This window comes from Canis lupus, chromosome 16, assembly GCF_011100685.1.
Source record: "Canis lupus familiaris isolate Mischka breed German Shepherd chromosome 16, alternate assembly UU_Cfam_GSD_1.0, whole genome shotgun sequence".
In the NCBI taxonomy this organism is placed as follows: domain Eukaryota; kingdom Metazoa; phylum Chordata; class Mammalia; order Carnivora; family Canidae; genus Canis; species Canis lupus.
The window spans coordinates 37,789,646-37,858,817 of record NC_049237.1 but is presented as its reverse complement, the minus strand read 5'-3'; the positions used below and the strand labels follow the sequence as shown (position 1 = coordinate 37,858,817).

At 36.2% G+C, this 69,172-nt stretch overlaps 1 protein-coding gene across 3 annotated transcripts; it reads right to left on the bottom strand.

Annotated features, from left to right (window-relative positions):
• Positions 1 to 10,132: 10,132 nt before the first annotated feature.
• On the bottom strand, positions 10,133 to 43,114 carry C16H8orf48 (chromosome 16 C8orf48 homolog). 3 transcript variants are annotated; one of them, XR_005371572.1, is made up of 3 exons: positions 42,126 to 43,114; positions 15,485 to 15,687; positions 10,133 to 10,278 (listed from the first exon to the last, which is right to left on the bottom strand). XR_005371572.1 is itself a non-coding variant. In XM_038560231.1 (2 exons), exons 1-2 carry the CDS (start codon positions 42,890 to 42,892, stop codon positions 22,049 to 22,051), a joined length of 771 nt encoding a protein of 256 aa, XP_038416159.1. In that variant the 5' UTR covers positions 42,893 to 43,113; the 3' UTR covers positions 21,854 to 22,048. The 3 variants fall into 3 exon arrangements, 2 of the variants coding, with proteins under 2 accessions (XP_038416159.1, XP_038416158.1); XM_038560231.1 differs by lacking the exons at positions 10,133 to 10,278; positions 15,485 to 15,687 and adding an exon at positions 21,854 to 22,052 and having other exon boundaries at positions 42,126 to 43,113; XM_038560230.1 differs by lacking the exons at positions 10,133 to 10,278; positions 15,485 to 15,687 and adding an exon at positions 30,089 to 30,116 and having other exon boundaries at positions 42,126 to 43,113.
• Between the last annotated feature and the right edge of the window lie 26,058 nt (positions 43,115 to 69,172).

Below are 69,172 nucleotides of genomic sequence, written 5' to 3'. Positions count from 1 at the left end.
TGAGCTCTTTGATCTTTTTAAATGTGTTTTTAAAGTCATCCTGTCAAATGCCAATCAAACCCCTATCAAGATTTCTATTAGAATCACATTACCGTGTGGCACCTGGGTGGCTCAGTCGATTAAGCCTTTGGCTCAGGTCATGGTCTCAGGGTCCTGGGATAGAGCTTGCTTCTCCCTCTCCCTCTGCGTGCCTCTCCCCCTGCTTGTGCTCTCTCTTTCTCTGTCGAATAAATGAATTAAAATTAAAAAAAAAAAAAAAAAAGAATTGCATTACCTTTACAGAGAGAATTGGTAAAGAATTAACATTGTTATGAACTTGGTTGTTTTTCACCATGAACATAGAATATCTCCATTAATTTTGAATTCTTTATATATGTTTATTTTCTTCCATAAATTTTAGTAAAATATTATACTCTTGTCCAGGTTGTTTCTCTGATCGTATGACTGATTTTTCTCTAGGTACTTTATTTTTTTGTTGCTATTATGAATCATATATTGTGAAGTTTATGTTTTCAATTTTTTTCCTTGAATGTAGTAGATTGTTTTTGTAGATTGAATATCTAGCAAATTTAATACATACATAAATATATATCACTAATTTATATTTCATTTTAAGAATTCTAATATTATCTCTGCATTCTCTTTTTCTTTTCCTTTGAAAAAAATCTTCCATATTTGACTACTTTTTGAGTCTCTTTAAAGAGCCAACTTTGGCTTTGTTAATCCTCTGTTGTAAATTCTATTTCATTAATCTCACACTCATTTGTTATTATTATCTTTTTTTCTACCACTTCAGGTCTATTTTGTTTCTTCTATAATTTCTTGACTTGGATTTTTATATCACCAATTTTTAGATAACCTTCATTTCTAATATTTGCATTCATGGAAATATATTTTTCTACATTTACTACATTTAATATGTGTTAAAAACAAAATTCAGCTGAGTAAATTTGAAGATCTAATTCACCTTATTAGTGACTTATGTATTTGGAAGCATACCATCTGGCAAGTAGAGGGGACCTCTGAGAAGTTGTAAAAAATAGAAATTTTGGTTAGGAAGGAGGATGGGCAAGGGGTTATCAGTAAATGGAAAGGAAAGGATTATTTTAGGCAAGGTTACTTTCCATTATTAATGGGAGTGGTATGGGGGCTTTTATGCAGAGTGCCCCATCTTCCTTTGGGGATGTAGAGGGTCCAAGTAAAAGATTACCTCATTGGTACTTACCAGACAAATCCAGAATCATTGGCTTAAAATTCCACTCTAGGAGAGGTTAAAACTACAATTAAGCCTTGATTTGCTGTCCTGGGGGCAAGGGACTCAACCTTTGGGACTGTGGTTTTCTTTTTAACATAATGCAATAATTTACTATTATTTAATCAGAAGCATATTATGTAAATAGGCGTATTTACATAATGATATTTTGTTTGTGAATAGCTTAAGAGAATATGCTTTTCTTTTTTTCCAGTTATGTCTGTTTCATAAGCTTGTTAATTGTGCTGTTCTAATTTTCCTTATGCATTTTTAACTGCAGTGTCTATCATTATTGAGAGGTGGATGTTACTTAGCTAAAGAAGAATTTTCCAATATTTTCTTACAGTTCTAACAATTCTGCCTATAAATATTGTGATTGATAACTACAATCTAGATTGTAGTTATTATATTTCTTAGTGAGGTTGAACTTTTTATGATTATGTAATAACCCTTTTAATTAATTAATTAATTAATTAATATTTATTCATGAGAGAGGCAGAGCCATAGGCAGAGGGAGAAGCAGGCTCCTTGTGGAGGGGCAGATGCAGGACTTGATCTCAGAACCCTGGGATCACGACCTGAGCCAAAGGCATATGCTTAACCACTGACACACCCAGGTGCCCCATAATATCCCTTTTAATACCCATTTTACTTTTTTGTCCTAAAGTCTATTTCCTTACACAAATCAGTCAGTCCAGTTTTCCTTTGTTAGTATTCACCTGACTTATCATTGTGCCCTTACTATCAACCTTTCTCATCCTTTAGTTTTACCTGGATATTATGTATTCAATCTAACAATCTCTCTCATAACTGACAGGTGTAGTCCATTCATATTTACAGAGATTATTGATATTTTTGGATTTATTTCTACTGTCATTACATCTAGCTTAGTTTTTTCACTATTGTCTTTTATATTTCCTAATACATATTTTGTTAATTTTTTTAGTGTTATTTTCTTTATTCTTTATTTTGGTCTCTTGGCCCACTGATTCTTTAGCCTTAGAAGCTTCACCTACTTCATCTGTGGCTTGTATGGATTTATCTTACTTTTTAAAAAAATACATGTAATGTGAACTCAGCTATGCACTTGACTTTTTAAATTTTTATTTTATAAACAATATTTGGGGGTTTTTTTGTTTTGTTTTGTTTTGTTTTGTTTTGTTTTTGTTTTGTTTTTTACTGTTTTGTTTGTTTGTTTTTTCATTGGGAGGGCTTTTCCTCCATACCAATCCATTCTGTTAGAAGAAAATCTTCACCTTGTATTCCATTTCCTGTTAATGTCTCCTTCAAACTGACCAGTTAAATAATGAGGAGGATAACTTCCACAACCAGATAATGGGAATTTTCAATGATTATTAAAGACCGAAGGGGGAGAGTAAACTTTTCCTGTCTTCTGACCATCTATACTGATAGCAGTAATCAAAGCTTATATGGCAAAGTAGCTCTCTAAAACATTTTGCTCAACTCCTGTCAAAAATGTTGGTCACAATACCCTCTAATAGACCCTGCTTCTCCAAAAGAAATGAAAATATGTCCTAGGGGTGTCTGGGTGGCTCAATTGATTAAACATCTAAATCTTAGGCGTCTGGGTGTCTTGGACGATTAAGCATCTGCTCAGCTCATGATTTCAGAGTCCTGGGATCAAGCCCTGCATGAGGCGCTCTGTTCAGTGGGGAACCTGTTTCTCCCTCTCTGCTAGCTTTCTCTCACTCTTTCAAATCAATCAATCAATCAATCAATCAATCAATCTTTAAAAAGATCCAACTCTTGATCTCAGCTCCGGTTGAGATGAAGGTTGTGAGTTCAAGTCTTGCATTGGGCCCATGCTGGGTGTGAAGCCTACTTAGAAATTAATTAATTAATTAATTAATTAATTAATTAATAGCTTAGATGACTTATAAAAATTGCTCATCTCTCAATTATGTTAAGTTGAAAAAAAGAGAATTATTTTATGTACTTTTTCTGAAAAATCATTTTTAGAAACTGTTCTTGGATTCTAGGGCATAGAGAAATGATATTTTCTCCACTTTGCAGCCACCTACCATATGTCAGCATCCCTACTGTCTTTCCAACAGTTTGAAATCTATGCTTGGAGGGCTGATGGTGGTGGCAGAGACAGCTGACTGCCAAAGTTTCATGTTCCCTCGCATAGTATAGAATAAGCTCTTGGAAGTGGCTGAGCAATGGGGAGCTATATTCTCTCAAGTTCTCTCTCCTTTGTAGGTAGGTCAGAGAATTGAATCTGTTTCTTGTCAATAGAATATGAGTGAAAGTGATAGATATCCATTTCTAGGCTGAGGTAGTTAGGTATCAAATGTGGGAGATTCTGCACTCTTTCTGCCTTCTAGAATGTTGATGGTGCCAGGGTTATCTTGAAATTATAAAATGATAAGATCACAGGAGGGAACTCTGAATCATTGCTTGGAGGAGAGCCATCTAACTCACCCTTGACTGTGATAGATACAAGAAACAAACATTTTTTATATTAATCCACTGAGATTTGAGAGATGTTTATGATAGCAGTTGCCTAATCTAGCTTGTACCGTGACATTTTTTTTTTTTTCAGCAGGAACCTAATACCGTAAGCCTCCAAAATTAATTACCATTGCTAGATGTTTTTGGGTAAATATCCCCACACAGTAGGTGCAATAGTAGAATGTGTTCTTAGTGAAATATTTAATATTTTTTAGCTTTCGGAGTTGTTTTTTTATGAGATCCCTTCAAGTGTAATACACACACACACCCATATGTTTGGAGCTGTGTTTGGAGTTAGAAGTATTTTTTAGTGTATTTGGATATCGAAGAAAGTAAATTTGTTATTTGCATTAAATTTAAATTTGCTCTGAGTTAATAATAGAGTAAATTAAATTATTGTTCAACGTGGTGGTAAGTAGAGCCAATTTCATTATTTTAAGTGGTACTTAAAATGCTTCTAAGTCTTTAATCATTTATTATCTGAGACAGCAGATAAAAATATGCTAGTTTTTCTTTTTTTCCTGTCAATGCTTAGAAAAGTAAGGGACAACTGTGTGTAAGAAATTAGCTTTAAAATAGTCTAATAACTGTAATTTTACTTTTTAACAGTTGGATAAAAATTAACTTCACATTTAAATAAATGCATGAAAATTTTCTGAGTTATGTAATAATATTCTAATTATTTTATAGTTAGAATTTTATGTGACTAAGAAAACTATTTAAAAAATGATTTAGTCTATTAAGCTGCTGGTGCAAACCTCCCTCTGGGCTCACTCGATATTCTAAAAAGGAATGTGTGAAGATTTTTCCAGCCCTATGCTAGGTGAGGGTGTAACTTATACCACATACTACTCAAAATAAAACTGTTTACCTCTCTACCAAGGTCATGTTTAGAAACTATATTTTCCTATCAGATTTGAGGCCTATTTTACAATATCAGGATATAATATCCATAGTGCTTACTTCCATTGTTTATTGTAAGTGGAGCCACAAGGATGGATCATATGGCTGTTGCTTAGAAATCCTGCTTTTGTTTTATTTTTTTAAAGATGTATTCATTTATTTTAGAGTAAGAGAACAAGAGAGAGCACAAGTGAGAAGGGCAGAGGGAAAGAGAGAGAATCCCCAAGCAGGCCCCACTCTAAGCCTGAGACCCACACAGGGCTCAATTTCACCAACCTGGAATCACCACCTAAGCTGAAACCAAAAGTCAGTCACTTAACTGCACCACCCAGGCACCCCACAAGCCTACTTTTAATAGCAAGCAAGTATAGAATTCACTTACCGTATTAATACACCAGATCCTTAATACACAGGATGCTAAACCCCTATAAGTGATGATTTGTCTGCCTTAATGAGAGTATTATAATGGAAAGCTAGGCATTTTACAGATGGAACATGTACACCCTTAGAAACATATAAGATCATAAGGTTTTGTTATGATGAAATGAGTATATTAGAGCATAAATTAAGGAGTTACTGTCATTTATTAGGCAGCTTGATATGTCAGGAGTTGTGATATATGATTTTTAAGCATAATCTCATTTGGTGTTCACAGAACCCTGCAAGTTGAATTCCTATTTTATGTACACAAATGGAGTTTCTAAAAGGATAAACAAATTTCCAAAGGTAACAAGGTTAGTTAACAGCAGAATTAAAATTTGAACATTGATATCAAAGCTGTTGCATTTTCCACAAAAGCACACTGCATGCTTTTCCAAGTATTCAATACATTCCTATTATGAACTGCATATTTTATATTTTATTTGCAGAGTTTAAGTATTTTTTGTACTGGTGTACTGATCCTATCCCAAATTGATGGAAAAGGGAAATACTATAATCATTACTGTTGTTCCAGAAGCTGTTAACTATAGTGTTCTGGGGGATTATATATTAAACTATTACAAGACAAAATTATAAATCTGCCTTCCCAGTAGAAAGAATCCTAAGCAGGGAGTCCCATCTGATGTGACACCTCTGACATCGGCCATTGCCAACCAGTATCAATCCTCTTCTCTTTCTCTGCTCACAATTCCACTGGTGGAGATTCCTTAATTTTAGAGATCAAAGTGGTCACTACTTGAGCCCCTAGGGATGAATCATTAGTACTGTAAGCCAATTCTAGTAACTTCTTTCTTTTTGAGAAGTGGTTGGACTCAGTCAAGTCTTCCAGAAGGGCTTCGCTTTCCTAAAGTCCATGTGATTTCTTCAGATGCTGAGATCTTGGGGTGGGTATGAGAATGGACAGCATCTAAGGATGGCCTCACGGAAGGTGGAAAGAACAGCTTCAGGCAGATTGATAAAACTGTGTAATCTTTCTCTGCTCCAGTGTTCAGATAAGTAGTCAAAACTGACAATACTAATTATTTTAAATTCACAGATACCCTACACACACACAGCTGTTCAGAAGATAAAATTAGAAAATAATCCACTTGCATATTTAGACATCAAAATACACATTTTATAGGCCTAATTTTCATTGTTATTTTAATATTTCAAACAAAAAAATCAGCGAAATAAAGTGAGATTTTTCCTGGACCCACATTAAAATATGAGGACCAAAAGCAACATTTTCAATTCATTCTTCTGCCTTGGGGCTTTCTCAGTATGTCTCTCTAGGACCTCAATAAATAAAATGTATGCTGTTCTCATATATAACAGCTCCTTTCTGCCAGCTGAAATTCAACACAGTGCAAAAGTCACTTGTCCCCTTCCCCCTCTACCCACCCTGGTCCCCTCTCTCTACCCAGTGAAGCCAGACTAGCATTAGAAATGAAGAGGGTAACTGGATAATAAGGAACAAAGTAGAGAGGAGATTTCTAAGACAGTGGGTTTAGAAATTGGGCTAAAGGAACTCTTTACCATACTTTTAACATCCAGATAACTCTTTAAATCCAATTTTAAATAATATCATTAATCCTGTGGCTTAGTCCAGAAGGGGCACAAAAGATCCCTAAGATAATAGGCTTTATTCTAGCCTTTAGACACAAAGGGCTTCTACCAAACCCAACACCATGTGGAAAGCATTCTGATATTCTTTTTTCATAAAGAGAAACTAAAGACACAATCACATACTTATAATCCTCAAAGCACTTTAAAGTAAAGGTACTGTGAAATATAAATTGTCATTTTTAATTTCTCAGTATTCAGAGAAAATGGCTTGATTTCAGACCTCCAAAAAAATAAAGTTCACTTGCCAAATATAAAATGAGCCTTCCCCCAGGTAGAGAAATGAGTGCAGTTTTTTTCTGGGACACAGTCTCAATTATGCAGTACGTGGTCTTTTCTATCATACTGCAGACTACATCTGAAGTTAGAATGACAGCTGCTAACCATGCAAAAAAGATTTTCCATTTTCAAGGAGAAGGCATATTTTATGAATTTAATTTTCTCTAACAGAAAACATAATCCACCTACAAAATGGAGTATGATGATTAAATTAACATCTAACTATACCTTGGCCACTAATGGATACAATGTTCCTTAACCAGTGTCAAATTCAGAAAATGCTCCTGCCAGATTAAACCTCTCTAAAGGAGAATAAGAAAATATATGTATCTAATTCATTTATATCAGGAGAAATGACCTGGGGCAGTAATGTTATTTTCTATTAAGGTAATCTGGAAAGTGGATGGGAACCAGTTGGACAGTAATTTAATAGAAGCACAACACAGAACTCAGAAATGAACAAATTTATTCCTTTACTGAAGAATAGTTAAATGGTACCTTAAGCTTGCATTTGATCTGAAAAAATTATTTTCAAAGCCTGGAACATAGTAATTTTATGAACACTATTTCAAAGGTTACTGAGAAAGTATTCCAAAACAAATATAAAGGACATAGTTCCTCTTTAGCGATGATAAAAGTCATTAGGTAAAAAAAGAGTCATTAGAAAGCCATCACTTAAACTTATATATTTACAGTTAAAAAAAATTTTAAGTAAGTTTAAGAGACTTTTACTAGGAATCAAATATCTGTGTGGTCGGGAGAGGAACACATTTGATCTGAGCTACTCAAGAGCTCTGAATGCCCTCATGCAGCTCAGCACCTACACTGTGACTCTGTCTCTGTAATCCATGAAATCAGAGTAAGCAAACTCCAGGACCCTGCTCCAAGGATTGTGGCCAACATTCATTCCAATTAGTTATTGCCTCAAACCTGCTGCTAAATATTCTGAATATATCTCCTTTATCTAAATATATGATTAGTAGATGATAGATAGATGATAGATAGGTAGATAGATGATAGATAGATAGATAGATAGATAGATAGATAGATAGATAGATGATAGATAGATAGACAGATGATATAGAGAGATAGAGATATAGAGACATAGAGACATAGACACATGGACAAATATGCTAAAATCCTTGTTGTGATACAAAGCAAAAATATTTGGAAACAGTTTGTTTTAAAAACAACCAGGATTCTGGTATTGTTTACTCTCTGGTTGGCTTACCAAATTTATAGCTACTTCCATATACTAACATGTATGTATATAAATATCTATATATAAACATTTGGGCCATTCTGCAACTATCCCAATCCTAAGCTTTCTACATCCCTGACTTCTAACACAATAGCTTTCATATCACCTCCTATATCTTGATATATGACCTATCAGAACTTTTAAAACTTTTACAAATTGATAGAGGTCTTTTACAAATTGGGAGGTACGTGTGGGTGGCATCACTTTCCTCACATTGTCTGGAAATAACCATTAGAATTAACTGAAGGTGGAATGAGAAAGTGAAGTCTCACTTTAAACAGAGACATTTTTATTTGCGTGCTTTTCACAAAAATGACACCTCATATTTTAGATTTAGCTTTTAATAGAAATGTAGAGATTTTCCTGAAATGAATACAGAGATAATTTGATTGTGAGACAGATATAAATTGAGACCTGTAGTAAATTAGTGCTTCAGAAAAAACTTTGCATTAAAAAAATTAAATAAAAAAGGCCTGTTAAGAGCTTCTCAGAATCTCCTGAGAGACTGTTTGTAGAAAGAAACCAATACTTATGCAGGGAATATTTTCTTATAATAAAGGCAATTAAGCCAACTGAATAGGAGATCAAGAAAAAAGTATCCATAAGTTCAGTGCAGTCCTGCCTGGTAACAGAAGATGAATGAATGGTGAATGTTATGAGTTCTTCAGGTTCTAAGATTTTAGGATATGTTTGATGGTTGGTTTACAAGCCACACAAACCATTACAGTAAACCCCCACCCCCTTATCCACAGGGCATACATTCCAAGACTCCCAGTGGATGCTTGAAAGTACAGATACTACTGAACCGTATATATACTGTGTTTTTTCCTATACATACATACCTATGATCAAGTTTTTTTTTTTAATTTTTATTTATTTATGATAGTCCCACACAGAGAGAGAGAGAGGCAGAGACACAGGCAGAGGGAGAAGCAGGCTCCATGCACCAGGAGCCCGACGTGGGATTCGATCCCGGGTCTCCAGGATCCCTATGATCAAGTTTTAATGTATGAATAGACACAGCAGGAGATTAGCAACAATAACTAGTAATGAAATAGAACAATTATAACAGCATACTATTATAAAAGTTATATGAATGTGATCTGTCTTTCCAAATACCCTATTGTACTGTACTCACTCACCTCCTGATAAGTGAAATGATAAAATGCCTACATGATGAGATGAAGTGAGGTGAACGAATAAGCCCTGGGATGTAGTGTTAGGCTACTACTGACCTTCGACAATTCAGCAGAAGGAGGATCATCTGCTTCTGGACTGAGGTTGACTGTGGGTAATAAAAACCTCAGAAACCAGAAAGTGAAACCATGGATAAGGAGGCACTACAGGCATACCTTGTCTTATCATGCTTTGCTTCATTACACTTACAGATCATTGTTTAAGGTTTGTTGCAACCCTTTGTGGAGCAAGACTATTGACACCATTTTCCCATCAGGATTTGCTTAACTTTGTGTCTCTGTGTCATACTTCAGTAATTCTCACAATGTTGCAATTTTGTCATTATTATATTTGTTATGTGATCTGTGGTCAGTGATTACAACTCGCTGAAAGCTGAGATGATGGTGAGCAGTTTTTAGCAATATAGTATTTTTAAATTAAGATATGTACTTTTTTTAAGCGTAACACTATGGCACAGCTAATGGACTAACATGTAATGTAAATATAATTTTTATGTGCACTGGGGAATCAAAAAATCATGTTATTATGATATTGATTTTATTGCAGTGGTCTGGAATCAAATCCTCAATATCTCTGAGATATACCTGTACTGTAGATTGATATTTTGTTTATTCTATCAGATTTTATTGATTAGAACACTGTATGAAATGGAGAAGGAAGTAAAGCTTAAACATACATTCACTTAAGAAATATTTTTTCCAAGGTCCCTGGAGGGCACAGTCATTTAAATGGCAGACAGTCAGTTTTGACTCAGGTCCTGATCACGAGATTGTGAGATGGAGCCCCATGATAGGCTGTGTGCTCAGTGTGGGGTCTCCTTGAGATTCTCTGTTCCTCTTCCTCTGCTTACTCTCTCTCTCTCTCTCTGAAATAAATCAATACATCTTTATTTTTTTAAAAAAGGAAATACTTTTTCAATGCCGACTCATTGCAAAGCCCTGTTTAGGATATTAAGATACATCAGCAAATAAAACAAAATCCTCTTTCTCATGGAGTTTATATTCTATTGGATGAGATAACTAGTAAACAAACACATAAATAAATGCTATCAAGAATAAATAAAGCAAAGTAAGAAGGGTATGATGAAAGGTGTATTTGCAATTTCCATGGGTGGTCAAAGAAGATCCCACAGTATAGCTGACTTTTGTTTGTTTGTTTGTTTGTTTGTTTTTTAATAATAAATTTATTTTTTATTGGTGTTCAATTTGCCAACATACAGAATAACACCCAGTGCTCATCCCATCAAGTGCCCCCCTAGTGCTCATCACCCATTCACCCCCACCCCCTGCCCTCCTCCCCTTCCACCACCCCTAGTTCGTTTCCCAGAGTTAGGAGTCTTCATGTTCTGTCTCCCTTTCTGATATTTCCTACCCATTGCTTCTCCCTTCCCTTCTATTCCCTTTCACTATTATTTATATTCCCCAAATGAATGAGACCAGATAATGTTTGTCCTTCTCCGATTGACTCATTTCACTGAGCATAATACCCTCCAGTTCCACCCACGTTGAAGCAAATGGTGTATTTGTCATTTCTAATGGCTGAGTAATATTCCATTGTATCCATAGACCACATCTTCTTTATCCATTCATCTTTCGATGGACACCGAGGCTCCTTCCACAGTTTGGCTATTGTGGACATTGCTGCTATAAATGAAACGCCGGGACACCTGCACCCCGATGTTTATATAGCTGACTTTTGAACTGAGAACTGAATGCAAAAAAATCCATGTGGGGGAGGGTTACTCCAGGACAGTAGTCAGGTCAAGTTCCTGAGGCAGGTGTGCAATTGACACCTTCCAGGAATGACCGGAAGGCCAATGTACCCACAGAGTGCCAGGAGCAAGTAGGGAAGTGGAAGAGAAGAAAAAAGAGTTAAGTGAGGTAGAGAACTGGGCTGAGAGACCAGGCTGCTCTAAGCCATCTACGAGATTTGTACTTTATTTTAAATGAGGTTAGAAGGTATTAGAGAGATTTTAAGATCACTTATTAGAGTAGGATGCCATTTGGAGGGTCAGGAGATGAATATGATCTGACTCCTCTTTTAAAGGATTGGCCAGTCTGCTCTATGGAGCATAGACTGCAGGTCAGCAGTGTAGAAAAAGGGAAGCCAGTTAGGAAAGTTAGCCAATGGTCAGCTGTGCTAGGCAGTCCTGGTCCAAGTGTTGAGAAGTTGGATTAAAGCTATATGCTTAAAAGAAATTGACAGAACTAGGTGAAGAATGTGTGTCAAAACAAGTTAGAACTACAAAACTGGAAAATGCAACTCCCGGATAAATCAAACAAAACTATCTGATTTGTAATATAGACGTAAGATGTATAAATTTATATACACTTTTGTTGAAAATATTATGCATCAATAACCATAGTATAAAGAAATGTCTCACAGGTGACACTGTCCTGAGTTGAATAAGGTAGTTCCAAAAATAGTGAGCTACTCCCATAATTAAAAGTTTCAAGGCGGAGACCATGTGCATCCCTCCACAGTGGTGTTCTAGAGGGCTCCGGTATCATCACATGAGAGATTATATTTCTTGGATTTAAGCCTTTTTTATGATTTTCATTCTACCGGGGGGGGGGGGGGATTAGGAGAAATGAACATACAATGGAAAAACTTCAAAGAAATGAAAGATAAGTTTTATTTTCCTGTAATCTTTCTTTCAAAATATCCTTAATACCATAAGCTTCAGTGAAATATATGTTGGTTCCTTCACTGATGCATGAATACACCCACAGCAGATTGTACATACAAAACCTCCGTCAACAAATAGAGAATGGTTTCATTGTCTGCAATAGCATTCCCTGATTGGAAGCAGTCCCTTGGGTATTCATTACTGAAGATAAATCCCACCCCCTTGAAACTGCGGCTGCCCTTAGCCCTTGAAACTGCGGCCACCACTCATGATTATCAGACAAGACATAGCTGGTGAATCCATTTGTTCTATTCAGCTTTAGACCAACACAGGTGATTAACCAGGTAAAACTCTTATTCTTCTTCTTGTATTCAATATCATATATAGCAATATATCTATATGCTAATGCTATTATGGGAGAGGTTTGCATATTAACACATTTCTGAAAATGTAGTCCTGATACTTTACTCATAAAGGAAAGTTCTCTAATGGGAGAAAAATGCCTATACTTAAGTATACATTTTTTTAAAAAATTGAAATGCATAGGGTCACTCTCTTCTATTATTTGAAGTTGCATTCATCTAAAAATGTAATGCTTTCTTGTGGAAGTATAAATTTTGAACAATAATTGATAGTTGCAATGCTCTGATGTAACTATCTGAAAATATGATTTTTGCTACATAGTTCAAAGTGAAATATTTTTTCAGTTTAACGCAGACGATGTGGGATTTGCATTTTCATTTTTGTTTCCATCTCATCATTTTATTGAATAATTTCAGTACACAATATCATAAAGTTAGCATTGCATTTTGAAGTAATCTTTATGAATGCTTATAGTCATTTCAATTAGAAAAATTAATTTTATAGTGTTCTTTTTATCAGAACTTTTTCATAGAATTTGATCAAAAGCTATTAAATAAATCATGTATGTCTCCTGACAATTAACTAATGTGCCAAATAGATCCAAGCATTCCCAGAGAAATATGTTAGCAAGGCTATATTTTCTAAAGGCATAGCTTTTTCAAAATGCAGAGCTGCTTGATCAACAATGTTATAAATGAAATGATTGGTTGCCTTGAGGTTGAGAGCTAATTGAATGAACAGAGTGTTTCTCCTTACAGCAACCTATAACACTAATGGATAAGCTAATTCTTTCTTCCCTAAAGTAATTGCACAGTCATCCTTAATTTAAAATCACTTGCATTTACTCAGTTGTTTTCAAACAGGGCAAAGGTCCTGAACAGTTGTACTGGAGAGATTTAAATTGTCAATATGACGTAGAGTGTAGGACCTTTCAGTGTAAGTAATTAAAATTTACTGTGCATCTTTTTTTTAATGTTATGTTGAATACACTATCTACTATGATTAGCAAGAAAGCTAATATTTCTACAAATTGACCTTATAAAACCCTAATTATGATCTTATTAGTTCTCTGGTTGATTCAATTGCTTTTCTGTTTCCGCATCATGTAGGAAATTCTGAATAAAATATTGAAGAAAAATTTCAGAGATTCTTATCAGTCAAACTCTGCCTAGATTAGTGAATTGTATTTATTATTTTTAAAAATATTGCTAAGATTCCTAAACCAGTGAATGATGTTAGAAACATTATATAGATATGTGTGACAGTAAAAGTCAGTACCTTAATGTCTACATGAGAAAACCAAGCCCATATTTCCATTACTGTCTTCATGCACAAGAGTAAATGATTACAAGCTAAGTATTACTCCATGTTTTTAGTATTTCATATTATAGACAGTGTACAGAGCAAGATTATTTTTTGAATTTTATTAAACATAACTTCATTTTTCAAACCATTTATTAATGTTCTTAAATTTAGCTATCTTAAAATTTAGCATGTTTGCTTTATTTTATTTTAATAGCTATGCTATCTAAAGTATTGCCACCCAAAACTCCTAAGAAATCTTAATTTCTAGAGTCTTAAAATAAGTTGAAAATAAGTTTTCAACATACCTAGCAAAAAGGCCTATGCCTTAAAATCCAATTATATTATTATGTATGGTGACAGATGGTAACTACACTTAGCATGGTGAGTGTAACAATGTATACAGAATTGTCAAATCACTATGTTGTAACACCTGAAACTAAAATAATATTTTATGTCATCTATACTTCAATTAAAAAATTCAATTATATTATCAGTACAAGTAGAAATGGCTTGATGACAGAAAATTAATTTGCTGCAGATGCTTTTATCTAAACAGATTTTTAAAATACAGGAGAATACAAAGGCCTTACGTTGAAACCTTCACAGAATTGGAAAGTATAAAAAGCCAAAATTCTTAGAAATAGTAGGAATTTGAGATAAAAGTGGTTTTATTTTTGTTTCTTTGTTCAGTAGCCTGGAAAAGGCTTGATTTTGCCACAACTTAAAAAAAAAAAATCTATGAAGAATTTTGAGCAGACACAAAAACAGGCAGAGTAGCATAATGAACTTCTAGGTAGCCTGGACTAAGTGTTAGTAATTAACATATAGGTGCATCCTTGCCTCATACATCACCCTTCAATCCGTCCTAGTTCCTCTGTTATTTTGAAGTAAATTCTAGGCATCATATAATTTCATCTGTAGGTATTTCAGCATGCATTGCTAACAAACATTTTTCTTTAAAATGCAATTGACCCTTGAAGAAAATGGGTTTGAACTACATGGGTCCACTTATATGTGGATTTTTAAAAATAAAAACAGTACAGTAATGTATTTTCCTTATGATTTTCTTTTTTTAAAAAGATTTTATTTATTTATTCATGAGAGACACAGAGAGAGAGGCAGAGACACAGGCAGAGGGAGAAGCAGGCTTCATGCAGGGAGCCAGACGTGAGACTCGATCCCAGGGTCTCCAGGATCAGGCCCTGGGCTGGAGGGGATGCTAAATCATTGAGCCACCGGGCTGCTCAGATTATGATTTTCTTAACATTTTCTCTTCTTTACCTTACATATAGGAATACATTATATAATACATATTATGAAATATATGTTAAGCTACTGTTTATGTTATTGTTAAGGTTTCTGATCAATAGTCAGCTATTAGTTTTGAGGGAATCAAAAGTTATATTTAGATTGATTTTCAACCATGGGACAGGTTGGCATCCCTAAATCCCAAGTTGTTCAAGGATCAACTATACTACAACAGCATGATCACATTTTTAAAAAAATAAGCATCCTTAGTTATCACTACGTATATATTAAATGTATAACTATCCTGTAGCCTCCTAAATGTCATTTTTCAAACATTTGTTTAAATCAGGATCTAAATAAAGCTCACACATGGCAATTCAGTTGATTCTTTTTTAATCTATAAATTTTCCTATCTCTTTTTTCCCCTTGCACTTTGTTGAAATATCTCTAGATTTTTGTCTTGTAGAATATCTATCTGGACTTTCTAACTATCGTATTGTGGCATGACTTTAGCATGTTGCTTTACCTTCCACGTTGTATGCTGTCATTTGCGTCTAGAGAATCGCTCAGATTCAGTTTCCATTTTTGGCCAGGAACTTCAGGGTTAGCTTTGTGTTCCTCCATCAGGAGACACTGAGCGTGTGGTTGTTTTCCTTTTGGTGATACCAGCAGGCATGAGTGTTCGATGTTGTATATTTCGTTTTGAAATGTAAAAGCATACAGTGAATTCTGAAAAATGAAAATTGAAGATATTTAATGAAAAACAACCCAAAATGAAGTATGAATATCACTTCTGGGTTACTTGGCTGGCAAAATCTGGTGGTTTTGCCCAGAACTGCAGTTTCTAGAGCTTGAAATTCGTATACAGTAAAAATTAAATGTTTCATATTTCTTAGAAATTGCACACTCAATTCCTTCCTTCTATTCCCTTTTCTCTGTTTTGTTTGTTTGTTTGTTTGTTTCTTTGTCCTACTACTCCAGCTCTTCAGGGGACACTCAAACAAGTTACTTAAGTTGTCATTTCATGCATGATCTTTATTGTTGCCATCTCATATACTGATAATTCTAACAATTACTTCCCTATAAATATTAACTTGGTTATATAATAGTTATGTTTCTAGGAATCAAAAAGAGGGCATGTAGCCTGAAAAGTAATATTTGCTCTACTTTTACTGACCTAAGAAATATGACTCACATGTTAAAATGACAACTTTTAAAAAAATTTTTTGACAACTCTTAAAAAAAGATTTATTTATTTATTAGAGAGAGAGTCAGGAGTGGGAGGAGGGGCAGAGGGAGAGAGAGAGGAAAGCAGACTCCCCACTGAGTTGGGATCCCCATGAGCATGGGACTCCATTTTAGGACCCTGAGGTCATGACCTGAGCTGAAACCAAGAGTCAGATGCTCAACTGGCTGAGCCACCCAGGTGCTCCAAAGCACCAGCTGTTTTTTTTTTTTTTTTTTTTTAAGTTATATTTATGGGATCAAATGGCAGAATAATTTTTGATAATTTTCTCAGATAGGAACTTATGCATTAAAGTATAAGAAAGCATCTGCTTATTGGAAAATGGGAATCAGAGCTCAAGAGCTAGTCAGAAACCTGATTCCTGGAAATAAAACATGGGAAGCCAGTCCTAGAGCAAAGCTAACTTATTGGTGGAAGGCTAGGCATTATATTAGCACTGCTTGAAGCTGTCCCCGAGAATAACATTAAATGGGGCACAAGGGCATCTTTCACGTGGGATTTATATGAGTTTATCTTAAGAGATTAGATGATAGGGCATCTGGGTTGCTCAGTAGGTTAAGTGTGCCTTCAGCTCAGGTCATGATTCTGGAGTCCTGGGAGTCTGGGATCAAGCCCCTCATTGGGCTCCCTGCTCAGCAGAGAGTCTGCTTCTCCCCTGCCCCTCACCCTGCTCATGTTCTGTCTCTCTAATAAATAAATAATCTTAAAAAAGAGAGAGATAGATGAGATGAAAGTGGAGTTCCATTTTTAAAAGTGTGTAAGACCCCAAATAAATAAATATGTATTTATCAGGAAGTACTGAACAAGCAAAAAATGAAATACAAGTTAAATCAGAAAAAATATCCATGATGGTTTTACAAAATGGATTTTACATATAGAAAGAATATATTCCATTTAGAGTAGTTAAATGAGTTTACACTGCAAATAGGCAAATGCATACAAATAATGGCCCTGATCAGTTGATGCTTATAAATGTCTATATGTATATAATATGAAAATAAAATAAGGAAAAAAAAAACTTCATTTTGGGTGCTGTTTATGCCAATTCCATTATTTTATGCAAAAAAAAATGTATTTACTTTGAATGAAAAAGAATTCTTCAACTACCTAAGATTTTGAAAGGCAGAAAAATAAAAGGAAATCTTTATTGGGAATAAAGATAATCATACTTTACATATGATTATATAGTTTTATATTGTCACTTTTCCTTTGTTTTAACTCTATCTGTACTTTCTGATTTGAGTCGAGATGATTTGCTTGAGAGTTGCCTAGTAATTGACAAAATATGCAAAATTTCTTAATGTTGAGTAATTTTTACACTTCCTTGGATATCCCATTATAGCTAATTTTCTAAGATTTAGATAATGTGAGTGACTGTAGAGGTATACCTCATTTTATTGTGCTTCACTTCATTGTGCTTTGCAGGGAACACATTTTTTTGCAAATTGAATGTTTATGGCAACCCTGTGTTAGGCAAGTCTATCGTGCCATTTTTCTAACAGCATTCACTCACCTTGTGTCCATCATATTTTGGTAATTCTGCAATATATCAAACTTTTTAATTATTATTTTATTTACTATGGTGATCTATGATTAGTAGATAAGACTATTGTAATTGTTTGGGGTACTATGAAAGGAAGAGTCTCACATCTCTCACTTTAAATCCAAAGCTAGAAATGATTAAGCTTAGTTTCGAAGACTTGTCAAAAGCTGAGATAGGCTGAAAGCTAAGCCCCTTGTGCCAAACAGTTAACCAAGCTGTGAATGCAAAGGAAAAACTCTTGAAGGAAATTAAAACTGTCATTCCAGTCAACACAGGAATGATAAGAAAGTGAAAATGCCTTCATGCTGATAGGAAAAAAGTTTGAGTAGTCTGGATAGAAGATCAAACTAACCATGTTTCCTTAAGTCAAAGCCTAATCCAGAGCAAGGCCATAATTCTCTTCAATTCTATGAGGGCTGAGAGAGATGAGGAAGCTGTAGAAGGAAGTTTAAAGCTAGCTGGGGTTGATTCATGATGTTTAAGAACAGAAGACATCTCCATAACATAAAAATGCAGGGCGAAGCAGCAAATGCTGTTGTAGAAGCTGTAGCAAGTTATTCAGAAGACATAGCTCAGATAAATTGTGACGGTGACTACACTAAACAGATTTTTAGTGTAGACAAAAGAGCTGTATTTTGGAAGATGATGCCACCTAGGACTTTCATAGCTAGAGAGGAGAAGTCAGTGCCTGGCTTCAAAGATTTAAAGTGCGGGCTGACTCTCTTGTTAGGGGCTAATGCAGCTAGGTGACTTTAAGTTGAAGCCAGTGCTCATTTACTATTCTGAATATTTTAGAGCCCTTAAGAATTTTGCTAAATCTACTCTGCCTGTGCTCTGGAAAAACAATGCCTGGAGGATAGCACGTCTGCTTATGGCATGGTTTATGGGATATTTTAAGCCCACTGTTGAGATCTATAGATCAGAAAAGATTACTTTCAAGATACCCACTGCTTATTGACAATGTATGTGGTCATCCAAGAACTCTGATAGAGATGTATAATGAGATTAATGGTGTCTTCATGCCTGTGAACATAAAATATATTCTGCAGCCCATGAATCAATGAGGAATTTTGACTTTCAAGGCTTATTATTTAATATAAGACCACTGCCATAAAGAGTGATTCCTCTGATGGATTTAAGCAAAGTAAATAAAAAAATCTGGAAAGGACTCACCATTTGTGATGCCATTAAGGGTATTCATGACTCAAAGGAAGAGGTCAAAATATTAACATGTACAGGAGTTTGGATGAAGTTGATTCCAACCCTCATGGATGACTTTGAGGAGTTCAAGACTTCAGTGGAGGAAGTTAACTGCAGATGTGTTGGAAATAATAAGGGAATGAGGATTAGAAGTGGAGTCTAAATATGGGACTGAGAATTGCTGCAAGCTCATGATCAAACTTGAGTAGATGAGGGTTGCTTCCTTCCTTCCTTCCGTTTTTATTTTTCTTTCCTTTTTAAGTAGGCTCCATGCCCAGTGCAGAGCCCAACATGGGGCTTAAATTCATGACCCTGAGATCAAGACCTGAGCTCAAGAGTCAGATGCTTAATTGACTGAGCTACTCAGATGCCCCAAAAGTGTTTTTTTGGTTTTTGTTTTTCTTTCTTTCTTTCTTTCTTTCTTTCTTTCTTTCTTTCTTTCTTTCTTTCTTTCTTTCTTTCTTTCTCTCTTTCTTTTGATGGAATCTACTCCTAGAGAAGAGGCTGTGGAGATTATTGAAATGACAACAAAAAATTGAGAATATTCCATAAACTAGGCTGATAAAGCAGAGGCAGGGTTTGAGAAAATTGACTCCAATTTTGAAAGAAGCTCTACTATGGGTAATATCTATTAAACAGCAATCTATTTTGCAGAGAAATAGTTTGGGAAAGGAAGAGTCAATCAATGAGCGAACATCATTGTTGTCTTATTTTAAGAAATTACTGCAACCACCACCCCAATCTTCAGCAACCACCACCCTGATCAGTCAGCAGCCATTAGCATCAAGGTCAGGTCCTTCACCAAAAAAAAAGATGATGACTTATTGAAACTTACATGATGGGTAGGATTTTTTTAGCAATAAAGTACTATTAATTAAAATATGTACATTTTTAGCTATAATGTAGAGCATATTTAATATACTACAGTATAGTGCAAACATAACTTTTATATGCATTAAGAACCAAAAAATTCATTTGACTCGCCTTATGGCAATATTTGCTTTATTGCTCTGGTCTGGTACTGAACCTGTAATATCTCTGAGGTATGCTGATATACTTCTTTAGTGGAAATGTTGAGCCTCACTGAGACATTTTAATTACTTTAGGTTTTAATTTCCCACAAGAATTCCCTAATTTATTTCCTCTTACTTAAGTTTTCAATCAGTGAATCCTATCCAATCTATGCCTTAAGAGAGTTTGTAAATTAATTGAAAGGTTATCAGAGGAACAGACATGTCTCCTCATAGTACACTTACTTAAATATAAGTCCATAAAGAAATAATTGAGAATTACATGATTTGGAGCCCCTTGCAGCCTGAGTTTTTGGCACAACTCCTAAAAGAAGAGAAGCATTTTTTTTTTTATTGCCTTCTAATGACAAGGCTTAAGGGTTCTTGAGATATGGCCATCTGGATGAGTGCCTCCAACTAATAAAACTGGGTAGTGCCTCCAATTCAGGCTAGGCTCATTTGCGAATGGTGCACATGATAAGGACGCTAAACCTGATCAGATGTCCAATAGGTCCGTAACTTACAAAAGCTGATATGTACATAGTAAGTTTGAGCTTTGTTTTGCTTTCTCAACTGTATTTTAGTTATTATTTAAGGACATTATAACACTTTTTCTTTCTTCAGAATTGTACTAGCTATTCAAGGACCTTTACATTTCCCAGTTGAGAATCAGGTTGTCGAGGTCTATCAAACAAAGAGATTTTTTTTTTATTGGGACTAAACGTAAGTATAAATTGGCTAGAATTGACATTGCAATATTAAGTCTTCCAATCTATATACTTAGTACATGAATCCATTTACTTAGATCTTTGTTAATGTCTCTCAATAATGTTTTATAATTTTCAGGGTAAATTATTTCTGCAAATTCTGTAGTTTATTACTAGATATTTATGTCCTTGGTTTATCCTTAGTTCTTACCTTCTTCATCAGAATTTGGCAATAAATTTATAAAAGAAGATGTTCTCCATCTTTTTGTCATCTAGAATAATTTGACTAATAGAACAATGTTAGTAAAAAACCACCTGAGCCCAGCTTGTATTTAGTGATAAGCAATTAACAAAATTTTCCTCATCAATCTGGATTTGTTTTATTGTATCCAACTCACTTTTAGTAGATTATTATTTTTCTAGGACATTATTCTTTTTATATGAATGTATAAAATTATTTATAAGAGATTGGCATAATGATTTTTACAATTCTTTAATTTCTCCTGCTCTGGTGAATGTATCTGCTTTATTACTTCTAATGTCATATTTTTCTTTTCTTTCTTTTTGTTTTGCTCACACATGACAGGTGAATTTTTATTATTGGTATTTTTTATATAAACAGATCTTTTCAGTCCATATGCTTGTTTTCTAATACACAATTTTTAAAAAGTATCATCTGTGTTAATTTAGTTTGCCTACTTATTTTAGCCTCATTTCTTGTACTTAAGTTAAATGTTTAGTTTAACTTATTTTCAATTATATCTTAGTTACAGAAAGTTATAATTTTCTTAGAGTGTAACTAAACATGAATTATTTTTTACATTTATATTCTATACAGAATTTTATATTTTCTTATCCAGAATAATTAAAATGCTAGTTTTGCAACCATTCCCAATGGCAAAAAAAGTTTATTTCTCAAAATTCCAGCTTATTCATGGTGTGAGGCAAAGTTGATATAAACATATATATATGCAAAGAAGTTGACTTGGGGTTGATAGGTCATTTGTAAGATCACTGCCTAAACTGATTTATTGCATACTGGTTATTAAAGCAGAGTAACAAAAATAATAATGCAATGATAATAAAGTTTACTTTGAGTCATTTGAAGAAAAATACAAATGTGTATTTTGTTTGCAAATGTAAATTTATTAATATCAGCATATGAATTGAAGAATAATAACTCACTTTATGTTTTATTTAGCCATGAAACTCTTTCTTCACAGAAAATAGGTATTGAATATATAATAATAAAAATAAACAAAGCAGAACTACTGTTGAGTGGGCTCATCAGAGGTGGGGAGGGATGGGTTTGTCCAGATCTCCCCTCTGCCTACCCAGGAGAAGGCAGCTCTTGACAGGTTTCTTAGCAGCATGCAGAAAACACTCATCTATTTGAAAAATGATATGAGGGGAAAAACAGTAAAATTTTAGTTGGATTTCATTTTCTTTGTTATACTTCTCTGGAGTATCATACTTATTCTCATTTGACATTGTAATAATTCTAATTCTACATAAAAATCTGAACTAACACTCCAAAAACTCGAGAAAGTAACCTTCTCTATAAAATAAGAAAGTGGAAGCCTAGTAAGAGATTTGTTTAGACAGAGGCCAGACCATTGCTGATGGCAGAGTAAAATTAGTAGTCAGACTCTTGATAGTTCTTTACTTTTTCTATATAAACATCTCTAACTCCTGATAATTTATTTAAGTCTGCATTCCATGCAAAGTTAGCTAAATTTAGTTGCCTTGTGGCTTTCTTATTCCATATATGATGTAATTTCAAATCTTGCATATAACAATTCAAATTAAAATAGATCAGAATGTGTCTATAAGTGTTTTCTCAGTCCTTCTATATAGTTATGAAGTGTATTTTGAGTAGAGACTTCTAAGAGAGCAAGATGTTGATTTTGAATAAAAATGTATCCCTTAAATATATATACTTCATGTATCATGATATCATTTCTTCTAGCCTCATCAATGTCTCTCATGTTTGTACATACTACAATTCCATTCAAGCTTTTATCTCTCACACATGTATATGCACATACAATGATCTTTATCCTATTGTAGATATGTAAAATAAGATTTACTCGCTAAAATGAGTAAAATATTTCAATTTATCAATATACTGAAAAGAATAGCCCCCCAAAATAGGATGATGTTTCAGGAAAATTGTTTTAGCTTTACCATGGTATTAAAACTCGTGCAAGTGGCCACAATTAGCAGTCTTAACAAACATTGCATGATTAATTCTCGTAAGTAATGGGAGAAGCAAAGCAGATGGCCCCATCATTTTTTATGTCATTCCTCTAGTTTAAAAATTGTCCAAAGTCAGCTATAATAAAAAGCCAAGATATAAGCTGGAAGTGCATCCATCATTCCTCTGATTTTTCTTTACAAATTAAGTGTGGATAATTTGTTTCATAGTGTTCAAAAATAATATCAATAAATTTGGTAAGAACTTTGGATCCAATAAAGCAACTATAACAGTATTAAATTTTTGGCTAACAGAAGTCCAAGGGAGCATATAATATGGAAAATCTAAATTTTCCTGGTCCTTGCTGGACTTTTTATGAAAAACAAGATGGCACCATTCTTCTAATCTTTTCTTCAAACAACTGAACATTGAAAAAAAGAAGAGAGTGTATTTACATCTGAATTTAGAGTTCAGAGTTCTAGAAGCATGCTTTGGCTCTCTTCTCAATAAGGAACAAAGTTTGTGCTGAAGCAGCCACCCAATCACTGACTATAAAATGTGATACTATTGAAATTAATTTATTTACTATTTTAACTTCCCCCCACAGTCTTTACCATTTGAATCTCAAAAGAACTTATGCAAAGTGGACCATTTACTATAGGTATATTTAAAAATATGTATTTATATATTTTAATATTTATTCATTTATTTGAGAGGAGAGAGAGCTAGAGACCATGTGCAAAGAAGGAGGAGGGGCTGAGGGAGAGAGAGAATCTCAAATAGACTCCAGGCTGAGCACAGAACCCAACTTAGGGCTCAATCTCTCGACCGTTAGGTGATGACCTGAGCTGAAATCAAGAGTCAGACACTTAAACAACTGAGCCACCCAGGCACCCCTAAGTATATTAAGAATATTTAACTCAGGAGGGACTCCTAGGTGGCTCAGTGGTTGAGCTACTGCCTTTGGCTCACGGCACAATCCCAGAGTCCCAGGATCAAGTCCCATTTCAGGCTCGCTGCAGGGAGCCAGCCTCTCCTTCTGCCTATATCTCTGCCTCTATTTCTGTGTGTCTCTCATGAATAAATAAACAAAATCTTTTAAAAAAAGAATATTTAATTCAGGAAATTATTAAACTTATCAGATATATGTCTAGAAGATGTACGTGTACATACATGTAAGAGTAGCATATATAAAAAGAAGAGATTTCCTAAAGTTGTATTTTTCTGGATAATTTTTGAGTGACATATTTTGAAATAAAAAGTCCAGTGCCATAATATGCCATGATCCTGGGTTTCTCACAATATTAAGTGAAACCATTTTATTTAGGTTGATTTAACATTTGTGAATCTACAGAGAAAAAAGTACAGTTCTATTTAAAGATCTTTAAGATACAGAAATACAACAAACCTCAGGCAATGTTTGGCACTGTGTTAATGACACATATTTTCACAATTGGTAATCTTTCTCTACTTGAGAGGATGTTTATGTTTAATATGTATCTCTAATAGTTACCAGCATTATCTTTCACCAAGATTTCTTCAACTCAACAAGAGTCAAAACTGTTAAACAAAGTCAATGTGTTTCTTACTTTTTTCCTTAATCACTTCTTTGATGATTGTAAAGTATCTTTGAAGACTTCAAGATTAAAGATAAATTTTGATATTTATTTAATATTCATGTCATTCATGCCAGGCTATTCAAAATGCCAAAGGTGGGACATTTTGATGCATTTCTCTTTATCAAATTCCAAACACAAAAATGACTTTTGAAATACTGAAGTATATGGTATTTCTGTTTACCTAACTGTTATATCTATTATTCCAAGTATTCACTGATGTTGGTTTCATAGTTAATATACTTTCATGAAACTGAAAACATTTATGATAAAACAGTCAGGAGGATTGCCACCTGACATCTAGAACACTACTCTCTTTCAAAAAGAACATGCTTGTGATTTTTACTAGCAAAAAAAAATGTAAGTTACTAAATGTGTCTTTGATTGGGGAAGAGGGGCTAGAAGCATCTCTATCATTTCTTTCTTAGTGATCTTAATGCCTATGACTGCAAAAGAAAAATGACGATTTCACCAATGACCTTTAGTCATTCCACTCAGATTCTCTATGTGTCTGAAGAGATAGTCTGTGATTCAGACTATCCCATTTTTGCACAAGAAAGATAAAAAGACACAATAAAATAGGAATCAAAAATTGAGAGTCAATCAAATGTTAAATTTGAAAGGAGTTTTCACAGTGCACAAGACCGAATGTGATGGTGACATGAATTGTTGACTTATACATCCTGTGTATGAAATTTTAAAAAATAATAAAATAAGAGAAACCTGAAATCAATCATTGCTCCTAACTTGTTTGAAAACCTGAAACAATCTCTAGATTGCAAGTATATGTTTTAAAGGTGGTCAGAATATTGTTTTGAAAAGCCAATGATAGGGAACGCCTAGGTGGCTCAGTGGTTGAGTGTCTGCCTTTGGCCCAGGGCATGATCCTGGGATCAGGGATCAAGTCCCGCATCGGGCTCCTTGCAGGGAGCCTGCTTCTCCCTCAGCCTATGTCTCTACCTCTCTCTGTGTGTCTCTCATGAATAAATAAATAAAATCTTAAAAAAAAAAAGAAAAGTTGATGATAGGAGAGGTAAAGACCCTGGGTTTAGAAAAAGGGAAATGTATCATGTGCAATGAAAATGAGGATTATAGACACTTAAGAAGTATTGAGTAAAAAATTGAAGAGCTCTGTGAAACACAGACTTGTGAAATTCTCTCAGAATGCAGGCAAGAAGGTGGAAGTGACTTGAGAGAGAATTTGATACAATGATAGAACAGACAGTAGTGACAGAAGCAATGTTCCTTCAAAATAAATTGAAACATTGGCTATAGAATAAACAATTACAGAAAACTCTTCTAAACTGAATACAGGCCTAAGTAAAGCCAAATCACTCTCAGCAAAATCAGTAAAACAGGCCTATACCTCAGAAGGTCATGAGGATTTTATTTGTTTAAGTCAGGAAGTCTTATATTTGGGTTTCATGTTTATTTTTATTCAAGTTTTATTATTATTATATGGTGAGAGAATCTTTACATGAGTATTTTCTTTCCATTTCTTGGCTTGTGCTTCTCACAATATGACGATTTCACCCTGGTGTACAACAATGTAACCATCATGAGCACACACACATGGATGAAGCTCTTTGTCCCCAGAACAGCCTTTCCTCATGGTTGTGCAGGACTGACTTCCTAATCAATTTTTACTGTGTCCCTTCTAAGTCTATCTAAGAGCACCAAGTCTTCTTTTCTAAAATCGTCAAATCAGGTTAGTCCCATAGAAGTCCACTTTGAGAAACTCAGTTTTGCCTCAGTCAGGAGGTGCCCCATGAGACTCTAATAGTAAATAGCCTTCAGGGCACCTGGGTGGCTCAGTCAGTTAAGTGTCTGACTCTTGGTTCTGCTCAGATCATGATCACATGGGTTGGAAGATGGTGCCTGGGAGTCTGGGGCTGGGTCCCAGCAGGGAGTCTGATTGAAAAGTCTTTCCCTCTGCCCCTTTCCCCTCAAATAAATAAATCTTTAAAAAACAAAAACAAAACAAAACAAAACAAAAAACCTTCTTAGGTAAGTGACTTAAAACAGCAAAAGGTTTATTTCTCATCGAAGGCACATATCTATTGCTCTCTCTCTTTTAAAGATTTTATTTATTTGAGAGAGAGAGAGAATAATCAGTAGGGAGGGGCAGAGGGGGAGAGAGAGAGAGAGAAGCAGACTCCTCGCTGAGAAGGAAGCCCAATGTAGGGCTCATCCCAGGACCCCAGGATCATGACCTGAGCCTAAGGCAGTCGCTTAACCAACTGAGCTTTTGCTCTCCTTTATGTTGGCCCATCGCCAGTATCCAAGCTGGCAGGGCAGCCACTATATAGAAATGGCAGGTTGGTAAAGAGTGAACCGATACTTAAAGCTTCCATCCAGAAGGGACACACATCACTTCCATTCAACATTTCACCGAAGAGCACAAATCAGATGGTCACAATAGTTTCAGGGGAGCAAAGAACTGCAATCCTACCATGTACCTAGAAGGAAAACTGGAAATATTTGATGGACAGAGCTAATGGCTACCACATGTTCCCAGCTGAATTTAAGCAGTTAAATTCTCTGGTGCTCCTAAAGTGGGTATGCTGATAAAAACAACTAAGATCCAGGCATTTGGAATTAAGGATGCCAGATTCCCTCTCCAAAACACCTTTGCTTGGCCTGCTGCTCACGAAATTGATGATGGCTCTTATTAAAAATCACATCCAACTGGAACATGGATTGGGTGAGGCACAGTAGAGGATACCATAGTGAAATGCAGAGAAATGTGAACAACTTTGCTACCTCAGGCCATAATATCTTATTCATATACTGAAGCTAAATCTCTTAAACAGAAATAAAAAGAAATAGCACTCAGGCTTGAAATATTTGGAAGGAAAAGGGGGGGCCAAGGGTGTGACCCTATTTAAAAAGCATAACTCAATGAGATTTCCGGGATTAATTATAAGCAACAGATTCCAATAGAATAGTTGGGAATCTAATATGACCAAACCTGGTTAACAGAGATTGATCATTGCGTAGCCACTAAAAACAAACAAACACACGAATAAATAAAACCTAAAGCCCCCCAAACTATACCGTTCAGAGCTGCAGTTTCAGGCAGTAGAGTCTTCTGCTGAACTTGCTCCCAGGGCCCTCTTACAAGTAGTACTCAGAGACTTCATGAGAGAAATCTCCTCAGTGGGAAGAACCTTGGCCACAAGATTGGCTAGCCACGATTCATTTCAGAGTTTCAGCATATGTCTACTGAGTTACTACAAATGCACCTCAGATGAATTTAAAGAGCCAAAGTTTTTTATGACTTTATAAAAATTGAGTAAAATATATTGGTCAAAATTGAAAAACATGTATTTTGGATGGACAAGAGCACTTAAAGCAAAAGAAAAGAAGCAATGAGTTATATACTACCTTAAAAAACTAGTAAGATTGGGGAGCGCCTAGGTAGCTCAGTTGGTTAAGTGTCCCACTCTTGATTTCCGCTCAGGTCATGATCTCAGGATTGTGACACTAAGCCCCAAGTGGGCTCCATGCTGAGTGTGGAGCCTGCTTGAGATTCTCTCTCTCCCTCTTCCTCTGCCTATCCCCACCCCCACTCACAATCTCTGTCTCTCTCTCTCTCAAAAAGAAAAATTCAATAAAAGCTAATAAATTTGACTGCAAACAATGAGGGAGGTATCATAATATAAGTGAAACAAACAAAAGACAAATAGTGATATGGAATTCAAGCATTATAACAAAGTCTCTATGTCACTGAAGTATGAAAAGTTTTTATAGTTCAATAAAAAAAATCATAAAATCACCCAATAGAAAAAAGCAGGAGGAGGCAGACCTACTTGAATTAAAATTTTCTTTTTTTTTAAATGATTTTATTTATTTGACAGAGGGAGAGAGAGAGAACAAGAAGGGGGAGCAGCAGGCAGAGGGAGAGGGAGAAGAGGGCTGGGCAGGAGCCCAATGAGGGCTCCATCCCAGGACCCTGGGATCATGACCTGAGCCAGAGGCAGATGTTGAACAGACTGAGCCACCCAGGTGCCCTTTGAATTAAAATTTTCTGAAAGTCATTCCGAAAGTCAATAAATATCAGACCTTTTGCCCCACATGACTGGTTTTTGGGTTTTGTTTTTGTTTTTGTGTTTGTTTTTCATTCTAAGTGCTTGGTCTCCTTCCTCTATTTGGCTTCTGTTGGATTACCCAGGGGCCTTACCCTTGGCCCGTTTGTTCTATCAATAGGCGCTCTCTTTGAAACATCATCCAATTGTAAGGCTTTAATCCCCATTTGCCAATGAATCGATATCTGATCTCTCCCTCCAAAGTCCAGATATTTATATCAAACTGCTGATTTTAGATCTCCACAAATATATTCCAAAGAAGCATGCATAAGCCTCTGGACTCAGAACAGTTAAGTTTTATAAACTAACACCAGCCTGTTGTTTAGACAGATGAAGGATGGCCTAATGAAGAATATGGATCATGTGGTTAAAATACAAAGAAAAACTTGGCAAGGACTAGCTTTGGTATTTGACTTCTCACTGTGCACTAGCAACCCATAATTGTTATCAGATTCTGTTTTATGTTGAGTGGATATGGTCCAGAACTGTGAAAAATATCTTCTCTTATAGGAATGTGAGGGCAATCTGACTCCATCTGTCACCTGGTCGACTGCCCTGGGGTAAACTAGCTTGTTAGGCAGGTGACCCTCTCCTTTCTTACTTATCTTAAAACTATGTGCTTGGTCACAAAACAAAAGAATTTCCCTAATGTGGAGCAAAAGAGTAGCCATGACCCCTCCTACCCCCCCCCCCATATTTCTCCTAGTCTAATAAATATCACTTAAGCATGAAACCCAAGTCCATATCTTTAGTCTGTGAAAACAGCTGCTGAGATAGTCAAGTAGCCATAATTTCTGAATCATTTGTACATTGAGCCAAAAGTTCAAGGTAAATGGTACGGAGATTTTTATTTGAACTTTTGTTTAATACTGTTTCTGTCATTTTTATGGAAAATACTTTAATTTTATTGCTTTATTATCCAATAAAATTGGGGGTTTTAAATATGCTATACCCCTAGGCTATATTTTTTGTAGCACAGTGAATTTATATTTAATAGTCTTATGTTGGTTGAACATGGCAATTATAATTTTTTACTGTCTGCAAACCTTTTATCTTTCCCTCTCCTCTCTTTCCCTGACTCTCAACAACTATGGAGTAAATATATTCACCTAGATGTCATACACAAAATTCAAAATAATGATTTCTTCCTTGTTATGCCAAACCTCTCTCTTTCCTGGATTCTCTCTCTCTCTCTCTCTCTCTCTCTCGAGTAATCCACACAGTAGCTAAATGTAGATATCATACTTGATACCAGTTTCTCTCTTTTAATCAATTGGTCACCAAAATTTACCCATTCAATGATCCCTATTATTTTTCCATTTTTCATCTATTTTCTCTGCTATCACCTGACTTCAGACCCTCATAGCTCATCAGTTAGTCTAGAACAATGAGTCTTTGCAAAATATACTTGTAACTGGAAGAAATGCCATTTGAATTAAAGACTGAAAATCTGGGATCAAAGTCATACCTATATGCTGAAGGTCAAGGATTTTGGATTTTAGTCTCCACACAATAGGAGTGATGTTACCAAAGCAGTTTTAAAATGTTAACCTAGAATGATAGAGATGTATTGAAATAAAAGCATACTGCAGTCAGAGAAAGAATGAAAAAGTTATTCTAGTAATTAGGGCATGATGAGATAAGGGTCTAGCTATTGGAGTTTCAACTGGAAAAGTTAAGGAAAAGGATGAATTAGAAAATTACAGAAACTTAAAAGGTTGACTAGCACATTATTTGTCTACTTATTTTATTTAAATATCAACATATAATAAAAGATTTCATTTTACTTCCCATGTAAATAGGGCCTAGTGATTAAAGAATCTTCATTGTAGTTCACAATATCATCCAATTTCAAATATAAAGTCACTGCCACATCAGCCATCAAAAGCAAACTCTATTTGTGATGTTCAAAGGTTTAGTTTTATGTTTGAAAAACACCCCAATGCTTTGAATTCTATAAAGCTCTTTAAGCAAAAAAAGAACATACATGTCTCTTCCACATTTATCATTTTGTTCAGCAGAGTTTTGTTTGGAAAATGTCTGTGATATCCAAAAACAAAGTTCCAGATGGAGGAGGTGAAAATAGACATATGTTCCAGCTGTTTTTAATCTCTCATTTTTTTTGGCTGTAGTTAAAATGAAACACACCCTTTAAAAGACAGAATTGTCACTTCAAATGTGAGGGGTTCATATAGTGGCCACTCACAAACTTCTGAATCTTCTATTTTGTATCTGTGCTTGTACATTCTTGTGGCATATATGTGCATGCATGTGTGAGTATGTGTGTGTAAACAATTTGCCTGAGTAGATCTTGTTCTCCAGGTGGAACTACATGCACTGCTAAAACTCTGCTAGACATAAAATCTCCAGTGTAAATTCCTGGGGCACCTGAATGGTGCAGGTGGTTAAACCTCTGACTCTTGGTTTCATCTCAGGATGTGATCTCAGGGTCATGAGATCCAGCTCCATGCTCAGCGCAGAGTCTGCTTGACACTCTCTCTCCCTCTCCTTCTGCCCCTCCTGCTCATGTTCTCTCACTCTCTAAATAAACAAACAAATAAATCTTAAAAAATTCCCTTGTGTACTATTACATTAAGGTACCTGATATAGGTGGATCTTACTTAGCTTTGGCAGATTTCTGGTACCAAGGAGTGATCAAAACTAGGTTCAGAACAGTTATTTATGGAGTTCCACCTTAACGAGTCATATTTGACCAATATCTACAGGCATCTCAAAGTCAGTGTACCCTTGTGGTAATAGAACTGTTCTGTGTCTCCACTGATCAGTGTCAACATCCAGCTGTGATACTGTATTATAGTTTTGCAAGATGTTACCACTAAAAGAAACATCAAATCTCTCTGTGAATCTACAATTATCTCAGAATAACAAATTTGTTAAAAACTTAGTCATTTCAATTATCATGCTCTGCCCCAAGAAAACAAACGTTTTTTATCTTTAAAATCTGCTGGTGACACCAGACATGTACCTGATGGGAACGTAGGCATCAACTTTGTTCTTGCCTACCACCCCCCATATTCAATCAGTAAATCCTGCTGATTTACTTCCCGTTTCTAGAAACCATCTATCTCTTCCTCTTTCTCTTTCCCACTACCGATGCCATGTTTCAGAGCATTTTTAATACTTTCCTTGATTAACAAAACAGCCTCCATTGGTCTTCATGCCTCAAGTCTTATTATTTCAGAAAAGTAATTCTAAATGCAGCTGCATATTATACTTTCCGGGAAGCTTTTTAAGAATAAAAACACAAACAAAAACAAAACTATTCCCAGGGGCACCTGGATGGCTGAGTCGGTAAAGTGTCTGACTTTGGCTCAGGTCAAGATCTCAGGGTCCTGGGTGTGTCCTTCTCCATCTTGCTCTCTCCCTGCCTCACTCCACTCTAACTTGTACTCCCACTCTTTCTCTCTCTCTCTCAAATAAATAATAAAATAAAATAAAATAAAATAAAATAAAATAAAATAAAATAAAATAAAATAAAATACTATTGCCAGATATCTCAGATATCTACCCCACAACAATTAAAGGAAAGTCTGGACATTGGTTTACTTTGAAAGCTTCTCAGGTAATCTTTATGTGTAGCATGGTTGAAATTATTACCTTGAATATCTGTCTTCAACTTAAGATTCTAGAATGATTTAACTAAAATGAAATTCTGGGCATTTCATTCTTCAGCTTTGCCACTCCAAAGCCAGGGTTTAATTTGTGTCCCACCCCAAATTCACATATTGAAGTCCTAATTGAAGTACCTCAGAATGTGACTTTATTGGGAGATAGGGTCTTTAAAGAGACAGTCAAGTTAAAATGAGATCATGGGCTGTGCCAGTATGATCAGCATCCTTATAAAAAGGGGAAATTTGGACACAGACATGCACACAGGAGGATGATATGAAGGCAAGGATTGAGGTGATGTGTCTAGACGCCAAGGAACATAAAAAAAAATGTCAGCAAACCACGGAAAATGAGTCAAGAGGCAGAGACAGATTCTCTCACACAGCCTTACCCCTTTTTTCCCCTAAAGAATCAATATTTTGCTAAAGAATTAATAAGTTTATCTACATCGGCAATACTGTCAAAATGAAAATATTAAATATCTTATTTATGGTGTTATCTTGAAGATAAATTTGTGCAAATGTTTTGTTTTTGTCTCTCTCTTTTTAAGATTTTATGTATTTATTCATGAGAGACACAGAGAGGCAGAGACATAAGTAGAAGGAGAAGCAGGCGCCTCTTAGGGAGCCCGATGCGGAACTTGATCCCAGGACACTGGGATCACGACCTGACCTGAAGGCAGATGCTCAACCACTAAGCCAGTCAGGCATCCCTCTTTTGTTTTTGTCTTAACACGACTTCATTGAAGAAAATCTCTCCGGGGTATGTACAAATCATACATCCTGACTTGGGAAAAGCTGCTATCCTAGAGCAACCTGTGATGACCTCTAGAGGCTATAGAAACTTTTTTCATTTAAGAAATGAAGTTAAATGAATGGGGTGCTTTCCCCAAATCTTTCTCCTGCATGGGGCCTAGAATTTTTTCCATCTGTTCTACCTACTTCACGTGTGTGTGCGTGCACACACACACACACACACACACAGATGGTGGTTATTTTTTTTCTTAAAGATTTTATTTATTTATTCATGAGACACACACACACACACACACACACACACACAGAGGCAGAGACACAGACTCCATACAGGGAGCCCAATGTGGGACTCCATTCCAGGACTCCAGAATCACGCCCTGGGCCAAAGGCAGGCACCAAACCACTGAGCCACCCAGGGAGTCCTCTGGTGGTTGTTTTTTAATAAATTAAATTTTTTCTAGGTGGCTTTGTTGTGTGTACTCCAAATTGCACAAAATATAATATTTTTTAAGATAGGGGGACAAAATTAAAGACAAAAAAAATAAGGAAGAAAAGAGGGAGCTCAAAGAGGAAAATAGGCATTTCAAGGCCCAGCACCCCTGGTTAAATTCTTGAAAATTATTCCTTAGGCTGATGGCTTTACACTTTAACACTGTCAAGAAGCAGCAGTTGCCACTCTCTGTAGCCACAGTGTTAGAACAAAGCCCAAGATCTTTTAGGCCTTTTTGGGATTTGAAGACCACAGAGTCCTAATCTACAAATTTTACTTAAGTCTATTATGCTGTCATTTACAAATTGGCCCATCTCAAATTGGGAGCCCTCTATAACAAAGAGCTCTAGAATCTGTTCAAATTGCAATAGAGCAGTCATTCCATTAGTGGTCCCTCTCACTGCCCCAGAGAATTATTTACTGAAGAGGCTTTAGTAAGCTCCTTTCATACTTCTCATACTTCCTAAAATTTCTGGGCCACCCATAGATTTTTGGTGGGGGGGGAGAACTCCCTTCTAAGTTCCATGACAGTGGCAACTGCATACCAAGCTCTTCTGGAAACAGAGGTTCTCACAGGCCCTGAGCCTGTGAATCTCCATATCTTTCTGATCGTGGAGGCAGCGTTCTACAGTCTCTGCACAGATAGCATGGCCTCCTTGTTAAGACAGAAATGTTACCTATAAGATACAGTGAAGTCTGGACCCTTTGGAGTATTCCACCTATAGGAAAGGGAGGCTCTTCTGTCCTCAGTGGCTTGCCAGTTGATAGGTGCTAGAGGAAGCTACTTCTCCCTCGAATCCCTAGCTATTTGGGTAACCCTTTGATCAAATGAGTGAACAGCAATGGGAATATGTATCCTTTATGGACTGCATCAAAACTACCCACAATGGAGCATACTGGAAAGCTGCTGCTTTTAATTCCTCAACATGAACACCCTTGGTAAAGAAGGGTAGCAAAATTAGCTGAACTTTAGGTAGTCCTGTTACCCTGGTCAACAATTAGCTCCATCTGTGCATATTTACAGATTCTTGGGCCACTGCCAGTGGTTCCACCAATGGTAGCAACAGCAATTACTTTTCCAAAGTTTCTCTCTTTGCTGAACATAATTATGGGAATCTCTTGCCTTACAGATAATGTAAATCAAGGTTACATATTAAAGCCATGGTAGAGGCCTCACTTTATCCACTTTGGAGCTCTGAACATTGTTAAAAGTGACTATTTCACTTCTAAAAAATAAACAATGCAGGGCTCTTGAACAAGGTATCCAGTGGAACTTCCACTGCCCTCACCTGGCAGGCTATAGGCTTCATGCTGTCATTATGTATGCTTTAGCAAAATAAAATTCAAGTAAATGTAATCTAGTGTATTTGCATATACCATACACCAGTCAGATATCACGGATGGATTATAATAGAGTCTGATTCTATTTTTGATGTTTGATAGTCAAGTTTCAAGCCCTACCCTTCTGCCCTGAGTTTGGGCTAGCTAATATGGAAGCCCAGGTGTTCCCTCATTTGTTACTGGCAGGAAATTCAAACCATGCTAGTCCCAGCCCACAGGTGGGAATCCTTACCTCAGTCCCACTCTAATCACTAGAAAAACCAAGCCAGTTTCTTCTCTCTTTTGGAGCCATTTTTAGATCTGCTTGGGAGCCTGCCCTATGTGCCCTCAAAAATCCCTCATTGTGTGAATAATAAACCTTTTCATCCCCTCTCAGACATTGTGTGGGGTCATCAATCTTGACATCCAAAGAGAGTTTTTGGTAGGGTGATCCACAGCGTACTTTCTCCTAAACCTCGGTTATTAACTCAACAGAGAGCTCAACAAAACTAGGCTTTAGGATTATTTGAGTCACTCTGATAGATTTTTGCATTTTCCTCGTAATTTGAGTCTGTTGCAAATTGGAAAATCTCTGAATTCTTTATTCCAAAGGGTATTATCAACTAAGAATAAAAGTTCAGCTGTCTTTTCCTTTTCTGTTTCTTAAATTAACTATTTGTGTGTGTAATTTTCATCTGTCAATTCCAGACAAAATTAGGGGAGTACCCACACCTACATAGAGCCACAATTCCTATTTCCTTGCAAGTTGTTAAACTATGCTGCTGCAGAAACAACTAAGTTACTATATTAGGTTTCAACATGAAATAAACGAATATGTTTAAAACTGGAGGTATTCTGAGCTGGGTGTCCCAAACATTCCTAAACAGTTCTGAGATTGGAATTCAAATGACTCAGATGTTCAGAACTGAACTTTCTTTCCTCTCAAGTCTGGCACATCATTTACTTCTGTTTCAAGAATTTCATTATTATAATGTTTGTTATATGCATAGACATTTGCAGATGCAGAATTTTTTGATAAAAGTTCTAGACGACAAAACATAAACTAAATAGATGCATATTTATATAATCTGTATATTACAACTACATAAATTCCATATTTGTATAATCCTCTCCAAGTTGCTGGATACATTTTTAGTGCATTGGGGAAATATGTGGTTTCTTAGCATTTGATCTGATGGACTTTCCTTTCCAGCTGTACTGGATTCTCTTGAGTGCAGCTATAAAGAGTTTGGAAAAAGGATATTCATTCCTTTTGAATTTATTCAGAGACAATAAAATATTTTGTTCAAGCTTAGCAGCAAGAATTTTTACCACCCTTCAAAATTGCAGAGAGTCATGAATTATCTTTAAAATTAATAATTCAGATGATTTTTGTCTATCCGAAAATGTGGATTCCAAAGAAATATTTTTATATTCTATAAAATGAATTCTGTATTAATTGGTCACATACTTCTGGAAAGATGTCTTATTAAAAACATTCTGCTAATTTGCCACTGGGAAAATATATGTATATTCATGATAAAAGGGAATAAAAAAAAAAAACAACAACAACAAAAAGGGGGAATCCAATCCATGAAAAGAGAAAGAAAAATTATAGAAAACAACAACACAAAAGCAAAATGTTGACACGAAAGAATATGCCAGCAGATTATTTTTCTTATTTTGTGCAAAAGACCTTAAATCTCCTGATTTTGATGTATTTATTTTTTCATCCATAAAACTTCTGTTTTACACCATCATGCTCTACTGTGCTAAGTACCATAGACACAGTAGAAGTCTCTACACTTGAGATGCTCACAATCAAGTAAGGAAGTAAAATACATTAAGGCTCAAGCATCATAATGTGAAGCTGTATTAATGCCTTAGGAGCGTAATTAATTCTGACTAGTCATTATTTTAGGGTTATGAGATGAATGTGATGAAGATAAGGTTTGAGGTCAAAGAGTACACCACACAATGATCATTCTCAATGATACAGAAAAAAAAAAAACCCAATCATTTGACAAAATCCAACTTTTTTATGGTAAAAACATTTGATACATTTAGAAGGGAATTTCCTCAAGATAAGAAGTCGTTTATTAAAAAACACAAAACAAAAACAAGAAACCCCACAACTAATATCATACTCAATGGTAAAAGATTGAAAGGTTTTCCCCTAACACCTGGGACAAGGCAAGGATGCCTGCTTTTACAACTTCTAATCATTATAGTACTGGAAGTTAGAGCTAGGGCAATTAGGCAAGAGGAAAAGAAAAAGTATCCAAATTAGAAGACAGAAGTGAAACTATCTCTGTTCACAGATGACATAATCTTACAGCTAGGAAGCCCTAAAGAATCCATTTTTTAAAATGTTAGAGCAAATAAATGAATTCCAGCAAACTTTCAGGATATGAAATCAATGTACAAAAATCAGTTGTATTTTTCTGCACTAGCAGTGGACATCCAAAAAGACACTGGATTAGAAAAAAATTCATTTACAATAGAAAACAAGGGAATAAAATATAGTATTTGGGAATAAATTCAACAAAGGAAGCACACAACTTACACACTGAAAACTATAAAACATTGCTGAGAGAAATTAAAGAAGACCTAAATTAATGAAAAGACATCTTGGGCATGGATTGGAAGACTTTATATAGTTAAGATGACAATATTATCACAGCAATTTACACACTAAGTGTAGTCCCTATCAAAATTCCAATAATGTTTATGACAAAAATAGAAAAACCCCCATCCTAAAATTTATATGGAATCTTAAGAGTACAGAATAGCCAAAACAGTCTTGAAAAAGAATAACAGAGATGAAGATTTCACACTTACTGATTTCAAAACTAACTACAAAGCACAGTAATGAAACATTGTGGCACCATGATAAAGGTAGACATATAGATCAATGGGATGGAACTGAGTGCAGAAAAAAAACCCTCACATTTATGGTGAACTGATTTTTTACAAGAATGCCAAGACTTTGCAATGGGGAAGAACAGTCCCTTCAATAATTGCGCTGGAAAGACTGGATATTCACATGCAAAAGAATGAAGACTTATTTCACACAATAAATTAAAAAAATAACTTAAAGTGGATTAAAGACCTAAGAATAATACCTAAGACCATTAGAACACTTAGAAGAAAACACAGGGACAAATATACATTGCCTATTAGCAATGGTTTCTTAAATATGATACCAAAAGCACAAACGGCAAAAGAAAAAATAGACAAATTTGACTTTGTTAAAATTAAAAACTTTTATGCAGCAAAGAATACTATTATGAGACTGAAAAGGCAGCCCACAAAATAGGAGACAATACTTGCAAATCAGATATCTGATAAGAGTTTCATATTCAGAATATACAAATGACCCTTGCAAGTCAACAAAATAGTCAACCCAATTGATAAACAGGCAGAGGTCTTTGAATAGACATTGTTCCAAAGATGACACATACATATGGCCTATAAGCACATGAAATGATGCTCAACCTCAGTAGCAAAATGCAAATCCAAGTAAAATGAGATACTAGTTCACACCTACTTGGATGGTTATAATTCTTAAAAAATGGAAAATAACAAGTGTTGACAAAGCCACAGAAAACCTGGAACTCTTATACGTTGCTGGTGGAGATGTAAAGTGCTGTAACTGCTGTGGAGACAATTTGGCAATTCTTCAAAAAGTTAAACAGAATTACCATGTGACTCAGCAATTCTACTTTTAGGTATGGACCCTAAAGAATTGAAAATAGGTGTTCAAACAGGTATTTGTATGCCAATATTCATAGCAGCATTATTCACAATAACCCAAAGTGGAAACAACCCAAGAGTCCATCAGCTGATGAACAAATAAATATACATGTAATGTACATGCACACAATGGTATAATATTCAGCCATAAAAAAGAATGAAATTCTAATACATGGTACAATATGGAAGAAACTTAAAAACAATTTTCAGTAAATAAGCCAGACACAAAAGAACAAATATGATTTTATTTATGTGGAATATCAAGAATGAGCAAATTCATAGACACAGAAGTACATTAGAGGTTACCAGGGACTGGGAGGAGGATAGAATAGGGAAGGAGGTTATTGCTTAATGGATCTGGAGTTTCTGTTTGGGGTGGTAAGAAACTTTTTGCACAACATTGTAAATGTAAATAATGCCACTGAATAGTACAATTAGCCATGGCTAAAAATAGCAAACCTTATGATTTATATACACATATATTATCACAAAAATAAACCAAGGTACAAAAGAGTATATCATAAATTATCTTTGGTGTTTATATTTACATAAACACTGGAAAGATATAAAAAACTAATATAAGTGCCTACTTAGAGTTACCATGAATATTCAGCTCATACACACTAGTTAGGTTGTATTGGCTAAAATATAAGAATACTCTGTCCTGGGACACTTGGATGGCTCAGATGTTGAGCATCTGCCTTTGACTCAGGTCATGATCCTGGGGTCCTGGGATCAAGTCCCACTTCAGGTTCCCCACAGGGAGTCTGCTTCTCCCTCTGGCTGTGTCTCTGCCTCTCTCTCTGTGTCTCTCATGAATAAATACATAAAATCTCAAAATAAAAAAAATAAAAAAAATAAAAAAAGAGAATACCCTGTCCCAATTGGTAAGTGGCCACTCCCCAATTCCCTGAATTTCTTCTACCTCTGCTCTCATCCTGGGATGCCTGATTGTCTCATGATCCAGCAGGAAAAGAGTTAACTCAAGCAGGCAGGGATCTGGCAGGCCAGCCTAGAAGTGCAATGGTTATAGGGTGGCAGGGAAAGTACACACTAAACCTTGAAACATCCCTTTGATTTTTGAATCATGTGACTGTATTACCTATTTACTATGATGAAATATAAAAAAAATTAAAAAGTATACCAGCTATAAAAGACGATTAAGGGATCCCTGGGTGGCGCAGCGGTTTGGCGCCTGCCTTTGGCCCAGGGCGTGATCCTGGAGACCCGGGATCGAATCCCACGTCGGGCTCCCGGTGCATGGAGCCTGCTTCTCCCTCTGCCTGTGTCTCTGCCTCTCTCTCTCTCTGTGACTATCATAAATAAATAAAAATTTAAAAAAAAAAAAAGACGATTAAGAGAATTTGAGCAAAACAAATGCATACTTGTAAACCCTAGTGGCACAAAAAAAGAAAAAAAAACAAGATTGCTCAGGGAAGTGCAAATTTCGTGTAGAGGCTCAAATATGGGGGCAACAGGGGACAGGTACAGAATGAGCTTAGATAAATGAACATGGACCAGATACGAAGGAACATATGGCATTAATTATTTCATATGGCATTAATTAATTCAAGCTATTTCTATTGCACTGATAAATCATTTCTTATTTTTTTAATCAAGGGACTAACTTGAACAAGTCTGTGTGTTAGAAAAACAGTTCCGACAACCGTATAGGTAATGGAGTGAAGAGGAAAGAAGCCAGGAACAAGAGGGCTAAGATGATGAGGAAAGTGGTAACAAGATGGAAATAAAAAGTCATGGCCAGAAGATACTCAAAAGGAATGATCCAATGGTCTTGCCGGAAAAGTTAGCTTGGGCAATAAATAAAAAAGAGGAGAAACAAATAATGATTCTAAAATTTCTAGCTTAGTTGACAAAGAGGGGTGGATTATGACCTTTAATGGGGAATCCTAAACAGGAAATTATTTAGAATTTTGGTTATGTGAAATGTGAATATACTGAGATGGCAAAGATAAGGCATTACATTAAGGTGGATTTCAAATAAAAAGTTACTATGAAAATGGTAATATTTTCTATTTTATTTAGGAATGATTTACTAAGAGGAAATATGCTAAATTCTACAGGACAGAACAGTATCTTTGTATATAAATGAAGGTCTAAACTCAAAGAGTACAATTGGAATATGATACAAAAATATTTTGTGCTGATTTTTACAAATTTATTTTTGACTGCGAAAGCTTCGGTGTTAGACATGTAGAACAATGACCTCCAGACACTGTCGCTAATTCTAGGATTCATATTTTTTATACAGAAATAACAGAGATGACTTCTCAGAATGCCGTTTAACACTTTCCCCATAAATGTATTTTCAAAATATCACGGTATTTTCCAGGGGGTAATATTGTTTCATTAGACGAACAAGAAAAGTTCCATAAAACCTTTACGAACAAAATCACTTTTTAGAGTATTCTCTTCAAGCTTTCTTCCCTCAATTCTGTATCTACCTCCAGCTACCCCCTCTCTCCCTGCACAGCTAATCTTCTAGTAGTGTGTATTCATAGTCCTCTCCTTACATTCACTCCTCAGTCCACTTTGCTCAGTTTCCGAAATAAGTGAAGTGGCTGTTGTTGCTAAAGCCAACAGAGTCCAACGCGTAACTAACTTATCTCACAGGAACTCTCTGTTGCATTAGCATACTTAGCCCATCCTTTCTGGAATGTTCTCCTTCTTTGATCTCTGTAACACACACTTCTGGTTTCCTTTACCCTTCTCTGATCATTTCTTCTCAACCTCCCTTGCTGGTTGATTCTCTTCCACCCAGCCAGGAGTTGCTGAATTTCTAGAAGGTTACTCCTAGCCCCTCCTCTTTCAATCCGCTCTCTTCTAGGAAAGCTTATCATATCCATGACTTCAATTTTCAACTATAGATCAGGGATTCTGCCCCATGCTTTATCTCAAATCTCTAGGCTTGCCCTCTTCTCTAGACTGCAACCACAAATACCCAACCTCAACCTTTGTTTCTCAACCTGTCAGTGTGGATGTCTCAAATATACCTTAAACTAACCATCCAAATAATCACATTCTCAATCACTACCATCAAACGAGATCCTTTTCCAATGCTCCTATCTTAATGACAAGATATCTTTCACCCAAGGGCACAAGTCAGAAACTCAGTCACATTCTTAACATTTACCTTTTATTAAATCCCATATCCATTTCCTCACCAGACATTGTTAATCATTACTCCCCAAATACCTCTTACATCTCCGAACTTCTTTCTACCTGTATTGTCAAAACCCTAGTCTCCACTGCCAACATCTCTCTCCTGGGTTGTTGTAAGAACGTGGTAGTACACCAACCACGGCGTTGCCATCTATAATCTGGGGGGGGGGGGGGGGGGGGGGAAATGTACTGAGTGGCAAGTTTTTAGTCCAGTTATCTGAGAAGGAAGCAAAGTAAAGCCTTCGTTTCCAAAGTGCCTGCAAAAATGAGGATTATTCAAAGACACAACAGAAACATGTATATCCACATTACACATTATCATGAATAAATACTATCTCCCGGTTGGAGTGGTTTGGTCAAGTGGTGGAGAAAAGGTTTAAGTGACAAGCACGTGTCTCATTCCTCCACACCTGCTCTGTATCTGACCTTTCTGAGTGTCTGATCTGACTTTGCTCATTCAGTCTCTTCCAGATTATTCTGGGGTCATCTGAAAGCCTGGGAAGACCTCGATGGGCGTCTCCAATAAGGGTAAGAAGGTCTTTGGTGTAAAGATGCTTGTCTATTTTGTCTTGGAGCAGAAGGGACTCCAGGAGAGTCTTTTTTCGTCTCAGAAAGGCAGCTTGCGCCAGTTCTGCTCGTTTTCTGTTGCAATGGAGACACCGCCAAGAAATGTGTTGCTTGGCTGTCGCCCCCTGTTTGGGTGCTGTCCTCATGTTTTTTAAGTAGATTCTGTTCACGAGTTCATCGGGGACCGTACAGGTTAAGGCATCTCCCTCTGAGGCCCCGGCCTCCAATCTAAGCTGTGGCTTTTGACGTCCGCTGCTCTTTTTCTCCTTAGAGTTCGCTCTATGCTGGATCAGGTTTATCTTAACGGCACAGAAAGACTGGAGGGCATTCAGTTCCTCATCAGGCACCCGCGTGCTTTCTGCTTGGCGTCGAGCGTCTGATCCGTACTGTCCGGAGCTCGTTTCTTGGCCCCTGAGATAGCGGATCCACTTTGTAATGAACGTCGTTTCATTATTTTTGGAGCCCGAGAGCTCGGCTTGTTGGTCTCCATGTTCCACGTGCGCGGCCCTTCCCCGCTCAGGCTGGCTCCCAGAGGCCCGGGCCCGGGGCTGCGGTCCTCCGGGGGAGCTGGAGGAGCTGGATCTCTGCGCCCCATCAGCAACGGGCCCGTCAGGAAGGTCGGCCATCGCCCCGACGTCCGTGTGCACCAGTTCCCCTTGCTCTTGTCAAGCCGGGGCTTCCAGGCGGCGGGCTATCGCTCTGCATCACGCTCCTCACGCTCCGCTTCTCAGCTTTGATCCAGGCAGGCTCCCGAACCAGTTAGGCCGGAGCCCCCCGCGCTCGCGGCTCCCCGCAGACGCAGCGGGGCTCCTCTTCCGGGCCACGCCTTCCCGGCTGCCTTGGCAACGAGGGCGGTCATGCGCAGTGGACGCCGGCGCGGCGCTCCTCCTCTCCTCCCCCGCCCCGCCCCCCGGGCAGGCTCTGTGTGCGCAGGCGCAGAGCTCGCTGGGGTTGCAAAGCGCAGGCTCCGTTCGCTCTGCGGCGGCTCCTTCGTGCTATTTTAAGTCCAAAAATCTGACCATCCTTGAGAAAAGCGAGCAAACTGCTTTTCTTCAGGGATCACACAGGAGAACGTTTGTGAGGCCGATGGGAATAGGCGGCCATTTAATTCCAGAATGTATGCCCCGCCTAAATTAAAAAAAAAAAAAATGCTGCCCAAGAAGCGCAAGCAAGAAATGCATCTGCAGATCACCTCTTCGTAGACCCTGTCTTAGAATAAATATCGGACTACCGAAAGCATCCTACAACACTTCGCATGCACATCTTGCTCACATTTTTTGTGCTCCAGTATTGGGACCACATTCTGTGCTCTGGTTTTTCCAGACACAGGTTCTCAGGTCTTTGGTTCAGGCAGGTCCCCTCTGGCTGGCGCGTCAACCCCCCTTCTCCTGCAGGATTTATTACTGTTGCTCTCTCTCTCTCTCTCTTTCTTTTTAATGGAGTTCAATTTGCCAACGTATACTATAACACCCAGTGCTCATCCCACCAAGTGCCCCCTCAGTGCCCGTCACCCAGTCACCCCGTCCCCCTGCCCAGCTCCCCTTCCACCACCCCTACTTCGTTTCCCAGAGTTAGGAGTCTCTCATGTTCTGTCTTCCTCTCTGATAATTTCCCACTCATTTTCTCTCCTTTCCCCTTTATTCCCTTTCACTATTTTTTATATTCCCCAAATGAATGAGACCATATGATGTTTGTCCTTCTCCGATTGACTTACTTCACTCAGCATAATACCCTCCAGGTCCATCCACGTCGAAGCAAATGGTGGGTATTGATCATTTCTAATGGCTGAGGAATATTCCATTGTACACATAGACCACAGCTTCTTTATCCACTCATCTTTCGATGGACACCGAGGCTCCTTCCACAGTTTGGCTATAGTGGCCATTGCTGCTAGAAACATCGGGGTGCAGGTGTCCCGGCGTTTCACTGCATCTGTATCTTTGGGGTAAATCCCCAACAGTGCAATTGCTGGGTCATAGGGCAGGTCTATTTTTAACTCTTTGAGGAACCTCCACACAGTTTTCCAGAGTGGCTGCACCAGTTCACATTCCCACCAACAGTGCAAGAGGGTTCCCTTTTCTCCACATCCTCTCCAACATTTGTGGTTTCCTGCCTTGTTAATTTGCCCCATTCTCACTGGGGTGAGGTGGTATCTCGTTGTGGTTTTGATTTGTATTTCCCGGATGGCCAGTGTTGCGGAGCATTTTCCCATGTGCATGTTGGCCATGTCTGTGTCTTCCTCTGTGAGGTTTCTGTTCATGTCTTTTGCCCATTTCATGATTGGATTGTTTGTTTCTTTGCTGTTGAGTCTGCAAGTCCTACTCCCTCGGGAAGAGCTTCACAGCCATCCTGCCCCAAATTCCTTAGAGCCTTTCTTACCTGGTTTGCAGAGATCTGATAACATTCCCACCATCACCCCACTAGATTAAAAACTCCATAAGGGCAGAAACCATGTCTGTGTTGCCCAGTGCTCTCCAGGTATTTGACACATAAGAAGGGTTGGATAAATCAGTGAAGCAAATGCATTGGATGATTGTGAAAACAGAAACATAACCTCACACAGATCCAGTGTAACCAGCTGAAGGAACTTTAATCTTTATCTTTCTGAACATGCCCCGCCTGGCCCCCATTAACTCTTTAACCCATGGCATGTCCCTTTAAAAGAGCCTTTTAAAAAAACATGGTAGAATTTTATTAATAACTGTTGAATTATAATATGTTGACTCCGAAGATTGACTTTTTCTAGTCTTAATAAATATTTGAGTCTAGATCTTAGTAAATAAATATCTGAGATAATTTCAAGAGAATGGGCTCCCTTGGTCAGTTCCCTTCCTCCATGTGTGTTGTTATTAAAGTCCAGCGAGATATATTTATAATGTTATTCCAAGAAAATGAACATGTTTTGGCAAAGAGTCAAAAGTCTGAAATGTTCAAAAAGCATCTCCCAAATATAAACTAGCCTCTCAAAGTATCACACTGTTGATACTTCACTTTGCAACTTCATTTATTCAACCCAGATAATATTTTATCAAGTAATGTTAGTCTTTAAAAAAAAAAAAAGGTAGCAAAAAAAAAAAGTAGCAGATAATTGATGGGTAGCTCCAAGTGATTTCCAACATCTCAAAGGCTCAAGATATTCATTTTTTTAATTTTCATTTTAAAAACCTTCCTTATTCTCTGAATATTTATACATAATTCATTATAACCCACATTTTCCCCAAAAACATTGATCAAAGAAGCTATACTTTCAATAAAGTATATTCATATCTTCTAATATGCTAAATATTTTTAAGAACCTAATACTAGAGGATCCCTGGGTGGCTCAGCGGTTTAGTGCCTGCCTTTGGCCCAGGGCACGATCCTGGAGTCCCCGGATCGAGTCCCACATCAGGTTCCCGGCATGGAGCCTGCTTCTCCCTCTGCTTCTCCCTCTGCCTGTGTCTCTGCCTCTCTCTCTCTCTCTCTCTCTCTCTACGTCTATCATGAATTTTAAAAAAAAGCAAACAAACAAACAAAAAAAACTAATACTAGAAGCAGATACATTGGGGGAAAATATCCTGTAATTAACTTTTTTTTTTTTTTTGGTAATAAGCAGCATGTAATAATCAGTAAATTGTTTAATACTCTTAACATGATGTTTTCCAAGGTACAGCCAGTCATATTCCTTCTAGGGTCTTGACAAAATCCAAGGTTGGTGGAACTTGTCAAAACCTCTCCTGGCTACTTTGCCTGTGCTTTGGGCATCCTTGGGTACTTGGGCCGCCTCCTATAGGTTGGCTCTTTTTCTTTCAAAAGCATGCTTGAGAAGTGCCAGGGAGAAAGTGCTTTGGCACATGCAGCAAAACACTATCACTCAGGTGACTTCCTCTGGTAAGTTTTTCCTCCAGAAACGTCAGGCATCTCTTAGGGCTGATGGGAATGTTGGAGTTCTCTACAGATGGAATTGTGGCTGAAGACTGGCTGGAGTGGGGTGGGAGGAGTAGGAAGTAAAGAGATAAATCAAATGCTCCTGGCTTAACCATGTGATGGCACTACTTTTATTACCTTGCAGACACTGTCTCTTCCTTCAAAGTTCTTAATGGGAGGAGGGCAAAGCTCTTTTTTCCAGCTTTTCTTCAACAATCAAATATGCTTTATAGCTATGGGGCTTAACCCCAGAGAGAGGAGGTCAAAATAAATTAGTCTTCCTGTCTGATTCTTTTTCTCTCTTGTTTCTCTTCTCTTGGAGGGAAAAGGACACTCTCTCAGTTTCTTCCTGTTTGGCAAGCACTTCTCCCCCCAGGTATCATAGCTCTTCCTTCCCAGGTGGCATTTGGCCTGCACCCCTTCCTGGAGCCATGGTGGTGTACAGGGTACCAGGAGGGAATCTAGTTTATGAATAGGGGAAATTAAGTTGACAAATCTTTCAACAATATCCTACGCTTTACATAAACCTCCCAGCCCTGTACTTGGTTCTATGGATCAAGCAAAATGAAATATTATTTCTTCTCCTAAGGGTCTAAGATCAATGAGTCAGAAATCTCACAGTGAGAAACGATTTTTGCAGAGTAAAGAATCTTACATCACTCATGTTAAAAAATTATTTCAATTTACAGGACAGTACTGGTTCTTCATTAAAATGTTTTTCCCTCACAAATATCTCAATCTTTCCATTCTTTTTTCCATTCTTCTATAATTTTTCAGACATTGATTGCCTTACACAGAGTTGCCTTTTTCTTTAATAATTATTGTTTTGCAAAGGTAACATATGTACTTTAAAAGATACGGATAAGCCACCAATATTGATTTTAAGTAAAAGTTACCTAAATTCTGACCTCCCAAAGATTATACTACAAACACTTATAAAACATTTTCTATTTTTCCTAAATAATTTTTGTTAACAAAAATGTGGGTTATATTATTATTTTATAAACTATTTTCTTCAATTAGTAATAATGTGACTTTTCCATTCAATTTATAAAAATTCTTTTTCAACATAATTTCAGCATATTTGATTTATTTAATTAATTAAGTTATTTAGGCACAAGGTATTTACAGGTATTTGTGCTTCTAAAAATTATCAGAATAAATGTTTCTCTAGTTAAATCTTTATATACATTCATAGGTATACATTTATGATACATTCCAGAATGTAATTGATGGTCATATGTGTGTATAATTTGAAGGCTTTTAAGATATCAATTCTTCCCTTTTCACTTTTTACCCCTTACTGCAATATGCAAAATCCAAGATATAATATTATTTTTCCATAAATACTTCAGTTTATAACTTCAGTAGGTGAGGCATTTCTAAAAATAAAAACCACATTATGATGATTGTCACATCCAAAACATAATAATTCCTTAATATCATCTAATAACTCTTCTGTATTCAAATTTCTCTGTGTCAAAAATACCTTTTTGCAAGTTGCAGCACTTGTATTGAGATCTGTTCACCACATTTAGCTGATAGGGCTCACAAGGCTCTTTTACTCCACAATTCTTCACAAGTACAAACAATCTTAAAAAAAGGAAAAAGAAAAAAAAATAAGCAGCCATAAATTTATTTTTCTTCTTTGTATCTACTATTATGTTCCCTATAGACAATCATTAAAGTTTTTTTATTTATTCTTCCAAGTTTCTTGTTGAAATTACACATCAATATACATTTGTACACCCTTTCTTAGAAAAAAAATGTATCCAACATATGCTGGTTGGACCACAGTTATTCCCACATTTTGATGAGCAATTTGGTCTTATAAGGAATCAAATTTTTCTTTGTATATGTAGAGGTATATCTCCAATAAGATTTCTAGGAGTAAGATTAACAAATCAAAAATTTAGACATATGTAGTTGTTGAGTTTTGGGGGAGTTCTGTTTTGTTTTGTTTTTTACATATTTCCAAATTCCCCTCTATAGGGGGGTGTACATTTTGCATTCCTGTCAGCAATGTATAAGAACAATGGTTCCCAAGAGCCTGGCCATCAGGATATGTACTCAGATTTATGAATTTTTGTGAATGTAATGGATGAGAAATGGTATCTCAGTGTAATTTTACATTGAATTCCTGTTATTATAAGTGAGATTGAACACCATTTTATGTATATAAAGGCCTTTTACATTTATTTTTGTATGCGCTATTTATTTTGCCCATTTTTCCACAAGACTTTTTAATTTATTCTTCTGAATTCTTAAAAAGTACTTAAAATCACTTTAATATTGGAAATATTAACCATTTGTCCATGAGATAAGTCCCAAACAATTTTCCCACTTTGTCTTTTTATTTGCTTGTGCTGTTTGCCATGCAAAAGTTGGATCTTTCATTTCATATGATAAATTTATCAATCTGTTTCCTTAGTGTTCTAGAATTCTTAATCATATTTAGAAAAATTTTGTCCACTCCCATGTTATAAACTCACACATGTTTTCTTACAATATTCGTGATCCTTTTTCTTCTCTGTGTTAACACTCTAATCCTTTTATAGTTTTCTTTTTTTCTAATGTGAAGAATGAACCTACTTTTTATATATTTTTGTATGGCTATCCAGTGATTCCAATAATACTTACCAAAATGTTCTTGTTTACTCCACTGCTTTTAGATACTGACTTTATCAGAAATTCCCATACATAGTTTTGCTGTGTTTTTTTTTTTTCCTGGAATTTCAAATGTAGTATATTGGTCTGTCTTTCTATTTCTATATACCAATACTATACTGTTTTAACAGACTTTATATTATATGTTTTAATTTCTCATAGGGCCAGACCTCTCTTCTTTGTTATCAGGAATTTCTTGTATGTTCTTATTTCTTTATTTTTCCAAATGAACTTTATAACCAATTTGTCTTGCTTCAGGATAAAAGTAAAAAAAACAATAGTCTTGGAATATGCTAAATTTATAAATATTGAGGATTTTTTAAATTGGACCTTCCTATTCAGAAATATGGCATTCTTTACAAGTACTCAGGTGTACTTTGGCATCTTGCATGTAGTTTCCAATATAGGTTCTGTCTACCTCTCTTTTTCTTAAGCTTATGGATTTTATTTTGTTTTATGTTATATACTTTATGCTAGTCATCATAAAGGAAGTTACTTCTTCCACTATATCTTGCAACTGATTATTATTGTATACTAGAATGCTGTAGACACCAGTATTTTTATTTTATAGCCTGCTACTTTAGTAAATGTTTATTGTTTAGAGTAGTTGTATCTTCGTCTTAGATTTGTAAAACATATATAAAATTTCTGATAGTTTATAATTGTTTTTGATGATGAAAAACAAAAGTCGGAATGATCTGCATGACATAGAATTGTCCTATAAAATGCTACTTATAACAAAGCTCTGATAGGTAAAGAGATAGAAAGATAAAATATTGAGGGAATTTATCAATTAATTTTTTATTTATGTGGTGTATTAGTTTGCTAGGGCTGCTGTAATAAAATGCCACAAATTAGTGGTTTAAACAACAGAGAATGCCTCACAGTCTGGAAACTAGAAATCTGAAATCAGGGCATGGATGGGATTGGTTCCTTCTTAAGGCTGTGAGGGAAGACTCTGTTCCAGGGCTCTCTCTTTGACTAGGAGATTGCTGTCTTCATGTTCATATGGTGTTCTCCCTGTATGCATGTCTGTATGTTCAAATTTAACCTTTTATAAGGGTACCAGCCATATTTGTGTCCAATATTGGATCCCACCCTAATGACCTCATTTTAACTTGCTTACCTGTGTCAGAGACATCTCTAAAGGGATACACATTCTGAAATACTGGGGGTTAGAACTTCAACATAAGAATTTGGTAGGGATGCAATTGAACCCATGGCATGTGGTTTTTATGAAAAACAGATTAAAGGTAAATTCGATAGTCTGCCTGCAGGATAGACTTTTACTGTTAAACTGCTTGTGATCTGCTAACTGAGAAAAATGGAGTAGTTAAATACAGGGACTTAAAGAAAGACAAACTGCTTTATAGGTGTACATAGAGCTACATTCTGTGAGTAGTTTCAACTTTATTTGTCTGTTAATAAAGAAGTATTTTTGTTTTAGATGAAGGCCCTTGAGGACCTTGTGAATACAATTTATATTCTCTGACACTACTATAAATGTGACTGGCCACGGCTTTAGAGATATTGTTCACATTTAGTGTTTTAAGTAAGAAATTATTGTTCTTCCTGGAATATGAGAAAATTTAAATTTTTAATTTTAAACAGATCTTTTAAAATATTTTTATTAAAAAAAATAAAATAAGAGTGCCTGTGTGGCTCATGTGGTTAAGCGTCCACTTTCAGCTCAGGTCATGATCTCAGAGTCCTGGATTAGGCCTACCCCTACCCCCCTGCTCACGTGCTCTCTCTCTCTCTCTCTAATAAATAAATAAATAAAATCATTTTTAAAAAGAAAAAATAAAATATTTTGATTGGTTTATTTTAGAGTTTTTAATGTCTTTAAGCAGTTATTTCCCACTGTTCCATTTGAGTATCTGGTGAAATTCCAAACAAGTATAGGGCAGAAATTAGTTATTTTATAAATAAGTATCTCTAATATATTTAAGTGTATCAATGGTGATATTCTTCACAACAGATAATGCCAAGCATGAATTTGAATTGTATGATCTCTTTTGTTATTTTTCTTGAAAATTCTATGATAACAACATAATATATAGGTTTTCTAGTCTTATTTACTTCACCTTCACTATACTTCAAATTGAGAACCATTCTCAGCATCTTTACGCAATTTTATAAAGTTAAGTCCCTGGGCCTTTGGGCAATACTACTTAATACTGACATTGACATCTAGGAAATTAATATAAATCAGAACCTAATTGTAATACATTTCTCTTCAAAGCACAGAGGATGTATGAAATGAATCCAGAAATGGGTTTTCTTGAGGGACAGAGGTCTGTGACTCTGGATGTTGGGGGAAAAGATTGGAATTCACAGTGGTTTTCCTGAAAACTACTACATAGAATGATTTTTTCTTCTACTCAATATCTTTGCAAAACATTTTACTGTAATTTTCCTACTTACAAAGTAAGCTTTCACTGTAAAATGAATATTCATATGATTGCATAGGGTTGGATGACATAGAAATTGCAAATAATTTCATTTGAGACCAATATTTCCATAGAACTATTTTATTGAAGTGTTCAAAGCAATCATAAAAATCTCACTATGCTCTGGAAAGACATCTAATGTAATAAATTGAGTTCGCAGACTCAACTTATTTTATCTCCTTATTTTAGATAGGCATTTTCCAAAAACAAACTCTATCACTCAAGAATGTAAGACTGTTTCTTTAGAGCCTTCCATGCTTAACTTGAAAGCTGTCAACCCAGGAGGCTGAAACAGAGCAAGATTATGAAACCTGAGTGAATAGCTCATTCTTTGCGCCCATGCCCTTGCTGCGTGCTGCCCCGTGGTACAAGCCTGAGAGGTATGCACTATGATAGCTAATGAAGCACTTCCTTTATGTCTCACTGACCAGAACTCTTATTTGAAGCCTGTATATTATGCCACTGAAATCTCACAATATCAGCCTTTGTTCTAGCTAGCAGAGACTGTTTCTTGTCTTTCTGTGGCTAAATTTCATGCATCAAACTTGTTAGGCCCTTTACTAATAAGTGTGGCTATATGCCATTAAGCTAGTTCTTGCTGTTTATAAAGTTGTAAAGTTTATTTTACTTTGTTTTTATTTGACCTTTTTTATTACCACACCCCCCCAAAGCCAAGAATTATAATTTTGAGATTATGTGGAGATAAAAACTTGGAGGTGAAAGCCACTGAGCCTCCTGTAAGTTCCTCTTCTTTGTTAAATATCATGATAACAATGAACATTATAAGAACAAGAATATGAATAAAATTCATCCAGAATGAAGAGAATGGCATTAAATGGATCAAAACTAATCGGATTACCTAATCCTAAATAAGAAGTATTAAAAATGGTCCCCTTGTTATGTTTTAACATATTTTTTTCATACTTTGTTATCTGATTGTGCATCTTCCTTCTCTCAACTACTATTACATCAATAGGCCCCAATGCAAGCTTTGATAAAGTGACCTAAAGGAAAATCGGGAGTGACTGCCACAGCTTGCTTATAGAATATGGGCTTCAGTTAACCTAAATACAAACAAGAAATATTAAAAGATTCCTTAGAGCTTGTAAATTTTAGGAAGAAACAATTATGAACCTCTTCTCCAAACTCAAGGTGTATCAGCTCCTTCATTTTTGTTTCTTGTAATATAATAGGGATAATAGACACCATCTCTTGGGTGCCATTTAATACCCATAACTTGGCTATTAAATAAGGTAACATGGGGGTCCCTGGGTGGCGCAGCGGTTTGGTGCCTGCCTTTGGCCCAGGGCGCGATCCTGGAGTCCCGGGATCGAATCCCACATCGGGCTCCCAGTGCATGGAGCCTGCTTCTCCCTCTGCCTGTGTCTCTGCCTCTCTCTCTCTCTCTGTGACTATAATAAATAAATAAAAATTAAAAAAAAATAAGGTAACATACACAAGAGCTTGTTACCCAATACAGAGTTCTTATCACCATCCTTGCAATTGCAGGATAGATTTAATAGGGAACTAAATACTGAGATCCTTTTTCTTAATATTTTATTTATTTATTCATGAGAGACACAGAGAGAGAGAGAGGCAGAGATACAGGCAGAAGGAGAAGCAGGCTCCATGCAGGGAGCCCAATGTAGGACTCGATTCCAGGTCTCCAGGATCACACCCTAGGCTGCAGGCGGCGCTAAACCGCTGCGCCACCAGGGCTGCCTACTGAAATCCTTCTAATGGGCTTCTTCTTATGAGTACACTAATTTTTACCAAGCATACTACTTTCCTGATTTTGTTTTTTTTGCATTTGTATTCTATCTACCCAATAAGACTTCTCCAAAGCACTAAAACAATAAATGTGTAAAAAGACTTTGAAGAGCAAATAACCACAAACACACAAGTTACTTCCTCAATAATAAAAGTAGAAGTAATTAAAACACATAAACTTTTGGGGTGCCTAGGTAGCTCAGTTGATTGGGCATCCAACTCTTGATTTCAGCTCAGATCATGATCTTAGGGTTGTGAGATTGAGCCTTGTGTCAGACTCTGCACTGAACATGGAACCTATTTAAGATTCTCTCTCCTCAGCTCCTCCCCACGTAAACAACAACAACAAAACTGGAACACCTTGAGCTACTACTATCTCAACATTTCTATCGTCTTCATATTTTTTCTGGTTGTCTGATCTCCCAATTTTAGTGGGATTATCAAACTTTTCAGGTCAACAGAATATAAATGTGAGAAAAGTTTATCTCATAATGCCAGCCATTGTTCTAGCTAGTAGAAGCTGAATTATTTTCTTTACTAAAATGCATGTACCAAATTTGTTTAACTCTTTAAGTGTGTATATGTTTCCCCACATAGAATTTATTTTGCTTTCCCTCCTCTCCTCTCTTCATATTTTTATTTTTAAATGTTTTCTCTTCATATTTTTGGTTTAAAAAAATGTTTTCTATCAAATTAAAAATTAAAATCAATTTTGAAGTGGCAATTATTTGGAGTGGGAGTTGAAAATTACAATTATGTTTTCTACCAACTTTTTAAAGATTGTATGTAGATCTTCATTTCTAAGTATTTCACTATCATAGAAAAAGATATCTAGGTGTCTATTTAATACTTGACAAATAAATCTTAACAAAATTATTAACCAAGGTAAAGACAAATTCCATGACATTGTCATGGTATTTTGTCAATATTTTTGGCAAGTTATGTTTGAGGATTTTTTTGTTTTGTTTTTTGTTTTTTTGTTTTTTGTTTTTTTGTTTTTTGTTTTTTTTAGATTTGACTTATTTATTCATGAGAGATACACAGAGAGAAGCAGAGGAGAGGGAGAGGGAGAAGTAGGCTCTTTGCAGGAAGCCCAATGTGGAACTCGATTCCAGGACCTGGGATCATGACCTGGGGTGAAGGCAGACTATTAACCAGTGAGCCACCCAGGTGCTCCAACGTTTGAGTTTTAAATTTTTATCTTGATTGGATTTTTTTAAAGTAGGTACTATTTTTTCCATCTATTTTCATGTCCACCCTACCCCCATCTCCCAGCATCAAGCTTCTCACAGTCAGTTCTGCTATGGCCCAGTGACCCATCAACATTGTATTCTCAGGCACACAGAACAAAAAGAATGCCCACCGACATACTTCCACTTATGTAGTATTCTATTTCCCATAAAAAGACAGTAGATTTTTTAAAATCAAATAATTTTATTTCCTACACTTTTTCCTACTAAGTATTTAGAGATACTTATGCCATCAAAAGTCTAGAATTACTAGATACTAATTAGACAATAACAGAAATTGAGTAATAGGAGTATGGCCAAAAAATGATGGGTATGAGATTAGAAACTTATGAAACTCAGGGAAGAAACCTACAAATGAGCCAAGGAGTCTGAAGCCTTGGAATCATTCACAAATCCTTACTCTCCCCAGATCCCTCCAGTCACAAAATCCTGTAATGACACACCCTGACCCCCAACACACTGCTTCTCTTCAGTCACATCCCCACTATTGGACACAGATATCCTTCACTGGATCCAGAGCACCTGTCTTCAAGTTGACCTCACAACCTCTAGAATTTTCCCAAACCCTTCACTTCCTTTCTCCCTTCCTTCCACTCCAACTCCTTTCCAAATAACTATCCACATTGCAACTAGAGTAGAAAACAGCTCCCCTGTTTCATGTTTCTTATTTCTTCTCAACAGTTTGGTCTGGAACAGACATAAGTGACAGAGTGACTCTTTCAGATTGAAAACAAAACAGAACAGTGAAATATTTAGGTATTAGTTACTAAAGTCTTTATGTAAAAATACTTGAGGAAGAAGGAGAAAGGAAATTGTTTAAGCAGCTGAAAATCCCCCTGAGAAAGAGCCTAACACTTAGTATTAAACAGCAGCTTTTCCATTCTCCTCCTCAGCCTACCCATTCTCCTCACTGATTATTACTCATCCTTCAGGTCTTAGATTATCCATCATTTGAGACAAATCTTTCCCTTAGACATCTACTACTCTTGCTTTCAAGAAGCAGAACATGCGTGCAGCAAATGACACATTATAAATAAGTCTAGAATGGTGTTAAGTGGTTCGTGGTAGGTCATACTGATAGACTGTAAGCCCTACCAGGACTGGAAAAAGCCTGTTTTCTTCACCATTAAGTTACATGTCTTGTACCGTCAATACATTTTGAAAATAATAGATGAATTAAATAATCAAATAATTGATTTGAGACTGAAGAAAGAGAAATTAAGGAGTCAGTCCCATTTACAATTGCACCCAAAAGCATAAAATACCTAGGAATAAACCTAACCAAAGAGGTAAAGGATCTATACCCTAAAAACTACGGAACACTTCTGAAAGAAATTGAGGAAGACACAAAGAGATGGAAAAATATTCGATGCTCATGGATTAGAAGAATTAATATTGTGAAAATGTCGATGTCACCCAGGGCAATATACACGTTTAATGCAATCCCTATCAAAATCCTTGGACTTTCTTCAGAGAGTTGGAACAAATTATTTTAAGATTTGTGTGGAATCAGAAAAGACCTCGAATAGCCAGGGGAATTGTAAAAAAGAAAGCCATAGCTATCACAATGCCAGATTTCAGGTTGTACTACAAAACTGTGGTCATCAAGACAGAGTGGTACTGGCTCAAAAACAGACACATAGATCAATGGAACAGAATAGAGAATCCAGAGGTGGACCCTCAACTTTATGGTCAACTAATATTCGACAAAGCAGGAAAGATTATCCACTGGAAAAAAGACAATAAATGGTGCTGCGAAAATTGGACATCCACATGCAGAAGAATGAAACTAGACCATTCTCTTGCACCATACACAAAGATAAACTCAAAATGGATGAAAGATCTTAATGTGAGACAAGATTCCATCAAAATCCTAGAGGAGAACACAGGCAACACCCTTTTTAAACTTGGCCACAGTAACTTCTTGCAAGATACATCCACGAAGGCAAGAGAAACAAAAGCAAAAATGAACTATTGGGACTTCATCAAGATAAAAAGCTTTTGCATAGCAAAGGATACAGTCAACAAAACTAAAAGACAACCTATAGATGGGAGAAGATATTTGCAAATGACATATCAGATAAAGGGCTAGTTTCCAAGATCTATAAAGAACTTCTTAAACTCAACAGCAAAGAAACAAACAATCCAATCATGAAATGGGCAAAAGACATGAAGAGAAATCTCACAGAGGAAGACATAGACATGGCCAACACGCACATGAGAAAATGCTCCACATCACTGGCCATCAGGGAAATACAAATCAAAACCACAATGAGATACCACCTCACACCAGTGAGAATTGGGATAATTAACAAGGCAGGAAACCACAAATGTTGGAGAGAATGTGGAGAAAGGGGAACCCTCCTGCACTGTTGGTGGGAATGTGAACTGGTGCAGCCACTCTGGAAAACTGTGTGGAGGTTCCTCAAAGAGTTCAAAATAGATCTGCCCTAAGATCCAGCAATTGCACTGCTGGGGATTTACCCTAAAGATACAGATGCAGTGAAACGCCACGACACCTGCACCCCAAATGTTTATAGCAGCAATGGCCACAATAGCCAAACTGTGGAAGGAGGCTCGGTGTCCATCGAAAGATGAATGGATAAAGAAGATGTGGTTTATGTATTCAATGGGATATTACTCAGCCACTAGAAATGACAAGTACCCACCATTTGCTTCGACATGGATGGAACTGGAGGGTATTATGCTGAGTGAAAATAAGTCAATCGGAGAAGGACAAACATTATATGGTCTCATTCATTTGGGGAATATAAAAAATAGTGAAAGGGAATAAAGGGGGAAGGAGAAAAAATGGGTGGGAAATATCAGAAAGGGAGACAAAACATGAAAGAGTCCTAACTCTGGGAAACAAAGTAGGGGTGGTAGAAGGGGAGGTGAGCAGGGGGTGGGGGTGACTGGGTGATGGGCACTGAGAGGGGCACTTGATGGGATGAGCACTGGGTGTTATTCTATATGTTGGGAAATTGAACACCAATAAAAAATAAATTTATAAAAAAAAATAATAATTGATTTGATGGTCTACCTACAGATGGCAGCATCTCTGATAGTTTCCTCCTCAGAAGTAAGCACAGGTTTTTCCCTACTTCTCTATTGCATATTATGTTGGTCAGGTACTTGAAATAATTGACCAGCCAGGCCTCATTCAGTAAAAAGCATATCAGTTAAATGTCCACCCTTTGTCTGCATTTGAGTCCTAATCTTTGGCATGTGGTCTGGCCTGAGCAGCAGCAGCAGCAAATGTTACAGCCCAGTGACCTCTGCCCCAAAATCCCTCAGAAGGAGACCACAGGAAACAGACATCCTGAGGGAGTCCACAGAAGAGACAGTGTGCCAGGAAGGCACCAGATCTGGAATCCCCCTATAGTTCTTCTCAAATTCTGCTGTGCTTTAAAATCATCTTTTAAAATATTGGGTGGTATCCAGGCCACCTCCAATGATAATTAAATCAGAAACTTTGGGGGTTGGACCCAAACATCAGTATTTTCTATAATGCTCTTGGGGATTCCACTGTGCAGCCACAGCAGAGATCCCACATTTCAGGATCCTGTTATCAGTGCTTTAAGACCAGGAGCATTGGCATGACCTAGCAGGAACACACTCCTCTCAAACCCAGTGAATTTGCATATTAAAATAAATCCTTCCATTATTCCTATGCATGCTGAGGCATGAGTAGCACTACTTTATGACATCTGTCCTAAATAGCCTTTTATAAAATAGCTATACTTCCCATTATTACCTAATACCTGGTCAATACTCTTTTTCTTCTTTCTTTTTACCATTTGCCCCATCTGTGCTCCAACCATTCAGACCTACAGTTGCCTGATGTACCACCCTCTTTCATTCTTTGTAAATTGGTATTTTTAACATTATAAAATATTTTAAACATTCAGAAAGTTCAGAGGACAGACACAACTAGAACCCTTGTACCTACTATTAACATGTAACAAAAATGACTGGATCCTTTATCATTAAAAAAAATGCTACAAATAATAAAATTAAAACCACCTGGTCATCCCTATATAGTTTTATTCCTTACCATTCCTCTCCAAATGTGTTCACCATTCTGAAACTGGTATAGTTTTTTAAAGATTTTATTTATTCATGAGACACACACACATACACACACACAGAGAGAGAGAGAGAGAGAGAGAGAGGAAAGAGAGCAAGAGAGAGACAGAGATAGAGACACAGGCAGAAAGAGAAGTAGGCTCCATGCAGGAAGCCCGATGTGGGGTCCTGGAACTCCAGGATCACACCCTGAGCCAAAGCCAGATGCTTAAACCGCTGGGCCACTCGGCCGTGCTGAAACTGGTATATTTTGTATTTTTCCAAACATGCTTTATTCTCCCCATTTGGAATAACATAAATAAAACACAAGCTTGACCTCAGACAGCTTATATTCTACTGTGTGAGGATGTATTATACACATAATAAATAAATGAATTACACTAGAATTTTACACTAGAAGGTGGTATGTGACATGAAGAAAAATAAGGCATGAAGAGTGTGAGGAAGCTCTGAGGAGTTTTATAGTTTTGGGAAGATCTTTTAGTTTTGTTTAGCATTTTCTCATGTGCTTGTTGGCCATGTCTATGTCTTCCTCTGTGAGATTTCTGTTCATGTCTTTTGCCCATTTCATGATTGGATTGTTTGTTTCTTTGCTGTTGAGTTTGAGTTTAATAAGTTCTTTTTTTTAAATTTTTATTTATTTATGATAGTCACACACAGAGAGAGAGAGGCAGAGTCATAGGCAGAGGGAGAGCAGGCTCCAAGCACTGGGAGCCCGACGTGGGATTCGATCCCGGGTCTCCAGGTTCGCGCCCTGGGCCAAAGGCAGGCGCTAAACCGCTGCGCCACCCAGGGATCCCAATAAGTTCTTTATAGATCTTGGAAACTAGCCCTTTATCTGATATGTCATTTGCAAATATCTCCTCCCATTCTGTAGGTTGTCTTTGAGTTTTGTTGATGGTATCTTTTGCTGTGCAAAAGCTTCTTATCTTGATGAAGTCCCGGTAGTTCATTTTTGCTTTTGTTTCCCTTGCCTTCATACATGTATCTTGCAAGAAGTTACTGTGGCCGAGTTCAAAAAGGGTGTTGCCTGTGTTCTCCTCTAGGATTTTGATGGATTCTTGTCTCACATTTAGATCTTTCATCCATTTTGAGTTTATCTTTGTGTGTGGTGTAAGAGAATGGTCTAGTTTCATTCTTCTGCATGTGGTTGTCCAATTTTCGCAACACCATTTATTGAAGAGACTGCTCCAAAGATATGAAATTTGAACAGACATGAAGAAGGTAAGGGAATGAGCCATGAACTTGTTGAGGAAAAGTATTACAGACTGAGGGAACAGGAGAGTAAATGTCCTCCATTGAGAGTAGTCTGGCATGAGAAAAGACCAGCAAAAGTGCTTGGGCTGGCTGGAGCAGGTTAATGGAATTGAAGTTTAATAGTGGAGCACAAATTGAGAACCTAATCTTCTAGGGCCTTCTCAGCTATTGTAAACTCTTTGATATTTTCTGTAAGATAAATAGCCATTAGAATATTTTGAGCAGACATTTTAACAAGATATCCCTGGCTGCTGTGATAGATTTTAGATGAGGAATGGGGAAATGTTATGGTGTGGAGTACAAAGATAGAAGCATAAGTCCAAGCAAGAGATTGTGTATATCGAATCAGAATGGTAGCAGTGAGAGTGGTAAGAAATAGTTCTAGTTTGGAGACATTTTGAAATTTGAACTTAAAAGATTTCTCAATGGCATTGGGCATGGGATATGAGGAATAGATGAGTCAAGAATGAGAAACTGGGGGCAGCCCCGGTGGCTCAGCAGTTTGGTGCCGCCTTTAGCCCAGGGCCTGATCCTGGAGCCCCAGGATCGAGTCCCGCGTTGGGCTCCCTGCATGGAGCCTGCTTCTCCCTCTGCTTGTGTCTCTGCCTCTCTGTCTCTCTTTCTCTCTCTCGAATAAATAAAATCTTAAAAAAAAAAAAAGAATGAGAAACTGGAAGGATTGAGTTATCAGTAATGCAAATAGAAAAGACTAAAAGACAACCATTTGGAAGGGAAGACTGGAAGAGCAATGTTTGAGATGCCTTTCAGATACCTAAGTGGAGACGTCGAGCAGCTAATCCAGTATATAAGGCTGGAAACTGAGAAGAAGCCGGATGGTAATATAGAAGTTTGAAAGTCATGTGTGTATAGATAGTGTTTAAAGAGGCTAGATGAGATCATAAGAAGAGTGTTTATAGATGAGACGATAAATAAGTTCTGTGTACTCTAATATCAAGAATAGGGATGTGAGGAAGATCCAGCAAAGAACACCGAGCGGAGCAGCAAGGGAGATACAAAGAAAACCAGGAGAAAGTAGTGTTCTGGAAGTCCTGTAAAGAAAGTACTTCAAACAGAAGGAAGTTGTCAACCATATCAAATGTCCTTAAGTAAGATAAAGGCTGAGAATAAATAAAAATCTTTATTAAAAAAAAGAAATGCTTTGCTATAAAGGGAAACAAAAAAGTTGAGAAATAATTGGAGGTACAAGTGGACTCAAGAAAGGATTGCTTTTAATATGAAAGAGAAATAGTACGCAAGCATGCTGGTGAGAAATCCAATCAAATGGGAAAATATGCAGTTGCAGGAAACAGGAAAAGAAAGGCAAAAATGATGTTCTACCTACAGCAGGTGAGAAAGGAAGGGATTTAATACATGCATGGAAAGGTCAGCCTTAGAAAGATGCACAGATATTTCATCAAAATAACAGAAAGAAAGGTGTTGTACACATATATAAAAGCTGCTATTATGCAGCTTTGCATTTGTATATTGATTTGCAATATAATGATTTATAAAGGTTACTTCATTGATCATTAAAAATCAGTGGCACATTAGTAGCTACTGCTATGAAAACTTACTATGTTAAAGTTCTGTGAGTACTGATAGCTATTTGCATTAATGAAATTGATATCGTGAGCTGAAATAACAAGATTTTAGTTTGCTGTTCTTATTCCTAACTCTTGGCATAGCCAATGACAGCCAACTAAATTCCCTAACAACATACTGCTTTTCCCTAAATGGAAATCTTTCCTCCAATATACCATTGTATCCCTCATTGTAGAAGGGGATGTAGGAAAGGAGGGAATAGCCCTGCCCCCATGACCAACCCCCAGACTTATTTGTAGACAAATCAACTTTAAGAAAGAAATATGAAACCTAGATTTCCTTAAAACTCTCTGTGCCTACATATGTTTAGAAAATCTTTCTGTGCTTCCAGAGATTGTGTGCGAATTGAAGACCATTGTTTGGAGGAATGAGTGCTAAATTGAAAAACTAAGAGCTCAGTTCTGAGGTGCCTGGGTGGTGCAGTCATTTAAATGTCCAAATCTTGGTTTCTGTTCAGGTCCTGATCTCAGGGTCATGAAGTCACATCCTGTTTTGGGCTCTGCGTTCAGAGCCTGCTTGAGAGCCTCCCTCTTCCTCTCCCACTCATGGTCTCTCTCTCTCTCTCTCTCAAATAAATAATCTTTAAAACTCAGTTCTTAGTCTTGGCTTACTATAACTGACTGTGTGACTCACTTAACTCACTGAATCTTAATTCTATCTATGCAAAGTAAATGAGTAGGGCTAACACAATATTTTCCAAAGAGTTTTCAAATTAAAATTCCCCATGAAGTATTCTTAATCAAAGAATTTTGGGCAGTACTATGAACTGCGTGCGCCGTTTTTGCAGAAAACACAATGCACATTGGTAGAATAAATCCACTGAGAATTCCTGCAGGAGAAAAACTTGTTTATCTTCATTTAATCTATTGATTTCTAGACTATTTGACCATAAAAATGTGTTTTTTTTTTTTTTTTGCATTAAAGAACAGACTTCAAGGATCTCTGAACCAGAGTTTTCTGTGATTCTTTTTCTAACTGTATAGTTGATTTATTTTCAAAAAATATTTTTTTATTCAAGTGTAATTGAAATACAGTGTTATTATATTAGTCTCAGGTGTTCATATAATGAGTCAACAATTCTATACATTCCTTAGTGCTCATAATGATGAGTGAACTCTTAATTCACTTTACCTACCTCACCTGCCCCTTGCCCCCAACCTCCCCTCTGGCAACCACCAATTTGTTCTCTATATTTAAGAGTCTGGGGTTTTTTTTGTTTGCCTCTTAATTCTTTGCTCATTTGTTTCGCTTCTTAAATTCCACATATAAGTAAAATCATATGGTATTTGTCTTTCTCTGAGTGACTTATTTCACTTAGTGTTATATCCTTTAGATCCATCCATGTTGTTGCAAATGGCAAGATTGTACTCTTCTTTATGGCTCTATGGCTCCATGATTAGACATGACACATGCAGCTAGATTCAAGTCATAACTGTAGACACCAATCTGATTAAATGGCTTATCTATTCTATAGAGTTTAAGCTAATTTTAAGATAGCCGAAGCTGCTCTAGAAATAACTAAAGGAATGTACATAATATTTTGCTTTAAGATTCTATTATTTCATTTATTTTCTCTTTCTACAAAGTACTTCTGCAGAAAACCATATGCCTCCATATATTTATTTCTTCACAGTGGGACAGCCATGAAGATTATCCTCAAATTTAATATTAAAATTCAAATTTCCCTTAAACATTTCAAGCAGATCATGCAAAACCTTAGTCTGGGTTACTGTTTCTCTATCGTATGGTCAGGGTAGCTGTCTGGCTCTCAGATTAGATTCTGGAGTCTCAGGGATGAAGATACATCACTTGTTTCTCTAATCTCAGTACCTGCCTGGCACTAGAAGGCACAAATATTTCCTCCATGGATATAGCTGTTTCTGCCTATCCATATGTATTTTAAAAAGATGCTAGATGGCCCTCTTTGAAAACAATGGAAAGACAAAAATTAAGTATAATGTACTGCTAGACTGACTTTAAGCTCCAGTACTTTCCTGTGATCCTTGAAAATGTGAATATATTACATCCCTGAATTGCCTTTGTCTATTTTGGCAGTAATACTCTCAGAGTTCTTTTGGAGATTAGTTTAATATGACCTTCCATTCCTGAAACCACGCAGGCCTATTTCAATCAACCTGTTCTTTTCCAGATGTTTCTCTACCACATCCTTTAACATGGTTTAAAAATTTAATTCCTCTGATGTTTAAAGTATCAACCTTTTTAGACTAATTGTATCACATACATGAACCAAGTGTGTTAGCTACACAGTAATGATTCTGCATGATTTCACTGGATTACTTCATGGGTGTGTGGAAGCACAGATAGTGGAAATGTAATTATAGGGTTAAAACAGTTAAATGTGCTTACCTTACTTAGTTCTTCGTGGTATGTTTTAAAGAATTTTCAACTCAGATGGAAGTACTTTCTAATACAGTTTGTAATTTTGTGCAGGATAATGAGCTCCTAAAGAAAAGACTTTTGAAAAAGGTATTAACTTTCCTATAATACAATTTTGTTACCTGACCTTCAGTGTTTTCTCCTTATACTCACAGACTTCAAATCCCACTAAGACTGATTATTGAACATAACACACTTTAGAAGATTTGACTTAATTTCTACTTAAGATGTTTATTTCCTTGCTGAGTTTTTACTGCTAATTTTTACCAGCCCTAGAGTAAGAAAATCAGTCTTTTTTTTAAATAAGTGGAGACTTATTTCTTAATTTTTAATATAGTTATTCAATTACAACTAAATTTAAAGGAAGGGGAAAAGTTCAAAAAATAAAATAGACTTCTTATATTTTATTATTGGAATAATAAGGTATAAAAGAACAAAGAGTTCTTTTACTGAAATTTAATAATTACAAGTGTCACTCAATACATTCCAATATTTTTCCGGAGCACAAAATAATATTTCCTGAAAACAGATATTCTTCTGTCAAAAACTTGGAAGATGCTCCCTATAACTAACCTAAAAAATTAATCAACAATAATATCAACCCAAATAAGCTAGATTGTGTTGGTTACTACCTGTCTTGTTGTTTACCAATATATTATCATAGAAATATACCATATTTCAAAAAAATTAATTAATAAAAGAAATATATCATATTTCTATGCTATTTAGAAGTGGAATCCTTTTAAGATACGTATTATCTAAAGTTATAGTATTACTAAATCCATATAAAAGCTGACAAGAGTGAGTATGGTTTCCTATACTTCTACTATAATTTTTATATATCAAACTTATTTTTCCAGAAGTGGTAATATTTATGCATATTTTTATAATTCTTTTATTGTGCTTAAGGCAAATATTTGACATCATTTAAGCATCAATGATATGCTAGGTGATTACACTAAAAAAGAATTACCTCAGATTTAAATGAGATCTTCTTTTTGAAGAAGATATAAACAAAGCACATTAACTTTGAAGAAAAATGTCTTAGCAGTAGATATAAGGCAGTTGAATATCTCTAATGGAACTGGAGTAAAGGGATGGAGTTTAACTCATTAATTTAATAATTATCTACCATTTTCAGATGAATAATCCTTTGGGACATCTAAGTAAATGTCTCAAATATCCTTTCTTTTACTTTTCTAAATATTTATTTTATATTCCTTATATCTTTTTACATTTCCTCTTAAAAATTCTTAATGTGCTCCATCATCTTCACACTTACTTTTGTATTCCAGGCCTTTATATATCTCTCCAAATCTCACCTTTTATTTTCCCAGTTTAATACTGGATGTTTGGCTTACAAGAATGAATAAGATAGTCCCAGAAAGACAAATATTAGTCAAGTTGGGTGAGTGTTAAAAATGGCCAATATGGGAGTACAGAATGCTCTGGAAACATATAATAGTGATAGCTAATCTAATGTGTGATAGGGGGACGGTATTTAGGGAGGGGATAGTTAAGCTTAATATGAACTAATAACAACAGCAAACATTTTGAACTCTATGTCCTAGTTACTATGTCAATATATATATTAGCACTTAATTTTTAGCATTTCATGTTTGGGGACCTCATATTAGCATTTCATATTTTAAGTGTTTTTTAATCAATCTATATTGAAGTGTGGGGTGCTTGAGAAAATTTTAAGGAAGTATTAACAATTGAATAGAATCTTGAGTATGACAAAGTTTCATTTACAAGACATAGGAGAGATATTCCAAGAAAGGAAGCAACCAGTGAGAAATGAAAGAGATATAAGGATGTTTTGGGAAATGGCAAGTATTTCAAATGGGTAAAATGTCTATAGAGGTAGGCTCTGGGAGCAGAGGTTAGCTAGAGTAAGATATATGAAGGTGAGAATTGAGGCAAGGATACAAGTAGAGGCTAAACACTTAAAAATTTTAAGTCAAGCTAATAAATACCTAAACTATGTTATATTTCCCAACCTCAACAAATATGCCTTCTTAATTCATGAGCTACATCTGTCTCTGCTACCAGCAGAGACAAAACCCATAAACTATTGTGACATTGAGAGCAATAGGATATAACCATCTTTTTCTGGAGGATAGAGATAACAGATGGAAAGAAATATTTCCTTGGTGCCTGAAGACTATTAGTCAAGAGAGTGATATTTACAATTACAGGTTATACTATATCACTGACGGAAGTTCCCGTTTTTTTCTTTGTTAAATTTAATAAATGTGACTTGTGATATGAGTAGCCCTTTAAATTTTCAGTCCATGGCAAGAGAGCTCCTCTCACTCAGGGCTATATGAGGACAATTTCATATAGTTCTGAGGGTTTTGAGTTCTATTTGTAAAGCCATGGGAAGATCAATATTGATCAATAATAATGGTTAAGAATCTCCAGAAGGTTATAAAAAATCTGTTCAGTTGTTTTTCATGGGTTCTGAATTAAAAATACTATTATTTCCCAACTAAACTGCTTTTGATAAAAGGTAATACTTCTGTCATTATATCATCAAATTTCTGTCAGATAATGTAAAATTTCTCTCATTATTTAAGTGAAATAGTCATATGCAATAAAAGCACTTGATTCATCAAAGGCTTTTAAGAAATTACATGTCATAGGCATTTAACATACGATTATTATTAAGCTAAGAGTATGTTTTTTTCTATAGAATTTAATTCAAGAAGAAAGACCTTCTCCCAAGACTTTTTCACTCTAGGATACATAGAGTGTCTATTTCAGGAAATGGAGGGTTGTTTTAACAATATACAGCATTCCAGAGACTCTTGCCAAGTTATGACAGAAACCATGATTGATGAATAAAATATGGAAGATGGAAAGAAGCCTAAACCCAGGATATAATATTCCAAAGTGATTAGGGCCAATTACTAAGATGTCGATTCCATTGGAAGCATGGTCTATCTTCTAATGCTGGCTTTCATTATCAAAAGGCAGTACAGACTGAGTGGATCCTACAATAAAAGACCCAAGAGAACAGAGGGCTTTGGTATTTCCTTGGTTTGCGTGAAACTTCAATGCGGAAGCAGAATGACACGCTGGTGATTCATGGATGAACCAGTCATAATCTATAAATGAGACATCTGGAAGGTGATTTCAAGTTGCACCTTAAGCATAATCTGGTAAAACTTTGCAGCTAAATATGGCTTTTTAAAAAGTTCCTCTGTTGATTCCAATATAAAGGATGTAATTCAATCCTGTTATGGCTTTTTAAAGTGTTCCAAAATACTTCATCATATTAAAATAGTTTTTCAAGATTGAGATTCATAAACATTTTACATTGCAACTGATTAAAAGAAAACAAATTCTTGAATTCTTGGTCTATTTTTAATGTTAGAGCATTAAATTGCAGAATAATTTCAGACCATGAAATTCCATGGGTATTTAGAATTTATGGTGGTCTGCAATTATTGCTGAAACAAAGATTAATGACCAATATGAGAAAACCATTACATCTGACAAGCTGACCATGGGCCTATAAATAGCACATCCTTTATAGGATTTTCAAAACTATTTTTGACTTTATAGAAGATAAGAATTCCAAGATACCATAAAAAATTGTTTTCTTAATCCCTTCCCCTATTCTCTTCAACATATCTTCGAAGCCAATGCACACATCTAATGACTGTGTATGAAGTATTGTGCTTGGCTGGTATCCCAATGTGTCTTTTAAAAAAATTAATAAAGTTGTGAAAATGGTTAATTTTTAATATGTTTAACAGGGTTTGTAGCATTTTATTCATCATAAAGTATGGAAACACTGGATTCTAAATTACTTATTTACTATCCAAGATAGCATAATAATTCTAAAGTACTTTTAACCTCATAGACAAAAGATACCAGGCAAATAGTCTTTTTTTTTTTCAAATGTGATATCATTTATCTTAGCATAAATGGTTCAGCCAGATGTAGAATTTTAATCTGCAGATTCCAAATTCAGTGTCTTGTCATCATTAGTATCATCATCTGGCTAAATGCTCTCTATATATGGTATGAAACTAGAACTGACAAAGTGTATTAAATAGATAGAGTCCAACACTACCACAAAGCCGACTGAGGTTTTAAGAGAAGAGAATGAGAAGGATAAACCTTGTCCATGCCAAGTCCTGTGATCGAATCCTGAGGAGGCAGGAAGCCACTCTGGGCCTCACTTTTGGCCAGGAAAGAAAGAACTGGCAAGCAAAGGCAACTTAGAAAAAAACTCTAAGCTTTCCTCCATGGCATTCATAAAGTTGAAGCTTTCCTAGTTCTTTCCTTTATAGGTACATGCCTATTACCTTTTAGTCAAAGTTTCTGTTCTGATTTAAACAGGATATCTGGAAAATTTTTGTCATCTTATAAATGGGCACTTAATGAAATCTTAGCTCAAATATTTTGTTTCTAAACAAGTATATGTAACTACATTGGCAAATTCAATGTAGTTACATATGCTTACATTCATGATCAATAAGAAAATGTTATTAAGTGCCTACTATGTGTCACAGGTTGTCCTAGTACTGGAGATACAATAGTGAACAGAATAGAGACTTTAAATCCTAGCCCATGAGGACAGGACCGCAGTCCCGCACGATTCCAGGGGGAGTGCTGTTCAACTGTAAATCTATGTGAATAACATCCCCTGAAGTTGGCACTGTACTGACCATGTGGCCCTTATGTGTGACTTCTCTGCTTGTGGATACATCACATTCCTTGTTTAGGCAGCATTACTGAACAAAGAGACGGTGAAGCATATTGTCCAAGTCAATCTCCCAAAAGAAATAAAGCTTACTCCAAAAAGTGCCAAAATATTTTAACTCTTTTAATGGACAGCTTTTTAAAATGGATTGTACAATTCCATGCCTTGTTAAACAGAATAGACTGATTAAACTTAACTTATTCTTAATGACTCCATTTCATCATCTTGAACATAGGCTATTAGACTGTGCTAAAATTCAGTGATTATTCTCAGGGGTATGAATCATGCACAATAGTATGCAATCACTGAGCAGCCCCAGCTGCTACACTTTTCAGTTATTTTGTCTGCTTTCTGTAATCTCTCCCTTTATGCTGTTGGCTCTCAGATCCTCCCACCTCTGCACCTAATGCAAGTTTCATTTTCTCATACGAAAGTACTGTGTTTAATCTACTTTGTAGAGATAAGCCACAAAATCAAATTTGGTCCAAGCAATTATATATACCATATACCAATTATTTTTTTAGACTTTTAAAGGAGATTTTATTTATTGAGAGAGAGAGAGAGAAAGAGAGCATGCATGAGTGGGGTGAGGAGCAGAGAGAGAGAGAGAGAGAGAGAGAGAGAATTCCAAACAGACTCCTCACTGAGTGCTTAGCCCAACCCAGGGCTCTATCTCAGTACCCTGAGATCATGAACTGAACTGAAACCAATTGAGCCACCAGGAGACCCTACCATGTATCAATTATTAAGACCATGAGGAAATACGTAAGGAAAATTACTGATAAAAGTTTTTCA

What these genes read in the sequence shown, in the direction of transcription:
- C16H8orf48 (XM_038560230.1), bottom strand. Translation starts at nt 42,892, where the DNA reads ATGGCCGACCTTCCTGACGGGCCCGTTGCTGATGGGGCGCAGAGATCC.